At 36.9% G+C, this 72,089-nt stretch overlaps 2 protein-coding genes, 1 long non-coding RNA gene and 1 pseudogene across 3 annotated transcripts; all 4 read left to right on the top strand.

Moving 5' to 3' along the window:
- Nucleotides 1-21,769: 21,769 nt before the first annotated feature.
- LOC104211641 (uncharacterized) lies at nucleotides 21,770-42,096 on the top strand. Its single transcript, XM_009760727.2, has 10 exons — nucleotides 21,770-21,968; nucleotides 24,530-24,743; nucleotides 24,832-24,986; nucleotides 25,081-25,226; nucleotides 26,839-26,901; nucleotides 26,996-27,088; nucleotides 27,806-27,967; nucleotides 32,821-32,912; nucleotides 40,042-40,211; nucleotides 41,505-42,096. The coding sequence occupies exons 1-10, from the start codon at nucleotides 21,887-21,889 to the stop codon at nucleotides 41,807-41,809; spliced, it is 1,482 nt and encodes a 493-aa protein (XP_009759029.1). The 5' UTR covers nucleotides 21,770-21,886; the 3' UTR covers nucleotides 41,810-42,096.
- Nucleotides 42,097-48,904: 6,808 nt separating this feature from the next.
- LOC138877147 (uncharacterized) lies at nucleotides 48,905-55,290 on the top strand. Its single transcript, XR_011402477.1, has 2 exons — nucleotides 48,905-49,296; nucleotides 55,013-55,290. It is a non-coding gene; the product is annotated as an uncharacterized lncRNA (long non-coding RNA).
- On the top strand, nucleotides 51,953-52,965 carry LOC138877146 (uncharacterized; annotated as a pseudogene).
- Nucleotides 55,291-65,192: 9,902 nt separating the features above from the next.
- On the top strand, nucleotides 65,193-66,389 carry LOC104215091 (uncharacterized). Its single transcript, XM_009764840.2, has one exon. The coding sequence runs from the start codon at nucleotides 65,193-65,195 to the stop codon at nucleotides 66,387-66,389; it is 1,197 nt and encodes a 398-aa protein (XP_009763142.2).
- Nucleotides 66,390-72,089: the final 5,700 nt, after the last annotated feature.

Here is a 72,089-nt window from a genome sequence, read left to right as displayed (position 1 = left end):
GTTGATTGCACGGTTATGTGCTCTAATGGTTCCAGTTTGAGGCGTATTTGTGAATCAGTTATGGCTCGAGTAAAGGAAATTTCAATAAAGGTTATGTTATGTTTTATGGGTGTACGAGAATCGGGGAATGACTTAAGTTGTGGTTGGTAAGGAATGCTCGGTGCATAGGGCAGGAAGTTGCTTGGTTATATTGAAATGAGATCACATTCTGCAGTGTCGGAGTGCAAATGAAGCATAGGTTGTTCGGTTCGTTTAATCAATCTAACTGCGGTTTGAGTAGAGTGGATGCCTCTAGAGAATGGTCCTATTGTGTTCCAAAGTTTACATGCAATAATTGGAGGCTTTCAAGTTATACTTATGGATAGAAACTGAGTTTTCCTTGGAAGACGTCAAGACTTGTGGTGTTTTTTATATTAATTGTGGGATTCTATGTATTAGTATTAGGAGGTAACAGATTTAGATCCACAGGAAGTTCTTCAGAGCGAAGTATTTCGAATGTGGTGCTTTTGGGAATATTTAAGAGAGTATTCAGCGGCTTATGAGTATTAGACAATGTGGTTTTATGCTTGGGTCTCGTGTGGTAATCCTGGGTTGAGAAATTGTGGTGCTATATCAAGAGAGAATATCAAGTTGAAAATGAATCAGAAGGAAATTTAGATAGATGGAATAGTTTGATAGTAGACCGAATCGGTATGGTAAGGATATGATTAATTCTGTGCGTGTGTTCGAGGTAATGAGTTCTTTTAGGTATTTTGCAGCGATGCTCTTAGGTTTTGATGACTTGCTTAGCTTGATCGAGTTAGAAGGATTCAGTCCTGACATGTCTGATTTGTGCAAAGGGAACTCGGAGAGTTCTTGATGGTTTTACTGCGGTTTGGGAATGTATATTTTTTGTGAACATGGGATGTATAGTGATTTTCCTTCTAGATGGGACCAATGGAAGGTTCGTGACTAGTGAATATGTAGTTGATTGTGGCTCGAAAAGGGATTTTAAAGTTCTCATATTTATCATAGGATGGCATGTTATATATGGTATGTTGTGTAGGGCGAGGATTGGCATATGTAAGGTCGCAATTCAGTTTTGAAAGGAAGGTCATAAATTCTTAGACAACACAGGCAGTTTCAGATGACTAGGTAAATGATATTACTAAATGGTGTGTCTTGATAACGGTATGCACTCCAGAAAGAGGGAAATGTGGTTGAGTTAATAATACATCATAAGTATTGCGGTTGTGGACTGTGAGAAAATAGCTAAGGTTGGTCAGAGGGTAGTATGTGCTATGATTCAGTTGTTGTGAACCTTCAGAGGATTATTTATCTGTTGTGTGTGACTAGACTTGATGTATGGTCCATTGGTAGACCTATGTGAATGTGTGTTCTAGCTCGAGTCGGCTTGGTTGGCCCCGAATTGTATTGTTGAGGGATAGGTTGATTCGACCATTATTGAGCTTATTAGTGATCTAGGGAGATCTATGAGTTGCCTTTCTGTGTTGCGAGACATTATGATTTATTGGTTATGGCACATATGGTGCGGTTCTAATGGGGTTCATAGTGGAAGTCGAGCAGGAAGAGTAATCGGGTGTTGCTCGGTGAATGGTGTATCGGTTACGTCCTATCGGGTTTGCGTGGTATATGTTACTTGTTTCACCATTGGTGTAATGATTTGCTTTGGTACCAGACGTCAAATTGTGCGTGGTTGTCAATTTCGAGCATAGTGACTTGAGATGTCCCATGTGGAGTAGTGTTTGGATAGGATCGCGCATTGTAGCGAAGCTATGTGGAGATGTGACCTTGCGGGTTAGATTTGTGTGTCCTATTCTATGATGTGAGACGGGTTCTCAGCCCTGCGTTGTGGTGGTACTGGTGAGCTTGAGGTACAACCTTTTCATTTGAGTCATTTTCATGATTTGAGTATGTTCGGATCGTTGTTTATTGGTACGCGTATTATGCTAGATGTGGCTTAGGCCTCTATTGGTGTGACATGTCACCAGGGTAGTGTGTTGGGTCAGAGGAGATCATTAGGATCATTAATAAAAATAAACGGATTCGATTTCAGCATGTTTGATGGGTAAACATCGAGGTTCGGTTCAAAAATAATTTGCTATGGTAATTGCCAGAGGAGAAATGGCTTCATGAATGGTTGATCTGAGAAATGGTTATAGTTTATTGCGTGTTTCATTTATCATTGGCAGTATATGAAAGTGTTAGAATGAGACTTTAGCTGATAAGAGGTTTTCTATCGGTATTTGGTTGTTATGGGCAGCTACTGTGAATAGAAGTTATTGCTGTGAGCGTTAGAGTTATATGGTATATCATGGGATTGCTCCCGAGGTTGCAGGCATGGGTTACTACAGCTAGTTCGGGTCTATTCAAAGTATAGGTGTGAGGTTTTGATCGTATTGATGGTTTCAGAAGTGAAAATGTGGTTCTATGGTTTATGGGCTAGATTGGATTATGTAATTTTAGTTAAACGGTGTTATCAGACCTATATGAGATAGGGTGACGTGGGATCACCCCTAGCTATATGCATGGTAAGGTTATTCAGTGATTGGTGGGCTTTTAGAATAGCTCTGGGTACGTTCGAGGACGAACGTGTGTTTAAGTGGGGGAGGATGTAACGACCCGACCGGTCGTTTTGAACTTTTGCACTTTGATTGCCAGTTCCCGGGCATGACTTGCCGCGTGTAACGTATTATGACTGATGTAGATCGTTGGTTTTGGTTTTCAGGAAAAATCAGAATGAATTTGAAGGAACAGTCTTAGTTGAAAGCTTTGAATTTGAAATGTTTGACTAAGAGTTGACTTATTTGTATATGAGCTCGGATTGGAAATTTTATGATTTGGATAGCTTCGTTGGGTGATTTATTACTTAGGAGCGCGATCGGAATGCATTTTGGAAGTCCGTGGAAGGATTTGGCTTGAATTGGCAAAGTTAATATTTTGGCGAATTCCGGTTGATAGGTGAGATTTTGATTTGAGGGTCAGAATGGAATTTCGAGAGTTTCTGTAGCTTCGTTATGTCATTTTTGATGTGTGTGCAAAATTTTAGGTCATTTGGACGTCGTTTGGTCGGCTTTTTGATCGAATTCGGATTTCGGATGTTTTAGAATTCTTAGGCTTGAATCCGAGGGTGATTTGATGTTTTGATGTTGATTTGAGCGTTCTGAAGGTTGGAACAAGTTTGAATTATGTTATGGGGTGTGTTGGCATGTTTGGTCGGGGTCCCATGAGGCTCGGATATGTTTTGGAAGAGTTTTTGGAAGATTTTGTCGTTGTGAGCATAAGCATGTAATGATCCAAAGGTCCATTTTTAGTTCTAGAGATCAAAATTTGATTTCGAGACTTCCGAAATTTTGATAATGAATTAGAGGACTGATCTGGAAAGTTTGGTCAATTTCATCAAGCCGCAATTGGGTTTTTGACACGAAACATGAGTTAATTGTTTAACGAGCGAAATGGGTATTGAACTGAGCAAATGAGCTCCGAATTGAGTTTCGACTGAAGGTCTATGTTCATATTATTATTTGTGACTCATAGGAACAAGAATCATCGAATTCCGAGTTCGTATGATGGAGTTAGAGCCTTTTTAGTGAAAAGAAAAGCTGCTGCAATTTTTTGGGCGGTTTCTGCATTTTTCGCACGTGTGAACAGTAACCGCACCTGCGTGAACAGTATCCGTGTACAGTATCAGTGTATAGTACCCATGTAAAGTACATATGAATAGTACCCCGTGAATAGTGTAGTGAACAGTACCTCATGAACAGTACTCAAACGCGTGAACAGTGCCCCCGACATTTTCTGGGCAGATTCTTAAGTTCTGAAAATGGGACTCGTCCCATTTTCCATTTTTATCAAATTGGAGCTCGGGGAGAGGCGATTTTCGGGAGATTTTCAGAGAAAACAACGGGGTAAGTGTTCTTAACTTAATTTTGGTTAGATTACTTGAATCTATTACTAGTTTTGGCATTTAATTGGTGATTTTAGTTGAGAAAATCTTGAAAACTCTCTTGGTTTAATTTGAAGATTTGAGGGTCGAGTTGATGTCGGATTTTAGCAAATTTGGTGTGGTTGGACTCGTGGTTGGATGAAGTTTCATATACCGTAATTTTTGTTGGGTTTCGAGACGTGGGCCCCACGGGCGAATTTTGAGTGCAATTTCGGATTTTTAATGGAAAATGTAGAATTTCATATGGAATTAATTCCTTTATTTTTTATTAACTGAATCGAATTATTGTGGCTAGATTCGAGGCATTCGGAGGTCGATTTGAGAGACAAAGGCATCGCGAGCTAGAGGATTAGCCGCTTCGAGGTAAGTAATGACTGTAAATACTGTCTTGAGGGTTTGAAACCCCAGATTATACATCGTTGTGTTACTTTGAGGTGACTTGCACGCTGGATGACGAGCGTGGGGTAGAGCACCGCTGGGGATTGTGACCTAGTCCATCCCGAACGAATATTTTAATGCGTATTTAATAGTAATTGTTTGACATTATTATATTTTTGGGTTGTATTCCATGTTTGGGGCCTTGTGCCGACTTGTTGAGACCCTTAGGGGCATTTTTACTATCTTTCCTCACTCTATTTGTTTGAAAGCATATTCTCAGCCATGTTTTACCTGTTTACTGCTCAAATCTGGCTTTATCACTATATTCTTAAAATGTGGAAATTGTTTCGGGCTGAGTTCCCTGTTTTACTGAGATAGACTGAGGGTCTAATTGTGATATTGATGACTGAGATAGACTGAGAGTCTGATGGTGAGGTTAATGACTGAGAGAGGCTGAGGGCCTAGTTGTGATGATTATATATCTATGGATCGAGCTGCACGCCGCAACAATGTGTATATATATATATATGTATATGGATTGGGCTGCACGCCGCAATGATACTTATATGGATCGGGTTGCGCGCCGCAACAATATAATGCTTGGGCTGTAGGAGCTCCTCCGGAGTCTGCACACCCCTAGTGAGCGCAGTCGACTATTTATATGGATCGGGCTGTATGCCACAGCGATGCATGGATCGGGCTGCACGCCGCATCGGTTACTTTGATTTCAGTTATTGTGAGAGATATACGGATTGGGCTGCACGCCGCGACGGTTACTATATGGTACCAATTGAGCGTGAATGCTGAGTGCGAGTACTGATTGGTAAGAGTTGAGTTACGAGTGACAGAGAGGCTAGCCCGAGGGGCGATAGATATTTACATGCATATGAGTGATATTTTTGCCTGAGAGGCCTGTTTATGGACTTATTGATTTCACTCCTCTTTAAAGTGAATTTCTATCGAATATGTTGATTTATCGACTGTTTTCACTCATCTTTATATTGAGCCTCTGTCAGAAAGTTAAACAAATATTTTAAAACAACTTTTATTTAAAATGGAGTTTATGAGATGTTCAGAAATTAATCACTGATTTGTCATTGGTTATTTCCACTGAGATTTTTAATTTATGAAGTGTTTATGATTACTGTTTTGCCCGAGGGGTTGTTTTACAAACTATGTTTTGCTCGAGGGGCCGATTATGGATTTAATCTCTATTATTATCTTAAATGGTATTGAACCCCTACCGAAACTACTGGAAAATATTTCAAAATGATTTTTACTAAAAGCTGGATTTTAAAAGGGAAGATTGACTCGTATTATGATTTGAAGGCCTGTTGTAGTTATTGAGCCTAACGTGAATGTGGATTCGTTGTTTCCTACTGCTCAGCCTTTATTTACTCTTATTACTTACTGGGTTGGAGTACTCACACTACTCCCTGTACCTCGTGTGCAGATTCAGGTATATCGGAACCCGGTAGCGGGTGTTGATAGCTTAGCCGCAGAGTCATCAGAGTTAGCAAGGTGGCTGCATGACGTTCACAACACAGCTTCCTTCCCCTCATTGTCGTTATTGTATTTAGTACATTTTTAGACTTTTTTTGTATTCAGACCTTGATAGTTGCTCATGACTAGTGACACCCCGATGTCGGGCTGGTATTTTATTCCGCACTATTATTCCAGGATTTTATTATGAAATATTGTTTAATTTAAAGACTTAAAAATGACTCTTAATGCTTAAAGGGTTAAGGTGAGTGTTGTGTTGGCTGACCTTCTCTTTACGAGAGGCGCCATCACGACCGGACTGGTTTGGGGTCGTGACATAATGGCTTCAAATCGTAAGCGTCGTAATGATATTATGTACTTCACCAACAATAATGGTGAATGGATTACTGATCCAAAATCAATTTTTGACCATACTCTCACTTTCTTTGTTAATGCCTTCTCAATCTCAAAAACCTCCTCTCATAGAAAGGCCATCCTAAATGATCCTACGTACCACAATAATATTGATATATCCAGTCTTGACACGACCTTGACAAATGAGGAAATTACAAAGGCTATTTTTTCTTTCAAGCCCTTCAAAGCATCTGGACCGGATAGAATTCATCCTTTTTTCTATCAAAAATACTAGCACATCATCAAAAATTCGATAGAATCCTACTGTCATAAGGTTTTGGATACCCAAACTCTGCCAAATGGTATAAATGAAACTTTTATATGTCTTATCCCAAAATTTTCTAATGCAAACAACCTAAAATTTTTTAGACCTATTGGACTTTGTAATGCCTCTTACAAAATAATCACTAAAATAATTGCAAATAGGATAAAACCTATTTTACCCTACCTCATTAGTCCTCTCCAGTCTAGTTTCATTAAAAATAGGAGAGCTAGTGACAATACTATTATCATTCAAGAATTAATGAATAATCTTCATAAAAACAAAAAAAATCTATCCTTGATATGCTTATAAAAATTGATCTGGAAAAAGCTTTTGATAGATTTGAATGGTCTTTTATCTATAGAACTCTTAGATTCTTCAATCCCCCCCCGAAAACTACTAACTTAATTATGTACTGCATTAGTACCAGCTCAATGGAAATCCTTGTTAATGGGACAACTACTGAGTTCTTTAGTCCAAGTAGAGGTATCTGCCAAGGAGACCCCTTATCACCCTACATATTCATCCTATGCTTGGAATTGCTCTCAAAGCTCATAAATTATCAAACAGACATTTTAAATTGGGACCCAATAAAAATCTCTCAAAAATGTCCCTCTTTTTCCCATGTTCTATTTGCGGATGATATCACCCTAATGAGCAAGGCTAATAAAAAAACTAGAAATTGCATAAAATCTTGTATGGATTTTTTCAGCTCTCAATCATGTTTATCATCAATTTTGCTAAGTTTAAAATCATCCTCCCAAATTTATGTCCTCCCCATACTTCTACCTACTTCTCAAACCTTTTTGGAATGAAAGTTAATCATGATTTTGGGAAATATTTAGAATTCCCTATTCCAAATCATAGTTCAAAGCCTAGAGACTTCCAATTCATAGTTGATAAATTACATAACAAAATATCACACTGGAAATGTTCCTTCCTTAATATGGCTGGTAGAACAACCCTTGCTACTAGCACTCTAAATGCTATCCCAGCTTATTCTATGCAGTACACTTATCTACTGGGTAAAAACCTAAAACAAATTGATAAGATACAAAGGGATTTCATTTGGGGAGCACTAGCACCTCAAAAAACTCCATTTAGTGAACTGGAATACTGTCACTAAGAGTAAGCAGGAAGGAAGCCTTAGCATTCATAAGGCTTCTTCCAAAAATATTGCCTTACTAACAGGTCTCTCATGGAGACTGTTACAAAACATAAACACTTCATGGGCTCAACTCATCTCGTATAAGTACGCCAATAAAAAATCAATCAACTCCTCTTCTTTTATTTGGGAATCCATTCTAAAAGGTTGGAATCTTTTAATGATGGTATCCTATGGCACCCACATTCTCATTCTAAAATGAACATTTGGTCTTCAAATTGGATCCACAACTCCAGTGCATTAAGAAAAAATATATATGGTCCTCTTAATAAAAAAGATCTCACACTTCCATTAAAGATATTATAAAAGATGATAAATGGGACCTTACTTGTATCTCTTTTGACATCCTTAGTAACCTAATGAAAAAAATTATTGCAACTCCTACACCTAATAGGTTTTTTGAAAAGGATACTATGACCTGGGGTGTCACTTCCAGTGGTCACTTCTCCACAAAATCATGATCTCATAAATTCTTTTATATTACCAAAATTAAATTTTGACTGGATTTGGGATCTTCACTGCACAAACAAAATCAAATTCTTCTTATGGAAATGCATGCATAACCACATCCCTTGCAGAGCTTTCTTATTCCACATTAGCATGAACATAGCCAAGGTTTGCATTGTTTGTAGAAATAATGTAGAAAGTGCACAACATATTTTTCTCTATTGCCCCGTCACTCAATCTTTTTGGGAAAATATGGGCATCCCAAATATATCCAGTTAAAAGAAGGTATTCACTAGTTAATGAGCCTAAAAGAAATTTTTATTCAAATAAAGTATTTATTCTAGTAACTGGAAGACCATTCTTCCCTTCTTCATTTGGAACATCTAGAAGATTAGAAATAATAACAACATCAATAACCTTAATTATAAGGTTAAATAGACTGATGTTCTTCAACAAGCTTGGGAATATAACTTCTTCACGGAGAAAAATCCCTTCAAAGAAAGCAGGATATTAATTGAGATCAGATGGAGCAAATCACCACCAAATACTATCAAGCTAAATATTGATGTCGCCTTTTCAAAATATACACTGGAAGCTGGCTTTGGTGGTGTATTTAGAAACAACCATGGAGATTGGATCGTTGGCTATTGCAAGTCCATTTATGCTTCATCGGTCATACATTGTGAACTAATGGCTCTGCATGAAGGATTAAAAATTACTCAGGAACTGGGTTTCCCAAAGATTGAGATAGAGACAGATTCAACAGATGTTATCTCACTACTCAATGAAAATAACTCAAGCTTCTCTAACCTAATTTTTGAATGCAGGTGGTTAATGCAGCAATTGAAGCACTCAACCCTGAGGCATAATTTCAGGAAAGGAAATCTGATGGCCCATCTCTTGGCGAAGGAAGCAGTGAAAAACTTTAAAGTTTTCAAATGTGTTTACCATGCACGTCCACCATATTTTGTTGAACCTCAATTGCTAAGGGACAAGTATGGTTTTAGTATTAGCTCCAAGTATGTTGTTTCTTCTGTTTGTGAAAAACTTGCCAAGTTTGGCAATGCAAATGTCCTTAGGGACTATGTAAGGACTCTATAATCTTTTGTTATTAGTAATATAGTATTATCCTTCTATTTCAAAAAAAAAAAGATAATATAATGAAGGATAGATGTGAACTATTTAGGTATACTATTTCTGCGGCACGTGCGTTGCACGTGTATGCCGAATAAAGTAATATACAGTTTTATAAATTAACAATAATAATAATATCTTAAAAATGTATTGAGTAATTAAGAAATTATACATGAAAGAATAAGATGCATGCAAGTTTTGGTGAAATATAAATATGGATTATTGTACGATGACTTGTTTATCGAGGTCAAACTAATTGAAAATCATCTTAATTATGAAGATGAATTGTGAAAATTTAATTAGATAGATTTTTTTTTTTTACCTAATTCTATTTTATTTTAATAATCAAATTTCAAAATATCGAATGATACATCTTTAGCTAGCAAAATAATTATGTGTACGGAGTTTCATCGATTATTTGCCTGATTTTATCCACGACTTTCTCTTATAAATTTGTTTCATGGAGTTTAGACATCTTATTGCACAATTCATAGGTTGTCTAAAAAAGTACAACCAAAGAAACATGAATCTTTATCACTTAGGGATTAATTTATGAAAGATCGTAATATATTTATCTTTATCCTTAAATGTATAAATTTCTTTTCTTGAAAATTTCATTCATTTATCAAGCTTATTTGAAAAGGGTAAAATTAAACCAAATATATTATTAAATGCTCGGATATTTTTGTGAAATTATATATCTTCCAATTACAAATATTAGTTTAATTTGATATATTCCCTCGCGAAATAAAATATATACTGAAAGCTCAGAATGAAACTTCTTAACACAAAAGATGCATTTAGAACTTTTTGCAACTTATAATTAACTATTTGATGATGATTAGTTGTAAGTAATGTCTCTTAAATTTTACATAAAAAAAAATATTGTACAATTGATAGTAAGACCTAATATTTTCTAAAAATGTAATAAAACAAAGAAATTCAATCCATAAGGTATGGCATTAAACATATCTCAATTTCCGTATTTTGCTGATATAAAGCCTTAATAACCAATTTATATTATGCTTTTTCGATCGCATTTTTTGAAATGATACATCTTTTATTATTTGAATCAATGCAATTTAATCCTTTATTATGCCATTCCAAATAATATTTTTTTCTTCAATCTAAAAGGAAATATAAATATTTTGTCACAAATAAAGTATCATACGTACATATTATTATTTTTTTGGCATACGTACACATTATGTACATATATGCACGCAGTCATACATATACAATGGACTTTATTATTATACTTTATTTTGAGTGTACAATAGATAAGACATGAATTACATTTTGAAGATGTCTTTATGGTAATTAGCGAGTCTATTACATAAATGACCATTTAGCTATTCGAAATTATCTAGTAAAGTCATTTTTCTTTCGTTAGTAATAAAAAAGTAACTTAGCTATGCTCATATATAGCATTCAGAAGGTCAGTCAACCAGATTTCTCAAACTTTTGATTGTCAAATACTGAAATACCTATTTTACCCTCTAAATTATCAACTTTTATCTTCTTCTTTCTTTTTTGCTTTTTAAGTATTATGATTTTTTTCTCTTTTATACTACATTATGGACTTACCTATAATACAAATATATTTTACTTATAAAACAAAAAATTAAAAATAAGCTTTCTAGTTTATATAATGTTGGAATATAATATAATTGAGAATAATTTTTAAAAATATATAATGTATTGTCACGACCCGAATTTCCCACCTTCGGGAGTCGTGATGGCGCCTACTAATGTGAGCTAGGCAAGCCAAACCTTTAATCTAATCACTTTATTAACCAATTGTTTCTTTTTAACAAATATAAGACGATACCGTGATAACAGCGAAAATTCAAATTTAAGCGGAAGACAACAATAAGATATATGAAGACTGCATCTATTACAAATACTTAAGCCTTAACCACCCAAAACCTGGTGTCACAGTATCACAGACTGTCTAAGATTGCTACATACAAAGTCTAAAGAAATAACAATACATTATTTTTGAATAAAAGGAAAATGAAACAGGAAATAGGGATAGAGGCAGACGCCAGGGCCTGCGTACGCCTGCAGGTCTACCTTGGATCTCCGCGTGGACTGAAGGTAGCCTCCACACTACGGTCCAAAAGCTGCTCTGGGATCTGCACATAGTGCAGAGTGCAGTATCAGCACAATCGACCCCATGTGTTGGTAAGTGTCTAACCTAACTCCGGCGAAGTAGTGACGAGGCTAGGACCAGACTACCAAATAAACCTGCGCAGTTCAAATATATATACAACGGAAAAGAAATACAGAAATAAACAAATAAAGATAGGAGGGGGAAACATGCTTCGGGGAATAATATGTAAGACAGAATATCAAGAGAATTATACGGGAATCAAAATCAACCACTAACTAGAATAAGGAAAACAAAGGTAGATTTCACTTTCTTTTCACATCTTGTTGCAGGCATGCAACCCGATCTCAATTCCTGTATCTCGTGGCAGGCGTGTCATCAGCTCCCATTTCATTTATCTCGTGGCAGGCGTGCCACCCGCTCCCATTTTATTTATCTCGTGGTAGGCGTACCACTCGCTCCCATTTCATTATATCTTTTGGTAGGTGTACCACCCGCTCCCATTTCATTATATCTTGTGGTAGTCGTACCACTCGCTCCCATTTTATTATCTCGTGGTAGGCGTACCACCTGCTCCCATTTCATTATATCTTGTGGTAGGCATACCACCCGCTCCCAGTTACAAGCCAACAATAATCACAAGGAATCCCGACATGGAAACAAGAGCAATATAACAACTTCTCGACAAGGGAACAATGATATTTCAACAACATCCCGACAAGGGAACAATACTATCAAAACAAACATCCCGGCAAAGGAACAATAATATCAAACAAACATCCCGGCAAGGGAACAATGGTGATAATAACATATGAAGCGCAATAAACTACAACGGAGTCATAACAATTATAATACAAGACTCACGGGCGTGCTTGACACCAACGTACAGATACTCGTCACCATGCCTATACGTCGTACTTCACAATTAACATGTAGCAAATAAGACACAAATCATAATCCCTCAAGCTAAGGTTAGACCAAACACTTACCTCGATGCCATGAACACAATTCATGTTTCAATTATAGCTTCACCCCTTGATTCCACCACCAATTCGCTCGTATCTAGTCACAAGTTACTTAATTACATCAATAAATGCTAAATGAATCAACCCCAATGCATGAAAAATGAGTTTTTTAAAGTTTTACCCAAAAAGTCAAAAATCACCCCGGGTCCACATGGTCAAAACCCGAGGTTCGAACCAAAACCCGATTATCCATTCCCCCACGAACCCAAATATATGATTTATTTTGAAATCGGACCTCAAATTGAGGTCCAAATCCCCAATTTTTGAAAAACCTAGGTTCTACCCAAAACACTCAATTTTCCCCATGAAAATCATTGATTTTGAGTTGAAATCATGTGAAAAGATGTTAATGATTGAAGAAAACGAGTTAGAAATCACTTACCAATATTTTGGAGAAGAAATGTTATTTGAAAAATCGCCTCTTATGTATTTGGGGTTTTGAAAAATGAAAAATAACTAAAAATCCCATCTTAATATACTACTCTCAGACGCCCTGTGCGGACCGCACAAAATCAACTGCGGCCACACAGCCCTTTTTGCGTACTACAGTGATATATTTTAGTATTTTGGACATAACTTTCTATACAATTGTTTAAATTGTGATTTCTTTACTTTTCTGGAAACTAGACACGAAGTACTAAAACTTTCATTTTTGAATCATCTTAAAATTCCTTGTAGATCAAAAAATATAGGCTTCCAAAGTCGGACCAGTGAAATGTTCTTCACCGCGGACCGCACAGAATCTAGTGCGGCCGCAAAGCCCTCACCGCGGTCCGCACAAAATCCAGTGTGGTCGCACAAGCTCCTCCGTGGCAGCATTCCATTTGGTGCGGACCGCACTGGTTTGTTCAGAGGCCTTCCACTTCTCTGAACCTGCAACAACTATATTTTTAAGCCTAAGACATCCCGGAACCTACCCGAAACTCACCCGAGCCCTCGGAACTCCAAACCAAGTATGCATACTAACTCAAAGACATCATATGGACTTACTCGTGCGATCACATCATCAAAATAACGTGTAAAATCATGAATTAAACCTTAAAACTCAACATTTTCATCAAGAACTCTCAAAGTTCATAATTCTTCAATCGGAAGTCCAACTCACGTCAAATAAACTCCGTTTTTCATCAAACTTCACAGTTATCTTTCAAATACTATAACAAGTTTGTACCGGGCTCCAGAACCAAAATACGGGCCCGATAACAATGGTTTCAAACATTAATTCTTTTCTTTATTTCTTAGATAATTCAATAAAATAATTTCTTTCAAAAATTGATTTCTAAGGCATGGGACCTCGAAATTCATTTCCAGACATACGCCCAAGTCCCATATTTTACTACGGACCTTTCTGGGATTGTCGAAACATGGATCCGGGTCCGTTTGCTCAAAATATTGACCAAAGTCAACCATAATCAAATTTTTAACTCTAGAAATTTCTATTTCTCATATTTTCACATAGAAGGCTTTCCGAATATAGGTCCGGATCATGCACGCAAATCAAGGTGAGGTAAAAAGGAGGTTTTTAGGCCTCGGAACACTAAATTCACTTGCAATACAAGTGATGACCTTTTGGGTCATCACATGTATATTATAAAAATATATTTATTTTAAATTATTATTTTCTGTATTACATGCATGGTATATATATATATATATATTAAAATTTTTCTTTTCTTTCATTCTAGATCGTGTAAATAATTTTTTGAATTTTTGTTGTTAATATCAAATTATTATTATGAACAATTTTTTCTAATTAATTTTTTTTACTATGCTCAATATTTTATTATTCCAATATTATATATGCTTAAATACTATTTTATTTTTCAATTTATTATTAAAATATATTTATTCTATAGGTAATTGATAATTTTGAGAGTAAAATCGGTATTTTGGCAATTAAAATTTGAGAAATCCAGTTGAGTGACTTTTTAAGTGTTATAGGCACAGTTAAGTGACTTTATTGCTACAAACGAAAAAATGATGACTTTAGTAGATAATTTCTAATATTGAGTAACCATTTAAATAATAGACTCGGTAATTAGATGCATATGTTTATCTAAACAAGTAAAATATGACCGCTCAACATCTTCGGCATGCACATTATGCTTATCAATAAATAATACAAAAATCACATAAAATACTATTTAATATAATGTTTGGCCAAGTTATAAAAGTCGAAGAAAATATAAGTAGAGAGTTCAAAGCAATCGAAACATGATTAGAATGGATCATGCCCCAAAATATAGCCTTGAAGAAAGTGTTAGGTGTGATGTGATCATATCATATTTTTGGTAAAAATAGCACGGTATAGCCAGTTTTCGGACTGGTCATTCAAAAATAGCCAGCGTTTATTAAGTCAATAAAAAATAGCCACTATTTTGCTGCAACAGAGACCGGTCCAACATAATATACTAGAGTTCGGTGCACCTGTGTATGAACTCCAACGTATTATGCTGGACCGGTATACTTTGCTGACTCCAGTATAATATACTGGGGACTAGAGCACCGGTACTCCAAACTCCAGTATATTATACTGGACAATTATACTTGCTGGAACTCCAGTATATTATGTTGGAGTTCTAGTGTACTTATGCTGAAACTCCATCATATTATGTTGGAATTCCAGCATACTTATCCTGGAATTCCAGTATAATATGCTGGAGTTCAAGCATACTTATGCTGGAACTCCAATATAATATACTGGCGCATTTTGCGGGTTTTGAACAGTGTTTTCGCTCAAATTTATCTTTACATGAAAAGTAGCTAAATGTCGATTTCTTTTGAAACTGGACTATTTTTGAACGACCAGTTTAAATCTGTCTATATTTGAATTTCTCCCATATTTTTGTACCTAATAACTCTATATAACTGTCATTAGTAAGAAAAATTAGTCATTACAAATAGGAAGAAAGTTAAAACACTTTTATACGCAACAAAGATACAAATAAAGAGTTATAACGCTAGTTAAAGTTAGGTTAAAAAAAATTAGAGATAGAAGAACAAAATCTACAATTATAATGCAGCCAAAGAAGTACAAAAATGAAATTCTTTTCGAGTGAAGAACACTCTCTCTAGGAATTTCAATTGTGCTCTCATTGCCATAGGAATTGGGTTCTACCACACTAAACAAATTTATGTAGTACGTATCTCATTGCTTTTTTTTCCTAAACTGGTAAGCGAAATGGGGTTAATTATAGATACAATACATGCATTTTTTATGATAATTAATTTACTCACAAAAATTTAAAGTCTTTCCGACCGACTCCAGCCTAATCGTTCTTGTTGAATCACTTCCTTGATCATATATTAATACTTTCTAATGCATCATAATCAAAAAGAGAATAAATTATTTTGCCGTGAAATTTATATTTTGTAATTAATTCTTTTTAATTGCTTGATTTATAAATTTAGAAAAATGCAGAAAGTAGAAAGATGTAAATGGAGAACTATGGAAAGATAAAAATCAGCAATGTTACTGACATATAATTGTCATGTCGTTTGACTCGTTACCTTTATATTGGAAACAAGATGAAGAAGAAGTGCTAGACATGAAATTGTTTTAGAAAAATTATTGTAATACTTGTTCAATTTCTTCGCTTTTGTGTATCAATAGACACAAACAAAGAAAACACCCTCTACAAATATGATTACAGATGCTTGATGATATTATGGATATTAATTTTTTTTTTTTAATATTGCATTTAAAAGGGGTTATGCATCTAATAGTTGCTTGTGGCTCGCGACCCTTCATGAAGGGGTATGTAGGTTATTTGCCATTAGTTGTTTTTAAATTTTTATTAATAGGATATTTAATTAGAAGGGTATTTTAGTAATTTAACTTTTGTCTTAAGGGCTTCCCACCATTAGTATAACTTGTTTCTCGACACGTATGTAGTACACAAATTAATAATATTATTATTAGTAAAATAAAGTTTTAAGTGTATAATTATCCATAAATGAATAAACCACAGGTTTATGTGAATTATCAATGTGGATTTTCGTGCTGTGACTTATTTGTCAAGGTTAATATAATTAGATATCTTTTAAACCTATAAAGATAAACAATCGAAGTTTAATTAGAAACACATAATTGTTTAATTTATTTCAATCTTAAGAGGTATAAAATATAATAAAGTGAATCTTACATAAACTTCCTTATAAATGATATTCTTGCTATATGCTGCTTTTATGTGTCTCAATTGCTTTGTCATTACCAAAACTTGTGTTGTCAAATTACAACATGCTTCATATTACATAATTATTAATATGAATAGATGATATTTAAATTTAGATCAAGTGGGACATGAGGTGGTTTCAGCTTTTCGAGAACATGGCACTTGATAAATAGGTGTGGAGGTCGAGCATTAAGGTTGAAGGTTAGGAGGTAGTTGAGTGTTTTCTACTCCGTACTTAGTGTAAGGCTAGTCTGATAGTATCTTGTCTTAGACTGCTAGTTGTTTATGTTGTGTTCATACTTTTTTTCTGCTCCGTTTTTCAAGTACCTTGCCATTGTTACTGGTTAGTGATATTGTTTTTTCCATCTAATTTTCTACTTCTTAGGTTGCTGGTATTATTTTTCTGGCTTTTATTGTTCTATTGTCTCTTTTTGTCTTCTTGAATAGAGGGTCTATGAAAACAACATCTATACCCATCAAGGTAGGGGTAAAGTCTGCGTACACACTACCCTCTCTAGATCATATTTGTGAGATTATACTGAGTTGTTATTGCTATTGTTAGTTGATATCTTAATTTATGAAAATCGTGAATCATTTAGCTAAACAGATAATAACATAGAATTCACTTATACCTATAGTATATATTGTGTAGAAATCCTTTTATTGAATAATTAGTTTTGCGTAAATATAGATAGATAATTTGCGGAAACTAATAAGAATAAAAGCATTAGGAGAATTATCGGTTAAAGAATACAGATCAAATTTGGAATATTATACCAGCACATCTTTTATATGAAGAGAAATACTAAAATTGATACTTTGATTGATACACAAGCAATAATACTTTTTTGACAAATACAATTTCAAATTCAAATCAGTTCAAAGTTCATTTACATGTAAAAGAAAGGCCGCTAATTTATTTTTAATTTTGAATTATTTTATTAATATTGGGAGTGATCTTCATTATTTCTTTTCATCCTCTTCCTTTGTATCATTGCTATTTTTCTTAATTAAGCTCCTACTTGAATTTTCACTATCGTATCAATTTTGACAAAAAAAGTAAATTCTTTCTCTTTACTCAACACCAACTTGAGATAGTATTTAGATTCGTGCTACTACGCCATTAAAATATAGTCCATATGTTAAAAATAATTTATTTAAAAAGCTTATTTGACTTGTGTTCTTTTGATTAAAGTATTTTCAATCTGTTAATATACTAAAAATTTATATAAATAATATTTTGACCTTCTCAGAGATAGATTGAATGTATTGACATGAAAACCTAACATATATTTTGTAGTGTCAAAAAGTATAGCATGCATACAACATCTCCATCACAAACTTCAAGCCTTAAACAATATTCAAAACATTATAAATAAACAAATTGATATTTTTTCCCATGAAAAGGGCAGAGTCTTTTTTAATGCAAATGTCTCCCTTCGTGTAACTTTTTTTTAACTCTCAAAAACTTAGCAGCAGTGGACCTAATCTTTGGATAACATTTGAACTTCCTTCTAAATTATCAAACTTCTTATGCTTCTGAAGATCTTTTTCTTTGAACTTGATAATTGTCTAGTTTTTTTTTCCAGTAACATTTCTTCATCTTTCTTTCTAATGCGAAATGATTCGACAAAATCTATTCCCATTTTATCAAGTATAATGAGAACGTGAGAAAAAAGCATAAATTGCTAGGCAACTTGCTTTGAATTACTAATAGAACAGATAGTGAAGTTGTTTTCTTGGGAAAGAGATATAACTAATGCATAATACATATATAAATATTATGTGATAATACATTTTCGCCTTTGAATTAATACGTTTTTTATGAAATATTAAGATGATGGGGTGCTAATGTTATCAGTATAATTAAAAGAAGCAAGGGAGTACCGCTAATTGAGAAATGACTGCGCGGGATTTGTAACTACATGCCAATCAGCATTCTAAATTATCCCATGTAATTATTGCGGATGAAATCCAAAAGTGATAATTGTGCCTTGTAAATTTTTATCCCATGATAACAAGATCTTTGAAATAGAACATCTCAAAGATTCAAAAGAGTACATAGAAACTGTTCGGAACAATAGTAACCTATTACGAAGGTATGCGTCCCTTCAAACAAACTTGTTATTTTAATTTAATTTTCTTCTAAGCAGTTGTTGGCTAGTTTTTTAGGACAGAGAGCTTTTGGGACATTAGTATTTGTTCCGAAGGATCACATCCCTTCAAATAAATTTGCTATTTTTTTTATAGGTGGGGTACTTAGATTTTTAAAAGGGGTAAATATGTAATTTGACTTTTAATTTTAAAGGTTCATGCTTTTAATATTATATTAGCCTCTATACTCGTGCGTTGCACAAATATTTTAAGTCAAGTCACGTTTAGAGGGAAGTTTAGAATATTTAGTTGTAGGATTTATTTTTTCTTATTCCATTCATAATTCTACTTCTTCCACTATTGAGTCCATATTCTACTACAACTCTTCATCCTAACGTGTCTATTTCCAGTTATGACCTTCAATTATAAGTTCTTGTCAAAATTAATATAAATAGTTAAGGATATAAAAGTCAATCAATATTTTAGGGATATTTTAGTCACTCAATATTTAGCATGAAATATTCGTACTTTTATAATAATATAGATAGATAGATAGATATAGATAGATAGATAGATATAAATTAAGGGTTCATACTTTTAATATAATACTAGTCTCTATAAACGTGCGTTGCACGTTATATGATTTGGAATTACAAGAAGTTATTATATATATCTCTTTTTTATTAATGTTATTGTAGATTTTATGAACTCTGGGCATCATCATTGCGTTCATCCTCATGCTAATGGGGTACTAAATTCGTAGCTTTTATTTTTATTTCTTATTCTTATATTACTATTCTATTTTAATCACAACACCTATGGATAATTTTTTTGAAAGGTTTTTAACTTTTTTTTCCGTGAATGATTCACATAATAGAAATTAGGTGTAATTACACACAACCACAGTAAATGAACAGATTCAAGAGGAACATTCAATAATTGAAGTCCTTAAAAACTCAACAATATTGGAAGTACCCGTTCAAATGGTCTTAATTTCGACTGAAGGTACAGTAATAAACTATGTCAAAATCGGTGTTGACAAAAGTAGAAACTAAAGCAAACAGGGAGAAGAATACAATAGGAGATTATACGTGTGTATGCATGTGTGTTTGGTTTTATTTTCTTTTTATTTATAAATATTTCTAAACCAAACAATAGTACTTTCAAATTAGAAAAGAGAAAGTTTCCAAACCCAAATTATTCGTATAAAATTGGAATTGGAAGCATCCAAACTTTATAATATATTTTCATAATATGATAACGAAACTTAGATGTTCTTTAATACCAGATCTTTATCTCTACGTATAAACGAAACTTAATTGTGATAGATGAGATATCTTTCAATTCTATGTATGCTTGCTTGATGTGTCGTTGAAAGACGGTTTGTTTTCCACATAGTTTTTTCCCCACAATGTCCTTTCTTTTCACCAATTAAAAATCAAAGATTAGATTAAAAATATACCATCAACGTTTAATTAGCATAAATTATGTATGTCTTAATAATATCTCTTGAAATTATTCAAATTTAATTAATATGTGGAGATAAAATCAATAATTGGAGAGTGACAACTTCTTTTGACATGGTTGGTTTACTCTTTCTTTTTCTTGTTCGAAATCTTTAAAGAAACCTCCAACAATAACAATAACGAAGATTTCTTGCTAGAAGAAACCAAAAGGGATGTATTTTCGATGTTTTATTTTTTTCCCGTTCAAACGTCTTTCTTTATATATATTTCTCGTGGGCAAACGACAAACTTTAGGTGATTTCAAGTTTTAATTATCAAGTGAAAGTCCTAAAATTACTACTATCATATTATCTGATGTGTAATTATGTCTTTGAGAAACAATAATATTCATACACAAAATATAGTAGATTATATAAGTTTTGCTAAAAACCATCTTTTGTTAAAATTAAGCAGATAAAAATACTGTTCTGCAAATAATTAGACAACCTTTAGACTTACAAAAGGAATTAAAATAACCTAGCTAATCAAAATACGTGAAGGAAATAATACTACCTCCGGAGAGACTCATATCCTGATAATTAAAGAATGCAATTGGAAGCAATGTAATCAAAGATTTGGATTTGGAGGGAGTATCTTCTAGTTATAATTATATATAACTAAAGCAAGACTACATGCAAGCGTGGTTTATTATCCATTGAGATATACACATGGAGTAATTTTTTGAGAGAGAATTCATGTGATTAAGGAAATTAATTACCTTTAAAAAGTTCAGCGTGTGCAACAATGGCACTTCAGATAAATACACGTAATTAAAACTTGATGAAAGAAACGAAAGTAATCTCATAAAGAAGAACATTAAAATAATATATCAGTTAAAAATATGCCAATATTAAATTGGTCAAAGAAATTATCTTCGAAGATGAGCATAATTGAAACAAAGTCAGTTCCCAGAATAAGAGGATTAATACTAATAATAATAAGAAACAGATTACACGTGCTTTCAGTACCAGTTCCATATCCACGATAATACACAATAATGTGGAGGTTGATTACATATGCTTTCGGTATTACCTATAAGCTTAATTAATTTTTTGATGAACTTTAATTTGTATGATAGATATTCACATAAAGCTTATCCATGTACCTAGCTTCAGTTGTATAATCAACAAAGCCCTTCATGTATTGGTAATTGATAAGAGATGGTTCAATATGTTGTATCCTTGTGAAATTGGTATGGATTTGAACCCAAAATCCGAAGGACATAAAATTAGAACTTGATTGGGATTAGATCAATCCCATGCAAATTCGTATTAGTGTTACAAAACTGATGAGCAAGTGAATGCATCAGTGTTATCGATTCTCTTATGAATAGATGTGCTTTTCTAATTTCAAGAGGATTGTATTTGTTAAGGCACAAAAATTCAAAGGCAATATTTAGTTAGAACTCTATTCAAAAGTGCTTTCTTTGCTTTTACCAAAATAACCTATATTAAGTTAATATTTTAGGGCTATTTTGATCACTTGCATTCATGCTTTTATAATAATAATATATATATATATATATATATATATATATATATAGATATATATAGATTTGGTCCCTTTTCCCAAAAAAGAAAAAGAAAAACTGCCGTTCTAATAAAAGAGCTTCCCTTTATTAGCTTAACTGGGAAGCATATGGTCTGCGGAGGCGTATACCGCCTTTAAATTCTTCTTCCTCTGTTTCAAACGGAAGAGGAAGAGGAAGAGGAAAGACAAACGGTCTTGGAACTCGATCCACCATAGATGGGGTTCCTCGCATACACTGCGCTACTTCTTCCCTTACTCTCTTTGTTTCTTTCAACTCCTCCCATTGCTGCTCTCCAAGGTTAATCTATTTCCACACTCCCTTTTGTTTTATTTCTCTTTCAATCTGTTATTATTACTTTTGATTTGGGCGTCCCATTTTGCTCCTCTTATTTTCATTAATGGATGATCAATTTTACAAATTTGATACCCATCGACTACTAACATTAGTCTTTAACCTTCAAGGTTTCATTGTTAAGAAGCAAAACTAACAAGCAATTTGTTTTTCTTTTCCCGTAATCTCTGCTTAGAATGTAAGAACCTTCTGTCTTTTAGCAAGTTTTAGGGCATTATCAAAGGAAGAACCCTTACTCGTTTTTATATCAATTTGACCTGAGTATGTCAAGAAGATTTCATGTGATATAGTTGGAAACTTATTTCCTAATTGTATTCTTTTGTATACAATGATAGACATTTGGAGTTTGAATCGCGTACAAGTATCCCTCAAGAGTAGACATTTGGATTTGGACATTCACGTGATTACCAGAACACTATTGCAGCATTTCATAAAAAGATGTAATATGACGGCAGAAGTTACTATAAATGGTATATATTTAATGGCGGATGGTGCTTAATTTCGACCAAGGAATTATTCCCAAAATCACACCCAAAAAAAAAAAAACCCCAGTGTCCACGAGTGAATTGAAGGCCTGAGTAATCGGTACTCTAGATATAGACTCTTGTCGAAGTGTCACATTATTCATGATGTTAGTGAATAAGATAAGTCATATGTCCAGTCCACATTGCTTAGTTGTCAAAGCCAATGATTCCAAGTGCATGTCAATGCACCTTTGGTGAACTTCATCTGCTATAGCACCTAAAAGGAGTAGCATTGATGTTATTGAAAGGTTGACAGCCTTGAGAAGATATTAGCACCATTTTCTTGAAACTATTTGTTGCCTTTTAAATTGAAGATAAACGTAACGAGTAATAAAGACTTTGCACATAAAATTGGTCATTCCTTGATAACACTGTTAATTATATACTTATGCCTGCAGGATTTAGTAAGGTTTTCTTACTTATCAAATCTATAGGAACCTAAATCTGGATGGAATTCTACTTCTGTGAGATTGATTCTCTTGGTAATGACACAACCAGAGAGGAGTAGATGAGACAAGGTTAGGCTTTTGGGTAGTGCAGCGCATCTGTTTCAGGGTACATAGTCGAGGAGGGGTGCTAACCCGGCCACCCAACCCAGGTCAAGGGCAGGCTGCTAAGTAAATACTTAAAGATCCTGCTAGGGTCAAGTGCACTTCCAAAATAATTCCTTTTGACTTCTGAAAGTTGAAATAATACTCCACAGTCCGCAAGAAATTTATTTTGTGAGACAAGCAAGTTGCCTGTATAGTGTATACCCAGTGAAAGTTCTAAAACTTTAGCCTATTTCTGAAAATAAGGATTGAGATATTGGGTTTGGAAGGCTTTTAGGATAGATGCATGTAAAATGCACTGTTGTGTTCAACTTTAGCTTGTTTTTGTGCAAGGGAGGCCACGGCTCAAGCATGTGTGGCCTAAAGCCAACGTTTGATGTGAGGCCTATTTATTTTTAAATATTATAATATATATATATATATATATATATATATATATATATATATATATATTTTTTTTTTTTTTTTTATTTTTATTTGAACTCTACCGTTCTAGCTTTTTGAGATGCAAAGTTATTAAAAAAATTGTAATCAATTTCTTCCAACCATTTAATCTTTTATGAGACATTGTTGATCTTTGCTAAGATTTTATCTAAAAAAGTTTCTTTCCTTTTATATGAAAAAGTCTACTTTTGTACTCAAAGAACCACATTTTATTTTATTTAAATACCTATAAACCTATTATTTCTGGAAAATGGGGCCCCCCAAATTTGGGGGCCTAAGGCACAAGCCTTAGTAGCTACTAACTAGATCATTAGAGCCGGCGCTGTTTTTATGCATTAGGATTATGAAGGATCAACACCAAGTACTCATGCCCATTTGACACTGCTATGCCCAGGACAAATAAAGATGACATGGAATATATATTGGAGCATAATGCCGTAAAAGATGGAGGAGAATCCTGGGCTGTTTGGTGAGCTTAGTGAATGAGCAAAGATAAATATTTTAAAGAATCAACTATAAATATAAATTGAGGAAGAAACGGAAGATAGAAGTCAAGTAATTAATCATGGATCCTTGGGCCATCATAGCATTTAAAATATGGTGAATTATCATGAACTTCTCAACCTTTTCAATTCCAATAATCTGAAAAGCATTATGGTGACATCTATAAACTATATGATTTGTCCTACTCTGTAAAAGTTTAGATAAGCCAACTAAAATATTACAGAGATACCCATGAATGTATCTTTAACTGGGACAATGACACACTAGAAGGTAGTTTTCCAAGGTTTACGAATACTATGTTCTGACCACAAATACAAGGCTGCAAATTTGATAAAATTTAATTTTGAAATAGCTTCTTCTTGGGACTAATATCCTTGATAGTGCAAATGAATCAAGATGCCGACTCCCAGAAGTTGGCAGAGATTACTATTTTGATGTTAGCACTCTATCTTTTATTTCTCAACTTAGCATTTTGATATGACAGGTATCAATTTGGAAAATCAGATACTGGATGTGACTCCAATTAATTCCTTGAGAGACCCTTTGTCAAAAGACAATGTATTATGTGAACGCATACTAATCAGTGGTCTATCAAGATGGAAACTTAGCAGTTATTCTAGTGCATTTCGAGTCAGTTTGGTCCCGTCAGCAGTAATCCCAGATAGATTGCTTGGAAAGATACAAATTTGCTTTCACAAGTAAGTTGAGAGAATACCTCTATTCTCAGACATCATTTAGTCTTTTCCTTTTGAAGATTTTGATTCAGCAAGGTTTTGTATCGTGCAGGAATTCCTCTATTGGCTTGTGCCAGTGTGAACAAGATGCATGGAAGAATTTACAGAAAGGTCCATGGAGCTCTGTCATGTCCCCTTACGAGGATAGAATTCTTGACGTGAAGTTTGTTGGTCTTTCTGGTTCTGTTACTGTTACTCTTGAAGAAGGTTAGACAAATGCTTAGTTATGCTTGGGATTTTATGGGTTTTTTGTATGTTTCTTGCCTACTGTTTAGTTACCACCTTTCTGAACGATATGCAGATTTACAAAGATGGCGTCTGCTCTTTCTTGCTTTTGGTATGGTGCTACTGCTTATGGCACCTATTGTGAGCAGTTGGGTTCCTTTTTACTACAGCAGTTCGATGGCTATTGGAGTTTGTCTTGTCATCATTGTCCTTCTGTTCCAGGTATGTTCATCTTTAGCCGCGTAATGGTTTTTCTGCTGTCATCACTTTTATTTTGTATCAAAATAGTTTAAGTATTTTCCAATTTATATTACATGTGTGCGCTGATGCTTGTGGGTATCACCATTTTACTTGCTTCAATTTTTCACTTTCGCCTGTACCTGTAGGTTTTAGAGCTTGTGTGTCTTCTATGTATGTGTTGGCCCATATGGCCCTTTAGCTCCCGTCAATACCAGTGTCATTGCCCAAGACAAAAAGACTTTACTGGACCTAGAACTCATGCCACATCACTATAAGTATCATCCTTATTGGTCTAAGTAGCTAACCAACAGAATCCAATTTTATAGAAAGAAGTGTTTAATTTTATGGGTTCAACCAATCTGGTACTATCTTCCATCGTTCTTTCCTTTACATTCTTTTGTAGAGATAAATACTTCTATTGCAGTTGAAGCATCGGATAACCTTTATGGATAGAAGATTGAAACTGATGTAGTAGAAAGCTGCAAATCGCTCCAAGAATTTTAGGACTATTAAATCTAGTGGTACTCAAAGTGACAAGGAAACTCTGAAGAGGAGTCTATTGGAAAAGGTTGATGTGTATTGAAAATTCACTGGCTTTTATAGGTTTAGGCATATGTATAACAGTTTTGCATAACTGACTGAAACTTGTTACTTTCCTCTATGGAAAAAAGAATATTACTGAAGAAAAGATATTGCAGAAAGATCAACCTTAGAACTCTGCCAAAGAAGAGACCTTAAGTGTGCCAAACATAAAAGATATTGCAGAAAGATCAACCTTAGAACTCTGCCAAAGAAGAGACCTTAAGTGTGCCAACCGCTTTGGTAAGTTCAAAAACTTAAATCAATCATAAATACACTGAAAACTAACTGTTTTTTTTTTTTTTGCTGACAGTTCATGTCCATCATTTTCTGTTCAGGACATATGCTTTTATACGCTTTAGGACTAGAAGTTTTTCCTAACTTTGTGATGGAAAAGAATTGTCCGCTTACTGTCTCGTTAAAGATAGCAATGATCTCTTTGGTGTTGATATATTTTTATTCTCTTCTTTATAAACTATGGAGGATGTCAGGTGTCATCTAATTTGCTTGTAACCCGGTCCAATTATGACCATTTTGGTCCATTGATGGTTGACCTGCAAATGACAGCCATATTAGATGACCACTGACTTTTTTACTTTGTTTGAATAATGCGGCCACATGAGATTGTTAATAAATTAGAAAACAAAAAGGACTCAAGAGGATACAAACATAGGCATAATCTGTAATTAGGAAACAACACCTGACAAGAAGTAATCAGAAATAAACAAAAAAAATTGCACAGGATATGATGCCATTTATCTAGGATTAGTTGAGGGTACGTAAATGAGGGGAACAAGGAGCTGTTTAAGAAGAAACATCTACAAAGAGCTAGAAGAGCCTGAAAGGACTAAAGAGCTGTATGTTTGTATCACCTAGATTTGTCAGATTTACATTGAAAAGAAAATTATTTAGCTTGTACAAGTTTCTTCGCCCAAAAAAAAACAATTTTTCTCATTGAGCTTCTTTTAGAGTCCTTTAATAACATGTCATTTGTTACATTTGCTTCATTGTACAGGGGATGAAATTGCTTCCAACTGGGAGAAAAAATATATTCTACCTGACTATCTATGGTTCAGTGGTTAGATATTTTGTTCAAACAATTCATATTTCAGCTTTGATAAATTTGCTAGCTCTGATGTTCTTAATGACATTCAATCTTAATCATGTTTCAGCTCGGAGCAGGATCTTTTTTGGTGCATCAATTCTCAATGCTGATAAATTCCATTGTCTCAAACTTTGGGCTTGGTGAAGAGTTTCACAATCCTGTATGTTCTTTCTTTGTAAAAGATGTTCTTTTAATAGTTGATCAATGGATTAATCCTCGTCTGTCTTTTTTTCTTATCTCATCTTGTTACTGTGTGGCTTGTCATTATTGTGGTCAAACTTTTTTTCTTTGCTTTAATGTTTTTCTGACCCTCAACCTTAAAAGTCCACGGGCAATTTGCACTTTACCTACTATTATGTGTCAGTGCAGTTCATTTGAGTTTGAACACCTAGAGATTTGTGCTTTGTATTAGTTAATTCAACTTCCTAATAGGATACCTGATCTTGAACTTGAGTTAATTCTTTTGTAGACATATTATGGGAAGACAGCTAGGAACAACATAGTCTTCTAAGGGCATATTGCTTTGGCGGCCTCCCTCCATTCATGATTTAGTAAAAGATCATATAAGCTATTAGATCTACTCAGCTTTCTTAGGTTTTTTCTGTCAGTATTTGTGATATAATTCAAACTTTGGAAGTCAAGCTAAGTGAAACTTAGGTTACAAATTTTTTTGTTGGTAATTCTAATTTTGAAGCTAAAACTATCATGAGCAAATAGGACCTTAAAATTTTTTTATTTTTAATTTTGGATGCTAATTAGTGTTATTGTCTGATTTCAGGCCGAAACTGGTCAAACTGATTATTCAAGTTGGACTTTATGACCCAAAAAAATGGATGTGTATATATTATACCCTGAATGTATTTCATTTTGATTTCAGGTGGCTGTATTTGTTCTTGTTGGAATCATCCTTGCTGGAGCTGGTCTAGGATATTGGTTGGTGCGGAAATTTGTTATATCAGAGGATGGAAGTGTGGATGTTGGTGTTGCTCAATTTGTTAAATGGGCCATACGCATCGTTGGCATTACCTTTGTCTTCCAGGTTTTGAGAAATTTTCTTTTTTGTTCGGTTACATCTACATTGATATTCTTTACTGCCTTGTTTTATCTTTACTTTATGATATTCTTACTAAAAAAGATCAAGATACTCTTTTGCATTCCTAGGTAAACCGCGTGGGTTATTTATCCCTCTCGGATAGTTTGACATTTCTATTATAAACCCAAGTTTGACAATATTGGTTACAGGTACTAAGAGAGACATTCAAACTATTATATTTTTAGAGTTTACGCATGGAATAGCTTAAGAATTACCAAAACGAAAAGGGACCAAAAATACTCCTATCGTTTGGTAAATGGTTTAAATTTATCCTCCACCCACCTTTTGGTCTAAAAATGCACACAACGTTATCTTTCGGTCTAAAGCTACCCCTGCGACTAACGTAATATTGTGTAAGTCAATTTTTAATCCGCTGGCATAATTTCATTGGACCACGTGACACCCCAGTCCAGATTAATTTCTACCCACCCCATTTGTTAAACCTGCCCCGAATTTCGTTCTAACCCATCTCCAGTTATAACTCGTATATTGTGGTAGCCCCTCATTTCAGTCGTCTTCTTCATCAAATTAGGGCAGTTCAATTTTTTTTCTCCTCAAAATTTCCTCCTCGTTTGAGGTATTGACGGGTCATATGCTTCAAGAGAATTGATTGCCGTAGAACTAGGCTCCGCCACTTACCTTCATCCATCTTGCCATCACATTTGGTGTTTGCTTGTTCAAAGGTCTTCTCAGTAATGCTTTCTATGTCATCATCTAAAAGATCCATGCTAGATTAGCTACAGTAACTCTTATAATTTGTTTGACCCCCGATCTTTCAATAAATCCTTGTGGTAAAGGTCATATAACTTAGGAATGAAAAGTCAATCTTATCATCAGCAGGAGCATATGGGTGAAATACGTAAAGAGTTTGAAGAATCACAAGTGAGTCTATGGAGGAAGCTTGTGTTTTTTAGGAATAGTATATTTTATTTTTCTTAAAAAAAGGCCGATGAACCAAAATATTCATCAAGAAACTTTATTAGCGATAGTGAATTGAATATTGAACTGACTAATTGGATGAAGAGATAGAAAATGGACAAGCGAAGGAGGTTCGAGGAGGAGGAAGAAATGCAACAAATTGGAGGGTAGAAGGAAATTGTGAACATGAGAAGTAAATTAGGACTTTAAGGAGGAAGAAGTTGCGTTAGAACGAAATTTGGGTTGGGTTTAACAAACGGGGCAGGAAGAAATTAATTTGGACTGGAGTGCCACGTGGCCCAGTGAAATGATGCCAGCGGGTAAAAAGGACCCACACCCTATTCCTTAGTCGCGGAGGTAGTTTTAGACCGAAAGATAACATTGTATTTATTTTGGACCAAAAGTTGTACGAATGGTAAATTTAAACCATTTACCAAACACTAGGGGTATTTTTAGCCTTTTTCCATAGCCAAAATTTAACTTTTTAGGTGAAACGATAGCATGATTTTGCCACGTATCATGGTACTTGTCCAATGAAGTGATTGCTTTCAACTCGTTAATTACTCTTGGATTTGAAGAGCATATCACACGTTTGAAGTCTCTCTCAAAAGCCAGAATTGCTTAGATGTTTAAACTTGAATGTGGAGAAGGTTTCTGGCAGCCATTTAGAAATGATGTACTCGTAGAAGACAATTCTATTGTTGAATTGTGGAATAGCTTTTCTATTTTGAAAAGTTGAGATCATGAATGAGCGATGAGCTTTCCACTTTGGTTTTGACTTTGTTTCAACAGATGTAGTATACTCCCTCTGTTTCAATTTAGATGAGGTAGTTTGACTCGGCACAGAATTTAAGAAAAAAAAGAAGATTTTGGAAACTTGTGGTTTTAAAAGCTTAACGGGTAAAAGCTGTGTGGGGCTATAACATTTGTTTGGTTATAAAAGCTTCTTATTAAGGGTAAAATAGGTAAAATGAATAGTTTAAAGTTAAATTATTTCCAAATTTAGAAATGTGTCATTTATTTTGGAACAGACTAAAAAGGAAAGTACCTCATCTAATTTGAAACGACAGGAGTAGTTCTTTTATGCATCCTTGAAGAGCTCAATAGTTTTTCAACAAGTAATTTAAACTTATGCAAAGTACTTATTCTTTTAAATGAGCGGTGGTGAGAGTTCGACAATGTCTTATCATTTTCTCTTTCTTTATAAAAGAATGAACGATTATATCAAGTGGTGCAAAATAAGGCATGTCGCTTAGGGTAAAACGCGATGCTAAGATTACGTACTTTCCAAACAGAGAAAGGTGTTATTCGTTTCGTGACTGGCTAAAAAGAAAAGTATGTCACATAAAATAGGACAGAAGGAGCAATACGTTTTTGCAGTATGCCTCTTGTTGCCTTTACTCTGACCTCATCATTTCAATGAGTTTCGAATATACACAAAACCATAAAGCCTTCCAGTAGTTCTTTTTTTTTGGAGAAGGTAACATATTGTATATTAATATATCAATCAATCAAACCTAGTGAAATACCACAAGTGGAGTCTGGGGAGGGTGTATTAATATATAACGACACAAAAACTGTGGAGTCACCCATAGTTACAGTAACTTTAACAACTAGGCAATTCTCTCGAATTTATTCGTTCGTCTTGGATATTATCTCCCTACCTTGATTTTAACTTATATTGAGCCAAAGTTACTTGTGTATCATGCACAAAACTAAAGGAATCAGGGAAGGATCTTTTATAGAACACTCCTCACAATTTCCCTAGTATGTTTCTGTAGTCAGATTCCTTTCTTCCTAACTATATGTCTATTATCACTTGAGGAGTAAGCTTATGATAAAAAGGAATTCCTAAAATCCTGATCCCCAATCCTCCCTCTTTCTTACCTTTTACAACTGTTGTGGTATAATTGTTGTATATGGTTGAATAGGGATTGTCCAAAAGATACTCTCTAGAGATATTGCTACAAAGTTTGTGAAGTCGAATGATCGGCTTGCAAATATTTTCACCAAGTCCTTCACTGGTCCTCAAAGATGTTTATATCAAGTGGTGCTAAGTTTTCTTGCAATGTGAAGAAGCTCTATGATAAGCTAGCAAAATGTAATTTGAAACCTGGTGAGCATTGGGTCCCTATTCTCTACTAAGCAAATCTTGCGGCTTCTATGGAAAAAGTTAGACTCTAGGACGAGTCTTTTTCAACCATGGGAGAATGATGCAAAATCAAGAAGGCCTAGAATCCAAGAAGCTCAGGAAGTCCAAGAATCCATTTAAGATTAGGGTTTCTTTTCCATAAAAATTAAGATGCCTTATTTCCTCTTTTAGTAGGATTATATTTGTAGTTCTAGTCAAACTAGGATTATTAGTTGGATCTCATTCCTACTAGAATTCTTTTTTCTATTTTAATTAGGATAGGTTTTTCTTGACCTTATTCTCATTCTAGTGTAATTAGGATTAGTTTTCCTTGAACTTGTCAATTTTACTCATTGCAAGGTCTATAAAGGGCTGAATATGCTGAAAATAAAGGTTGGTGATTAGTTTTTCTAAGTTCTTGCTTCAAAAACATGATTTCTCTTTTATTTATTTCTTTTTCCTTTATTCAACTCTTCTTGCAGTCTTGCGGGATTGAAGAATGAGTGGATCAAGTTATAACGTGAATTTGAAGAACGCTTTCGCTAGTTTTTTGAAAAACTTTAGCGGGGTGCTTTTTTTTTTCACCCTCTCTTCTTTGTGCTTGAGAGGTACAAAATCTTGAAAGTACATCATACTCGTAGATTACTCGGTGATCAAAACAGAACTAGAGTTTCTTTCCTAGCATTAGGAGTTGCATATAGATAAAGGTTGTATAATTATTTTCTTTTCATCCTTCCAAAAGTAAAAAAGAGAACCAGTGGGACAGAACAGAACTTAGTCGAAGATGTTTGAAAGAGGGAGATGTGTTGTAGAGTTTCTAATAGTTAGGGAAGAAGCATGCTCTCGAAGTTTCGATATTTTCAGATGATTGGAGTTTAGAGAGGAGGAGCTCCTCTTTATGGCTCAATGTATAACGGTCTATTAGGGTTTTAGACGTCATATCTTTTTTGCTTATAAGAAGGCCTGGAAAAATGAAATATATATGCATGCTGCATTTTTCATAGTTCTCAATCGACAAATGTTGGATTTTTTTACTAATAATACAAGTTTGCTTTGTTAACAAAGGATGAAGCAACATGCCCGTACATAGAGATCTCAGCTTCTTTTTGAAGGAGGTTTGGATATTTATCAGAAGAAACGGGGAGAGAGAGAAAGGAGAGAGAATGCGGGGTGGGTTGGAGGGGTATTTAGGCTTGTATATACTTCTGGCAGAGACCCTAGCAACTGTGAGGTAGATCAATGGGGAGACAGAGAGCTAGCACCTGTGTTTATTTTGAATGGCTCAGAGAGGTTCATAACATGTTTGAAGGAACCGAAAACATATGTTACCCATACTTTTACTGTAAATGATTGTTGGAATGACTTTCTAAAGAACTTTACTAGTCAATGTGTAATTTTGGCACCATATTTATAATAAAGAAAAAAGAAAGATTATGTAGCAAGAGGGGAAATTTCACTGGCAATTCTGGTTGAGTGTCAGGCATTGTAACTCTTTTAACATGTATCATCAGATATTTTTCTCTTTTCGGTAGAATGTAATTTCTGCTAGTTGATAGTTTTCTGGGACCTTTCTACTGAAGAATTTATTAAAGAATATGATTTCGCAGGTTATGCTTTGACATCTAGATGTGCTGTGTATATTTTCGCATTATGATGTAGTCAGATTTCTCATACACACACACACACATATGCATGACACTGTTATTAACTTTGTATTTAGTGTATTAATTTTTGTTTTTCTCATTGCTAGAGCACACTTGATTATCCTTTAGTGATCTTAGTGCTCAGTTCCTGGTTGCCTATTTGCTTTGCTGTTACTTCCATGCAGTGGCGAGTGTCGAGGTAATTTTTTTTAGTATTTTAAGTTCTCTTTTGAATTGTTTATTCAGGATCTTATTTGTTATGCAGTAATCATGGGCTTATTCTTTTTTTATCCTTTTTTTAATATATAATAAACTCTTTCATTGTTTTTCTTACCAAGACGATGTCTTGTACAAAGTGTACGGCTGAGCTTTACACCAAATTATCTTTCCTATTCCTTGAATTTTTTTTTTGCTTTTTCCCACCAAGTTGTCCCAAGTGCGCATAAAGCAATTATCTTTCATGTCTTTTTCATCCTGCCCTCCATCATCTCCACTATCACACTTGCACAACATCCGACACCATTTAAAGTGAAGCCAAGCTTTATAAAATTAGAGCATATTAATGTCCATGTACTTTGATGCTTGGAATGATGTGATCCATGCTCTCTTATGTGTATTAACATGGGCTACTGACTTATTACGATTCACTTTCTCTTCCTAAGATTGGTGACAGCATCCCACATAGCAAAGCTTGTGAAGAAGATCACTTCTATCAAAGGAAAGAGTCACTTAAGAAGGCATTTCCAACCGAAACTTCACCTGTTGCAGAGCCGTAACCCATCACTTGGCCTCTCTATGAATGTGCATACCAAGATCTTCATCATTCTCTTCCACCTAAAGCAAGAATGGCATAATCAATCCCATCTGTAACCGAAACCCAAGCTAGCGAATAAGAAAGTGATTAGTCCTTTTTAGTCCTTTTTGGTGCTTTGGTCTTCCATACTGACTTCCAAACTTACCTCAGATCCTCTCCATTGAGCAAGCATTATTATGACTTCATCGTAAAACATTGACTTAGCAGCCCTTTTCATGTCGATTATCATCTTCTCAAACTGTATGCAGCTGTAGATCTTTTGTAGGAAATCGTCGTATCTCATTCACAAGTCTTTTAAAAGATACTTCCTAAGACACCGTGTCTCAACATTTCTTCTGCATTTCAAGTTTTGTGGTATGACTACCTATTAATCTTGACATAAGAGTAGATTAGAGAACTTATTGAGGTTAAGGCTTCAATATACATTAAGCCAAAATCCGATGTGAATGCTATTCCTTACTATGTAAAAGGTTGTTTGGTTCCCTCAATATTCCTTCCCCACAGTTATCCTATATAATGTTGCAAGATCATTCAAGAACCGCCGTGCTTTTGGAATCTATATTTGGCAAAAATCACTCTCCTCTGAAAGGCCTCGCGTTCGTCAGCTAACCTGCTAAAAAGGATAAGCGGTCACTGTAAATATAATCCGGTCTAAAAATCCGGAGTCGAATCCCACAGAGAATTAAGGTTTCGCTATAACTGTTCAATATCACCAATAATCAAGCTCGAATAATTCCCAAGTTATAAATATTAAGATTCTTCTATCTAACTAATTAACTAACAAATTAAAATAGTAAATTAGCAACTAAAGATACTAAGGGTTGGAGATAAGATTAAGGAGGTCTAGAGTTATGATTTTCCCAATAGGCGGAATCCTTCCCACTACATCTCCTATAATTTCGGCTAAGTATTCTCTATCGTAATTCTCTCTCGAGCAACTACAATAATGTACTAGTCATATTTTCTCGAATTACGCTAGCTCGCACTTTTTCACAGCTCACTATAATTACGTCAAAGCTTCGTTATCTCTAATCCCGCTTTTAAACCCGTCGTATTGATCTCTCATATACCTTGGGAGTGACGTTATTCAACAACCACCTAAATATGCACTCTTTCTCAAACAAAACATAATAAATAAGCACAGTCAATTGAGAGCTCTTCAATTAACTAAAATAAACACGTAGTTGAACAAGTAGCAATATGCAAAGGCAAAATTTTATTAAAATGTAACAAGAATTCATCCTCCAAAAGGTTCCATCAAAACTCTAGATAATAAATTAGCTAGTCATTGTATGTAAAACTACAATACTAAAAGTCATAACCAACAATGAAAAATAGGAAGAAGAAGGGGAAAAACTCGTGGTTAAATCTTCCTCCTTGCTCCTAACGTGTTCTTGCCTCCTTGGGTGTTGTCTTACCCTAAAGTAGTGTCTCCCCCTTCAAAAGGATGTTTTATGATGTATTTATATCAATTAGGGTTGATGTGGGGCGTACTTGATCTCTCCTAATTCGAAAAGGACACGCTGAGTCGCGTGCTAGAGTTGGTGCAACGCGCGACTTTTAGCATGCTCCCAGCTATTTTTTTTTCTTCTTTGTTCTTTCGCGTGCCAGGTCCAATGCTAACCTCCATACTTCACTGTTTTTTTGTTCATCTCCTATGCCACTTCGCACCTACCTTCATGCAATGCACTAATTGTGGCACGCTCCCAGGTCTTGCATCTCTACTCTTTTTGCATCAAATCATCCAATTATTGCCAACTTCCATCCAAATTCATTTCTACACACAATAAACATGTAATGAGCATATTATATGTTTATAAACATGTAATCTCCCGCAACTCACATAAAAAATAATATACAAACATACTAAAAAACATGCATTTTCATCATTTATCACCTGCATAACATTTTTGGAGTAGAGCTCGGTTGAAGGTTGACAACTTGCAAATACTTAGGGGCTTTTGTGACCTTTGGTGGTGTTACGCTCTCCCAAAGTCCCACCAATTAAGACATGCTGCTTATTCCCATAGCTCTGTAGTCTGTCCTTTAAGCATCACTCATAAGTTCACAAGCTTGTTGCCAACCAAGGAAAAAATTGTGAATATAGGCAGGAAAAATGTTAGAATGCTTGATTAGGTCAATTTTATGCGAGTGACCTTAGCTTTGGTATTGTTTCGTCCAGCCCTAGCCCTACAACCTTTTCTAGGCTTTCTTGATTAGTTGCCAATCTCCATCGCTGAATTTCCCTGTAAGTGAAAGTCTCATGAGCTTTGTAAGTAGAGTGGCCTTTTCATGGTATCCGTTTAGCCAACTGATGCGGGACTTCTACCTCCAATTGATCTCTTGTGCTACCACGCCCATGCTCACCGTTGACCTCTCCCTCCCAAATCTCCACATTGTAGATCAATTAATTTGTCTCTTCTTTTTTCTCCGGTATGTTTAGCTCCAAGAAGAGACTCACCCTCTACTCTGTCAACTACTTCCCGGTGAAACTCTTTTGATTCATTTTAGTAATCCAATTATTTTATTAGTCTTAGCCCTACCTCGTCCTTGATAGATTAGTTCCGCTTTCATGCCTTAACCATCTCCTTGAAGTTATCTTATCAAATATATATTTTTTTAAAGTATGAAGGGTTTTGAAAAGTGATTCCGCTATTCATTCCTCCGCGGTCCAAAGGAATAATTTAATCAACTATTGGTTGGCAGTGCTTGTACAATAAGATTTTAGCCCTCCCCATTCAAAATAAGATTTTAACGTACATAGTAATCACTTACTAAAGTTGTGGTACCTACTCTTCACCCAACTCTTTCGACAATCTATTCTTTTCATCATTATTTATTGAAGAGATCAAGCTACTAAGTTCCAATGCCGCCTTCCTTTCTAGTTGTCTTATGATTTGGCCAACAACTTCGCCCTTCCACTCCTTTTTACCGCTTCTCACTTTTCACACATAATTCATCATTTTCGTCTCAAAAATAATTTGTTGAATCTGTGCAATTCGTGTTGAATTTGTTGATGCTTATTAAACTGGTCGTTGGAGGATTTACTTTGAACGTGATCAGTCCATACACACCCAAGTGGGCTTGGAGAAGGTCAAGAGGCGCTTCTGGGAGGATTTGGACGAGCTTATGCATGGTATTTCGCATACTGAGAAGCTTTTCATAGGAAGAGATTTCAATGGCTACATTGGGGCGAGTTTGGGGGTTATGGGTTATGATGATGTGCATGGCGACTTCAGTTTAGGAGATAAAAATGGAGGAGGAACTTTGTTGTTGGATTTTGCTATAGCGTTCAATTTGGTGATAGCTAACTCGAGCTTTCCGAAAAAGTTGGAGCACTTGGTCACTTTGCAGAGTTCCTTGGCCAAGACCCAGATTAATTATCTACTCCTTAGAAAGTCTGATAAAGGTCTTTGCACGGGCTGCAAGGTCATCTCGAGTAAGAACCTCACGACCCAACAAAGGCTCTTGGTCATGGACCTTGAGATCACGAGGAAAAGGGCTGTGTATGGTCATCCTAAAATCAAGTTGGGAGCCTTGACTGAGGACAAAGCCCAGGAGTTGAAGGTTAAGCTGCTGGATATGGGGGCTTGGAAGAGTAATGGTGATGCGAGTGGTATGTGGACCACAACCGCGAATTGCATTAGGGCAGCTGCTAAAGAGGTATTAGGGGTCTCGAATGGATACTTTGGTGGTCACAAAGGGGACTGATGGTGGAATGGAGAAGAAGAAGCTGTTAAGGCTACTAAAGTGAGAGAAAGGAAGGCCCGTGACTTGGACCAAGTGAAGTGCATCAAGGACGAGTATAGCAAAGTTTTGTTGGATGAGGCACATATTCGTCGGAGATGGCAGCCTTACTTCCATAAACTCCTCAACGAAGAGGAGGACAGGAACATTGTGCTGGGGGATTTGGAATACCCTGAGAGTAGGCGAGACTTTGGGTATTGTAGGCATATTAAAGTGGAGGAGGTTGAGGGGGTTATGCGTAAGATGAGCAGGAGTAAAACGACTGGGCCAGACGAAATTCAGTGGAATTCTGGAAGAGTGCAGGCAGGGCGGGCTTGGAGTGGCTCACTGAGTATTTAATATTGTTTTTAGGATGAAGACAATGCCCGAGGAGTGGAGGTGGAGTACGATGATCCCATTGTACAAGAGCAAGGGTGATATTCAAAATTGTAATAACTATTAGAATATCAAACTGCTAGGCCATACTATGAAAGTCTGTGGGAGGGTGGTGGAGCTGAGGGTGAGAAGTAGTGTGTCTATCTCCGAGAACCTGTTCGGATTTTTGCTAGGGCTTTCTACTAAGGAAGCCATCCACCTTCTTAGGAGATTGATGGAGCGATATAGGGAGAGGAAGGAGGACTTACATATGGTATTCATTGATCTAGAAAAGGCTTACGATAAAGTACTGCGGGAGGTTATGTGGAGGTGTTTGGAGGCTACGGGGTATCTGTTGCATACATTAGGGCAATTAAGGATATGTATGATAGAGCTAAGCCCCGGGTGAGGACAGTAGTAGGGGACTCGGATCACTCTCCAGTTGTGACGGGGTTGCTGGTTTCAACCCTCAACCCTTTTTTATTTGCCCTGACAATGGACACACTGACGCGCCACATTCAAAGGAAGGTGTTGTGGTGCATGTTATTTGTAGATGACATTGTGGTGATTGACGAGACGCGAATCGATGTTAACGCGAGGTTAGAGGTTTGGAGGCAGACACTAGAATCTAAAGGTCTCAAGTTGAGCAGGACCAAGACAGAATACTTGGAGTGCAAGTTTAGTGGTGCGACTCATGAAGCGGATGGGGTTGTGAGGCTGGATTCACAAGTCATCCCTATGAGAGGAAGTTTCAAGTATCTTGGTTCAGTTATACAAGAGGATGGAGAGATTGATGAGGACGTCACACATCGTATTGGGGCGGAGTGGTAGAAATGGGGGCTTGCTTCCGTGTTTTATGTGACTAGAAGGTACCACCAAAACTTAAAAAGTAAGTTTTACAGAGCGGTGGTTAGACCGATTATTACTGTTGTGCTTATGCTTCACTGAGCCGAGGGTCTATTGGAAACATGCTCTCTATCTCCACGACATAGGGGTAAGGTCTGCGTACACACTACCCTCCCCAGACCCCACTATGTGGGATTACACTAGATCTGTTGTTGTTGTTGTTGTGTTGTGCAATTTGTGTTGGCCCCAAACACCGATAGGCTCATTTATTCCACTGGAATACTCATCAATGTATCATACCCTCAAATTTGACCGATCCTTGTTCCACCCAAAGGCAGCTCTCAGCATTGTGATGAGAAGGGGACAATCACCGACATAAAAATTGCAATGCATTCCCTTTGCTTGTTGGAGCTTCATAATTGGAGCATGAGGGGTCATGATTCCACTTTGACTCGCCTACTTCTAAGGTAATTGAAGAGCCTTCCTGTTCTGTGTCTTCCTATGTTTCCTTCTTGGAGCATGAGGGTCACGACTCCACTTTGACTCGCCTACTTGTAAGGTAATTGAAGAGCCTTCCTGTTCTACCTCCTCCTTTGTCTTCTCCTCCTACATCCTTCCGATACGAATTGCAGACATGGAGCAGCACGGATTGCTTGCATGTTTGCTTCGGCTCAGAAAGTGTCATATTTCCTTCCTTAGGTTCTTTCTCCTTCTCAAACTTCTTTTGGCGACAATAGTTGGCTTCGAGCTGCGGCAACAATGATAGGTGGTCTGGATCGTGCTTCAGTACCATCAGGTTTTTTGATCTTGCGCTGCTGCTTTGCACCAAAGGTTGTTCTTAAATAGACCCTTTTAGTAGGCTTTTGGTTCATGTGGGCCTTTCTGACGAGCGGTGATGACATCTTTCTTTTTTTGGAGGTGATTTAGTTCCCCAACCACTCTCCTGCCATAAACCCACTTCACCCTTCTAACAGTGTTTGGACTTGTAATAATAATTTGTTTGAGGGTTTTCTTGGGAAGCACCTGAGGGTGAACGAAATGCGTAGCTCTAACTGTTAGTAGGATCACTATAGATAAGATTTTTGGGGTTCTCCTTTTCTTCCTTTCAGATATTTCTATTTACGTTTTCCTCGTATTTATTTTCTGTAAGGATAACTTTTCTAACTGCTAGTCCTTAATTTACCTTTGCTTGCTGAACACTTTGGTCAATTGCCAAAGTTTGGTTTTATTAAAAGGACTTTTGATCTCTCATTTCTTTAGCTAATGATTTGACATTTAGTTTAATGACCTTTGTCTGAATCTTTTTCTTTTCACTTTCCTGTGGTGAAGTGTACATACGTGAGCCAATCTTCCTACTTTAGATAGAATCTTATTGTCAGTCTAACCTCCAACGACTTCCATTTTAAGGGCGCTTCTCTTTCTTTTCTTCTGTCCCCTTGTCCCCTTCCTGGTGGGGGAGGCAGAGTTGGATTTTTCTCTCTTGTATCACGTAACATGATGCTAGAAATGTTTCTTGGTGTTGAAAGGTGTGATGGTCTTAGTTCCCACTTCTATGCTTTGTGTGCAGTGATTTGTCATATTCTGGAATTGGAGGTGGTTGGGCAAAGAATAGCAGGCAGATGAACATGAATAAAAAACGTGCTGAGTTCTTTAGCAAATCCAGAAAGTTTGGTTCTGTTGGAGTTCCACATAGTATCCCAAAGAGCTCATTTGCACGGTCTGATTCTCCTGTTAAAGGTATTAGCTCTAATTTATCATTATCAAGGCACCACATGTAATACTTGTAACTTGCAATGGACCTAAAGAGTTATGTAAATTATTTTGAAAGCTATTATCTAACTGTGGTATTTAACATGGGCATGGGCATAGTAATTGGATCCTACCCCAATTCTTGTTATACCCGATGTCGGGCCACCATATTATCTTTTCCAAGCTCTAGTTGCCATGACCGGGGGGGGGGGGGCAATTTATATCCTTATATGGTCTTGAGCAATCCTCACTTCTAGAGTTAGCTTTTGAGGTTGAGTTAAGCCATAGGTCCATTTACTTATCAATCTTTAATAGCAAGTAGTCTGCTTCATGCCTCTTCAAAATGCAATGAGGAAATAAGGGAGTTAAGCATTTCTGGGCCTTTGCAACTACAACAAGATAGTACCAAGTAAATGCACAGTTTGTCTTCTACTGGAACTTTAAGAAACGAAAGGCTAAAGACATTTATGAGGTTTTACATGAATAACGATACAAAAGGTTTGACATTGACAATCGTTCTTGAGTCTAGGTATCAGTTGTGAATGTTGTGAGACTTGTGGAAGGTCATGCTACTGAGAGTAACCAAAAAGTTGTAAGATCATTCACTTTGTTATTGAAATTTCAAGGATATAAAATTCTTGTCCTGCTAATGGGAGTAGCCAAAAAGTGGTAAGAAACCTACTGCTAAAGTACCCTCTCCATTTCATTTTATGTGGTGGCTTTTAACCAGGCACGAAGTTTAAGGTGGTTGTGGATCGTGATAGAATCAATTTTTGTCTGTCCAAATAATTTTATGGAGCTGTATGCTCAACCTCTCAATTGGAGAGGTCAATGTTGGACCATTTGCAAGTGGAGCACTGCCTGAGTGACATCAGTGTTTGTTAACTTGTGAGTTGTGACATCTTCATGTTAGGTTGTTAGCTAAGTTAAAGGCAAAATTGCTAGACTGAAATTCAAAGTTGAGCATTCTAAGAGTAGCCACAGCTGTTCACTCAGGTTCAAAGCATTTCTTTCACAGTTTTCAAGCTTCAGCCACTATCCTATCATAAAATCTGTTGCTGTGTGATTGAGACTAGAATTTATCAGTGCTTTTGGTGGTTCATATTTTGGATTCTACTAGGAACTGTAGTACCCAAACTATATTGATTATTGTACTCAAACTATATTGGTTAATATTATGTAACTTCTAGCTATTCTTGATGCAAAATATCCAACATTTTGATCTTGGTATTCCATATTTATGGATTAATTCTGGTCATGTCTATTATTTGATGCTTGCAGGTTTTTCAGATGGAAAAGGGAAAAAAGTGAACGAGTACTATTCAACCTTTCACAAGACGCCCAACAGAAAGAGATTTTCAAAAAAGGAGTGGGAAGATTTCACGCAAGAGTCTACCAAGGAGGCTGTAGCTGAATTAGCTTCATCTCCCGAATTCACTGATTGGGTCATCAATCATGCTGATAGAATACAGCTTCTTCCAGAGGATAGTTCAGATAAATCAGTTATTAGCGGGTCAGACTCAACAGACGAGAATGCTGCCGAGAGTTGTAGTGGGCTTGGCTTGTTTAAGTGGCCTCGTCGCTAGTAGCACCTTCCTCTTAAGCTGTTCATGGGAGCTTCACCTTTAAAGACCGGATGGGAGTTCCACTCTCTTCTGATTAGACCCAAGCTCTTACCATTCTTCAGTTTTCTCGTATGCTTGGCAACAGAGTAACTATGTCTACAGGTATCAGTAGTTTGTAATAGTTACGAGTTTTGAGTTGTAGCGTTGGAACTATCATTTAAAGCAATAGTGGTAGCACTTTGTATGTTGATAAAGAGTGTACATATTCAAGCTTTATCAATATTTTCTGTATTTCAGTGTTAAATTTTTCAAGATATCTTTTCTCCATATTTGCTTGTAGGAGTGGCAAACGGGCGGGTCGGATATGGTTCGGGTTAAAAACGTTTAACGAAAAAACGGATCAATTATCTGATCCGACCCATATTTAATACGGATAAAAACGGGTTAACCGGTGGATAATATAGGTTACCCATATTATCCATGACTTCTTGTATATGATCACTTTTGGGAGAATTTTTAGTTTCTCTAACTTGAGGAACCCCCAATTTGAGGATTTACAAATGTAAAAGTTAGATCAATTGATTACTCATTGGTTATTCATTTTCTATATGGATAATATGGTTCTTATTCATATTTGATCCGTTTTTAAAAAGTTCATTATCCAACCCATTTTTTAGTGGATAATATGGATGGTTAACTGTTTTCTTTGAACCATTTTGCCACCCGTGTTCGCTTGCTTGACTCTTTCTTTGTTCGCTCAAGAAAGAAAGACGGTTTAGTCCTTAAGAGCGCTCTTCTGATGGCCAATGCGCCCATGAGATTCAAGAAATTTGGATGGTAAAATCGCACAAACCAAAAGACAAACAAAAGTGATGAAAGCAATTGAAGGGTAGGGGTAGGGGTAGGAAGGATAATATACCAATTATTGTAGTAATCTCTTGTAGGCACCAACAACAAATACAACTTGAAAAGAAAGAACGGTGAATCAAGTGAAGCAATTAGATGAATGCTGCCGCGTCGGCATTTAACTGGCTTGACATTAATATTTGGAAAGATCCTTCGTTGAAAAGGATTACAGATCAACTAATTGATAACAATTGTCCACTTATGGAAAATAAAAAGCAACTAAGTACAAACCACCTTTTTGTGAAGAATCATTCCGTATCAACGTTGATAGAAAACTAACGATTGTTTTTAGATCCTTATCAAGTGTTGAGGCTTGTGGAATTTCTATAAATAGTTGAATGTTATGCTAATGAGTAATGACAATACTCAAGACGTGATTTTGTGGCATTTATCAGGGCAGGTCTTCGAGAAGCTAATGTTGGAACCCTATGTTTTGGAGAAGATTTTGTTATTGCTTAAATGTTGCATCCACCTTTCTTTACTATACCGTCTTCTGTTCCAATTGAGAAGGTCTGAGAAGAGTAAGGATGGAAAAAGGAAATCTGGAATCCGTTTTTTGTTTGCCGTTTCCTTTAGCCTCTCTCAATGAGACATGTTTAAATACAAGCTCTATAGACAATGTAAGAGATACACTTCTCCGGTAAATATTATTTTATTCGTAAAACGGTACAGTTAAATTTATACGTGATATAGACAAGTGAATCGATCTGATCCCAACATATTAAATAAATTAAATAAGAATGTAAGACAACCTTGAAATCGAGATAAGACAGCAACAATCTTGGTTCCGAAGCAGAGCTTCCGGATGCAGTAATAACGATATTAGCAAGCAAGAAGGTAAAATATTATTGAGCTTGAACAAAGTATAATATCAGCTTGTCAGAAAGTTTGTGTCCTTTACAATGGTTGTTGAGCTCTCTATTTATAATGGTGCCTAGGGAACAAAGTCCTAGGATCAAGCTCCTATTAAATGACAATTATGGGAGCCATTGAAGAAAGTGTAATGGTAGACAACAAATGCTGTATTCTCTGTAATGGACTACGAAGTTAATGCTATAGAATATTCTCCATTAAATGTCACCAGGTAAAAGATATTTATCCCGCTTTTACGAACATCATTCCCTTCGAAGATAAACGAGATTGTCGCCTTCGGACCTGGTTACCTTCTGCCTTCGGCTCCATGTGTCACTGTAGTATGCGAGCATTTAATTTGAATATATTTTACCCTATACAGGTAGTCCCCCTACTTTCCGATGGCATATCTTTATGTTACCGGAAAGTTAGTGAAAATATCTTTCTTGGCGGAAAATTCTCTGACCCCCTCTGAAAAGTTTCTGATGGATGATTATACGCACGTCTCTCCGCATTTAATGTCCTGAACATGCGTCATCCCATGATTCAACAACACTTTCGCTGGTTCTTGAGGTAATCATGGCCACGATTTTAGCCGCCTATTCGTTTACTTATACGCATCACTCTTCCCCTTTTTCACTTCATGCTTCTCTAAATTCTCTCGAACCCTCTTTACTCAACTCACACTTGCTTTCAACTCCCTCTAATCTTCTTCTTCTTTAGAAAAAAAACTCTTTCTCCTTTCTGATAACAATGGCCTCCTCTTCTAGAAATTTCAGTCCTTCGAAGAACAAAGAAAGTACTAATGATGCTGCTCCTCCCATAGTAAGAACCATAATTCCCAGAAAACTTACTATCACTAAGGGCTTCGAAGAGAAGTACCCTTCTGCTAACCCTCGCATGAGCCGTTGGTGTGTATCCTTCTTCCATCTGTCCTTTCAGCATCCCTGCCTGTGAAGGAAGACTATCGTTGCCAAGATTTGAACATCATTGCTCCTGACCTGGCGGAGCGGGTAACCTTACCCAAGAAGGGTTTTCTGTATGTTTACATGTATCCCTTCACTTTGGGCCCGTTCTCCTTGAGCGAGGAGCTTGACTTCGTTATCGTGGAGTTTTGCATTCGTTACCAGGTATGCTAGGCACATGCAAGTCTTTCTGTGTGGAGGACAATTGCTTGTCTTTGACGTCTATGCTAGGAGACGGGAGAAGATCTATCCTTAGCTCGGTTGATGAACCTTTATTCCCCCAAGATTTCCCTTAGGGGAATGATAAATTTCAGCAAATGTGGTCATCACGCTTTGCTAACCAGCATGGATGATGACAATGACTATGGGTGGATGGAGCAGTTCGTTGCAGTTTCCACCAGGGATATTATCCCAGTCACGACTTCATCCTTTCCTGAATCATGGAACGGTACCCGTAAGTTCATCGTTTATTTTTCCTTTTAGCTAAAGATTGTCTCATGCTATTACTGATCTTCCTTCCTTTATTATTTCAGCAACTCTGTGGACACCACCAAGGGTTGAAAGACTAGACCAGTGGGTCCAGAAGATTTTGGATGTTACTACACCTGAGACCGGCATGTGGAAAGAATTGTCCCTCAAATACGGGTGGAAGGCCAAATATCATGGTAGATTAAACTTACCTTGCCTTTTCTTTTCGTATAGGAAAATTGTCTAACTCTCCTTTCATGTTGAATTCAGGTCTTCCACAGGGCTTAGTTGTCGTTCCTGAGGAGGACGTTTTGGCTGATCCTACTGATGCAGCGAGGTTACTACAGGAGTCTTTTGCCCAAACGGGTGTCTTCGGGCCTACTTCTGGTACAAGTTCTTCTTCTCGGAGTTCCCGGCCGGAGAACAAGTAACCAAAAAGGCGACGTTTCTCCGTGGTCGAGGGAAAAAATAAAAAGGCAAAGAGCACCGCGCCTAAGCCAACTACGGGCACTATAATGATGAGCGTCGCGCCCGAGCTAGCCGTAGACACCATGGTGATCGACGATGATGGAGAAGCCAGTATTGATGGGGCTTCTCTACATAGAAGACGACGACCTTCATTAGCTCAACAGAGTGCTCAATCTGTTAAGCTAGTTACACCAACTGAGGACGATGCCCCAACGCTCTGAGAGAGTTTAATATAGTGGAAGATGCTAACTCTCCCTTCTGAATCTCATTTGTCATTCTCGGTACCGTGAGGCTGGGTACCGGGTCTTTTTTTGCCTTCGGTTGGTGAGCAACCAACAACCAGCACTGCTTTTGCCGCAACTACTTCACAACTTACAACACAGCTTCATCAACTTCTTCGCCAACACTGCCTTCGCCACCAGCAACTACTATATCATCTCCACCGGCCGCTATCATCCGAGAGGAGGATGTCTCCCTTCCCAAGTTCCTAGTTCATGGGAATTTAGGACATAACTATTTTGCTCCCTCCGACGATCCCATAAGGAGGAGGAGTGTTACCCTCTCGGTTTTTACCATATGTCATATGTTGTTTGGTCCGGTAGAACTTGCTAATTATTTAAAACCTTTGTCTTTGGAAGGGACATGAATAAAATACAGTCTCTCTTGGGAGAGTATTTGATGAACAATGCCATGCATAACGCGGCGGTGGTACGCTCTTTGTTCCTTATGTTTTTCCTTCTATCTTTGTTGTGGCAGGGTTTAATTTTGTACTTCTATTTTGTAGGCTAACTTCCTTGCTTCCGAAGGACTTCAGAGATTGATCCTTGACAAAGAAAATCTTACCTCTGCACGTGATCAATTGTTGGCCGAGTGGGATCAGATTACTGCCAGCCTCCCGGAATTGGAAGCACGAGCTATTGAGGCCGCTGAATTGGAGGCTCGGTTGCAGCAAATCAAGTAAGAGGCAGCAACCCTTAGCCAAGAGGCCGCCCTGTTAAGGGTACAATTTGAAGAAGCTAGGGCGAAGTGGGTTGAGGTCCACCATATCGTTCTTGCTACATCCGATAGCGAGGATTCCTCTACTGAAAGATTGTATAATTTAGAGGCGTCCTTGAACTCCAAAGCTGAAGAAGTTGCTATTGCTGCCGAGGAGAAGTATTCCCGATTGGAAGAGAGGCATAAGAGAGTTATAAATTATAATAAAGTTTTTAATTCTAATGTCCGTAACCTTGATGTGAGCCTTCAGGCCGTTAGATTCGAGAAGGATAACCTTTCGACTGAGATTGACTGTCTTAATGAAGAACTTCAGTGCTGAGGGGTTTCCCTCAATATTGAAAAAATATAGTCTATGTATATCATGCGGAGAGAAACCTTGGAAGATGCCAAAACTGGCGGAACTTGCTAATTATTTAAAACCTTTGTCTTTGGAAGGGACATGAATAAAATACAGTCTCTCTTGGGAGAGTATTTGATGAACAATGCCATGCATAACGCGGCGGTGGTACGCTCTTTGTTCCTTATGTTTTTCCTTCTATCTTTGTTATGGCAGGGTTTAATTTTGTACTTCTATTTTGTAGGCTAACTTCCTTGCTTCCGAGGGACTTCAGAGATTGATCCTTGACAAAGAAAATCTTACCTCTGCACGTGATCAATTGTTGGCCGAGTGGGATCAGATTACTACCAGCCTCCCGGAATTGGAAGCACGAGCTATTGAGGCCGCTGAATTGGAGGCTCGGTTGCAGCAAAGCAAGTAAGAGGCAGCAACCCTTAGCCAAGAGGCCGCCCTGTTAAGGGTACAATTTGAAGAAGCTAGGGCGAAGTGGGTTGAGGTCCACCATATCGTTCTTGCTACATCCGATAGCGAGGATTCCTCTACTGAAAGATTGTATAATTTAGAGGCGTCCTTGAACTCCAAAGCTGAAGAAGTTGCTATTGCTGCCGAGGAGAAGTATTCCCGATTGGAAGAGAGGCATAAGAGAGTTATAAATTATAATAAAGTTTTTAATTCTAATGTCCGTAACCTTGATGTGAGCCTTCAGGCCGTTAGATTCGAGAAGGATAACCTTTCGACTGAGATTGACTGTCTTAATGAAGAACTTCAGTGCTGAGGGGTTTCCCTCAATATTGAAAAAACATAGTCTATGTATATCATGCGGAGAAAAACCTTGGAAGATGCCAAAACTGGCGTCATTGATTTTGATGCCGAAATCGCCTAGGCCCGTGCGCCGGAGTCAACTAACCGGAGGGGTCTCCCGGTCCGACCTAATGCCTCTGACTCTTCTGGTTTGGGTTTCAAGTTCTTGGGAACTAAAAAAGAACCTGAAGGAGATGATGGAGAAGGCCAAGGTGGTGAAGGCCAAGATAGTGAAGGCCAAGATGATGAGCCGGCGGTAGATCTGCCTACCTCTCTTGGGGATGCTGATACTTCTCTTCCTCCGGATTCCGGGGGTGCAATAGCTTAGCTTTTGCTTTTTTTTTTTCACTTTTTTTTCATACTTTTTTGTTTGTGTTGCTTAACACGTTTGTTGTGAATAGAAGTATTTTCTCGTTTAAGTATAGTGCAAATGTTTCTCTTTGCGTACTTTTAGTTTAAGTATTGTGAAAGTTTTTCTATTTGCGTCGAATTATGCAAGGTTTGAGGTGTATTTTTCCCCGATAGAGTTTGAACTCCGGGCATAAGCTCTTCCGGGACCAACCCTTTACCGTGAGAGGTAGAGAAATGTAAGCATTCTGAGTTATTTTCAACAGTAATAGAGGTATGTACAATTGAAAACACCCATCTTAGCTATGCCCTATTGGAGCTAACAGATATTGTTTAAGTGAAAGGATGGGATATCGGGAACCAGCTAGAGTTAGAGTAACCCAAAACGGTGGAAGGATTGTTAGCATTAGCTAATATTTCCGAAGGATATTGCAAACGTAGTAATAGTTCTCCTTATGAGACACCCCGATGGTGCACTCTAGAATAGTACAGTCAGATATCAATACTAGAATGTTCGTTGTGAACAACTAATTTTTGACCCCACCCAAATTCTTTACTATTTTAGTGTAAATATCTCTTTAGGGTCTAATCTTAATAACAGAAAACTACAAAAATGCTTGCATTCTTAGAGTATGGATTTATTATTTTTATTTTTAAAAAATTATTATATATATATATGGTTTCTTTTTATTAGAATTTTAATAAGTAAGCTATGATATTTTTTTTACTATAATTTAAATTATAGTGCAAATATTGGATTGTCTTATTTATGTATTTAATTATAAATCTTAGAGTAAGTTGGCATATATATATATATATATATATACGTACGTACTTTACTTTAATTTTATTTACGAAAAAGGGTTAGTAAAAAAAAAGAAGAAAAAGCTACAAAACTAACGTAAACAAACTAACGAAAAGCCAAAAAAAAGAAAAGAAGGGATAAATCTTGAAAGATACAAAAAATATTATCCTAACTAATTACCGATGATCTCCTCACCACAATCCCTCATTTCCCTAACTCCCTAACTTCCCCAATCCCCCACTCTTCACGTCTGACTCCACACTAGCACACAAACCCAATTCCACAACTTCACTTAAAAACCCATGTTCCCCCATTCCAAATTCGAGGAACAAAAAATCTACTAATATTCTTCTCTATAAAGAGACAAGAGGATACTCACAGGTGGGGGGATTACATTCTATAAAGAATTAAGTAAGAAGGATCGACAGAATTTTTTGGAAAGAGACGAAGGTTCGAAGCCGACAGTGTATATCTTTCCGTTGAGGTCTCATCCGCTATTCCATCCTGTTTCGGAGCAAATCATCAGTCAAAAAAAAATCAAAAGTTGAAAGTTAATATTAAGGTTCTTTCCTTTCTCTGTTTCTGAATTAGCGCCTGGGTTCTACTTTGTTCTTGGTTGAAAATGTTTCTCTGTACTGTACATGTTGGCTCTCACTTAAATTTGCATAATATTTTGTTTGCATTAATTTTGTATCAGCTTTTCTTATCTTTCTTTTATAAAAAAGAGGCCCAATTTAGTTTATTGTGTTATTACATTAGATGGGTGTCTTTAATAAATATTAATCAGTAGTAATTTGAGGCTAATTTTTGTCAAAATCAGTCATTGGAATTATGCACTTCTCATCTATGTTGTTAATTTAAAATCATTCAAGAGGTACATATTGGAATTAAGAATGTAAATGGGTTAACGTTTTACAGGAATTTTGTTTAAATATTTCTTTTAGCATTTTATTCCTTAATTGATGTTCTATTGCTTTGGTTCCATTTTTAAAAAAATTTCATGTTTTATGAATTAATATTATTTTAGTTTATTTAACCAAGGTTGAATATCCCTTAAGCATGAAAACGGTAATATGAAGAAGAAGGAAAGAGAACAAAAATAGGGAAATATTTTTTTTTGGAAAAGAAAAATAGAACGAGAATGAAAGGGGGAAGGGCACGAATATAAGGTGAGGGTCCGAAAACAGAGCTTAAAATCCAAAGACATCTGAATCTCTTAAAAATATGATTCAGTTGTCTAATATAGTAGTTAACCAAGTAAGTTTAATAACAATTAATTTTGAATTTCTATCACTAACCGAAACGTCATTGTTGTTAGTAATAAAAGCTCAAATGCATGTGTTTAGTGTGAAATTACCGCTTGAATTTGATTTTAGACAGATAAAATAACAAGAAATATTAGGGGTGAAAGATGAAAACTTACCAAATGTGGCCGTATCAAAAGTTGGAGTTCCATCAATGAAATTCAAGCTGCCAGAAACAATGGTCTTAGTTTTGCCATCTCTGTACATCATTACATTCCAAATAGACTTTTCTATTCTCACAGTTTCAACATATTCACCTGCTTTCACATATAATTCAAAGGTACGCGTTCGCACGACCTTGGCCAAATAATTTTGATAATTAACAAAGCATGATTATGTGTACACGTACACGTGACATGATTCTTGATGCACCGAACAAAATAAGTACACGTACGCGTGACTTGTTTCAAGATAATTTCATAATTACAAATAATCAAGCAGTTAAGAGTGGTAAAGGTAAAAATACACATAGGTTCTAAAATACGTAATTAAATAATTTAATTGAGCCAGGTATGATTAAAAACGACCGTGCTAAAATCACGAAATCCGGGAATACCTAACACCTTCTCCCGAGTTAACAGAATTCCTTACCCGGTCTTCTAGTTTCACAGACTTAAAATGGAGTCAATCTTCCTTGATTTGGGATTTAAAATAAACCGGTGACCTGGGACACCATAAATTATCCCAAGTGACGACTCTGAATAAAATAAATAATCCCATTTCGATTAATGTCACTTTAATTGGAAAAACTCATATCCCCTCGGGAAAAAAGAGGTGTGAGAGCTCTGGCAACTCCACTGGTGAAAAGAACCCAGAACTTCTGGTTCAGGGTTCAGAATTCAAGCTTATAATGTGATCTATACTTGGATTTATTGATTTGATGTTATTACTGTATTTTTGGTCCTAATGTGCTAATTGTTGCATTTACCGCTTTGATATTATTTGAATTGTATTAAACTGTCTTCTTATGCCTCCCTTCTGAGTCTTCTGAATTTATGGTGCACACGTGCGCGTGACCCACTTTTCTGTTAGAAGTCATACCAATTAGAACGAGGTTGGGTCAAGTAACTAGGTCGGGTAGACTTTCGTGCTCCCGGTACGTTGTCCCCACTTCGGCTCGAGCCGTCCGCTTGGGTAAGCCAGGTCTAAATCCCCCTAGGATTTAAACCTAGAATAACATAGCCTCATGCCAGTTTCCTAGTAGGAACGCTTGTTTGCATCATGTGCATTTGACTTTGGGGACTCAACATAGGGGTTGGGTTCGTCTAGGACAGGTGTATCCGAGAATTGCAAGACTATCCTGATGCATCTTATGTACTACTTGTGCATTATGTTTGATTCGGCTTGCGCATGTTGACCGGTTTCTAAAAAAATAATAAAATAAAAATAAAAATATAAAAATTGAGGGAAAACCAAAAGGGAGAAAATTTACCCGGTTTTTCAAAAATCTCGGTATTTACCCCAAAAAGATTATTACAAAATAATCCTGAATTTTTCAAAAAGTATCATCCTATTCCTGAAACATTTACGAACTACGCGGGTCTGATTCTCACTGGATGTGAGATACGTAGGCAACCTCCATAGGATTCGGCCTCATTTTTACAAAAATAACTTTAAAAAAAAGAGGGAAATGTGTCTTGTGTTTTTTTTAAATAAAAAACAAATAAGCAGACCCAACTTCGGTTAATCCCCAACCGTTTGTGCCGGAATAGCCTTAGAGCATTTTCAAAATTGTCGAAGGGCTATTCTCGCAAAAATGGACATGTCTGTCAATTGGGCATCACTTTTACCATCATGCCCATAATGCCCATCATGCCCATCCCGACCCTAAAGTTATCTTTGGAAGTATGAAGGGGCCATAATTGCAAAAATAGCCACCCTCTCTTAGATTTTTCTTAAAATAGATTTACATACAAAAGATTATTTTACAAAACGAGTGCATTGGTTCTGTTTTTTTGCGGCTAGTGTCAACCCTAACCTTAATCACCCATAGGTATAAAATGAGCACTATCCAGAACACACCGTTGACGGTTGTAGATGGGTTTCTACTTCAGCTTCAGATGTGGTGGTATGACTTAGGAGAAGATGGTCAGGAATGAGTCACTAAGTATTTGGGAGCCCTCACAGATATTATGAAAGTTAAACCACGCGATGATTTGATTGTGGCACTAGTGACTTTTTGGGACCTTGTTCACAATGTCTTCCGCTTCTCTGATTTTGAGCTTACTCCCACTTTAGAAGAGATAGCTGGATATTCTGGTTTTGGCAGGGATTTGAGAAACCAGAAGCTCATATTCCTAAAGGCTCCCTCTGTACACCGATTCTTTGGTCTTCTGAACATCAGTAATCAAATCAGAAAGACCAACGTAGTCAAAGAGTGTTGTTCTTTCTACTTCCTATATTCTAGGTTCGGGCAGCCAAATGAGTTTGAAATTCATGAAAAAGGCCTTAGCAACAAGTAGAACAAGGACACATGGCAGATTCACCGTCGCTTCGCCTTCAAAGTGGCGTTTCTAGGGATCATGGTCTTCCCAAACAATGAGCGGACAATTGACATTCGCATAGCCAGGGTCGTACAGGTCCTCACTACCAAAGAACATCACACTCTTGCCCTGATCATTCTATCAGACATTTATCGGGCGTTGACTTTGTGTAAGTCCGGGGCAAAATTCTTCGAAGGGTGTAATATTTTGTTGCAAATGTGGTTGATTGAACATCTCCGACATCACCCCAAGTTCATGCGGTATGGTCTGAGCAAGGACAATTTCATTGAGAGTTATAAAGATATAATAAAAGACTATAATTCTCCAAAAGGGGTGGAAGCCTGGATATCCCACCTAAGATCTTTAAATGCAAGTTAAATTGAGTGGATTTTGGGATGACTCCCGGTAAGAGAGGTAATACACATGTCGGCCTTAAAGAGTTATTTGCTGTTGTTGGGTTTGAGAAGTGTCCAGCCGTATGCGCCACAGAGAGTTCTAAGACAGCTAGGAAGGTACCAAGTGGTGCCTGATGACGAAAATTTGAGTGTGCAAGTGATTGAGCTACACCCCGAAGCCCCACTCCCTGAGGCTTTAATCCAACGAATTTGGAATGGTTGTCGCTACTTGAAAGATGATACCCAAGTTCCAGATCTTGCGAAAGGTGAGATAGATCTGGGTTATGCTATGTGGTTTGAGAAGAGATCTCGCGTGAATTGTTACACACCATATTTTTGTACATAAAAATACGCCATAAATAAATTAATGAGAGCCCGGAAGTGAGATGTCACGTCTCGCAGTAGTACATTACGACGATGTTGCACCCTGTAGTATTGTACGTTGAATTTATCATAAGATAACTGACAACAGTCCAAGGAAAAGATTATTTTGAGATTATAAGAATTATGCTATTTCAAACAAGTAATAAGTAAATTCGTAAAGGTGAAAGGGGAAGCAAGTCAAAGAAAATGAATTTTCGTCCAAGTTTGGCATGTTGGGATAAAATACGGCTCAAGCTAAAATACTCGGTATTTATGGACTAGTACCATACAAGGTACCACATGACCATAATAGTAAGATATATAAGGTATGTGAAAAGTGAGTAATATTTTAAGTAAGTGGGAATAATTCTCAATTTTACGGGTAATTAATTAATTATCGGGTAACGGGACATTACCTAATTAATTGGGTAATGGAATTAAGGAGTCCAACGTGACAACACCCCTTAAAGCCCATGAATGACTCTTTAAGTCATTTCATTATGTGGCAAAGGTGGAAATGTGGAGATGACACATATACAACATTTGGCAAAGTTACAAAAGAAGATGAAGTACTAAGAAAGCTTAAATCAGTATCCACAAAACGTGAATTGATCTTGGTAATGCCAAAACTGAAAGCATCAATTCAATCAACATACTCTTTTGGTCAAATACAAAGGAAAGCTTTAGCAGTTCATTAGAAAAAACATGATTTTGCCACCAAAAATCATACGAGACTACGTAATGTTATAGCAACGAGATTTTGCGATTTTAAGGGAGCACGGTGCAATCTTTCTCAAATAATATCATACGAATTTTTTTTTCTACTGCGATCCGTCGTTACGTGTTGTCGCAATCAACGGGTGCTAGAGGAGTTGTCAAGAGAATCGACCCAGGTATGTTAAGGCTATCTCTTCTTTCTTTTGGCATGATCCATACGATACGAACGAAATGTGAAAATGTACAAATTCCATGAATGACTCTATTCATAGAATTATTAGAGATATCTATATTCTTGAATTTTCGTGTGTCATAATATTTTATCATCTGTTCATGGGTCTCACAAGAAAAAAATACGAAAGTTGAAAAGAGTTTACTTTATGATATTACTCAAAGGCAAAATGGTCATATGAAGCTCCTAAAGATTTTATTACGTATTTTTCATGCATTTCATACATGTGCATTGACCCATGACCAGACGACGTTATATACGCATATATATATGTAAATATATGTATATGGGATATGAGAAAAAGTTATGGCGTTATATACGCATCACCACCTGATCAGCTGGTATATGATGATGATGTTGCCCACAATAGCTGAAATATGATTCAAATGGCGTTATATACGCGTATATATGTAAATATGATTCAAACGGCGTTATATACGAGTATATATTTATGTATATATATGTATATGGGATATGAGAAAGGTTATGGATATATACGCACCACCACTTGATCAGCTGGTATATGATGATGATTTTGCCCACAGTGGCCGATATGATATGATGGGATGCCCTCAGAGGCTGATGATGTTATGAAACATGTACATATGCACGACGTGACATTCATACGCATATGCATGACGTTAAAAGTAATTTATGATTTACAAAGTTATTCAGACTTACAGGTTGAGTCATGTACTCTATATTTCTTCCATGTCTCTTATGTACCTATTTATGTGCCTTACATACTCGGTACATTATTCATACTAACGTCCCTTTTGCCTAGGTACGCTGCGTTTCATGCCCGCAGGTCTAGATAGACAGGTCGAGAGCCCTCTAAGTAGGCTATCAGCTCAGCAGAAGATGTTGGTGCGCTCCATTTACTTCGGAGTTGCTTGTTTGGTTAGTATGATTTAGACGAGTATTGTTTGGTATGACGAGACTCTATCCCGATCTTTATGATATTTATGTATTCTTAGAGGCTTGTAGACATATGTCGTGTACGTGAAAGATTATACGGTCTTGTCGGCCTATATTTTGAGTTTATAAATGATTATTTTGGTCTATTAGGCCCGTATGTCATGTGCATATGATGATGTAATAAGAAAAATATGTTACGTTGGTACTCGGTTGAGTAAGGTGCCGGGTGCCCGTCGCGGCCAATCGGTTTGGGTCGTGACAAAAGTGGTATTAGAGCAGTTCTGTCCTAGGGAGTCTACAAGCCGTGTCTAGTAGAGTCTTGTTTATGGGTGTGTCATGCACCATATTTATAAGTAGGAGGCTACAGGGCATTTAAGACTGCCACTCTTTCTTCTTACTCTAGATCGTGTGGTAGAGCTCACTTACAAGAATTCAAGTCCCGATCTTTTATTTTTATTCGTAATAAGATGATGCCTACGTTCAGAAAGATGATCGATAAGAGATATAGTTGTGAAAGTGTTGCTTTAGAGGAACACAACTTTGTATCATGCTTATGATAAGTAAATATAAGGTCTTCAGCAGATCATGTGCGTATTAATATGTGTAAGCCTCTTGAAAAGGAGCCTTAAGGCAAGAATGCCTATCCACCTTTATGGTGAAAGACAATGAGAGATTAAGAAGATAAATACAAGTTTCAACAAGCAAAAAAAGCAAGATGAAGAAGGGTACGAGACGCTCAGTTAATAAAGGTTAACAACGTTTATAATTGAGGCAAAGGAACATAAGCTTTTTGAATTATATTCAACAGTAACAGAGGTATGTACAATTGGTCACACCCATTTCAGTTATGTCATGTGGGGGCTAATAGGTATAGTTAAGAGAAGGATGTGATATCAAGATCTGGCTGGGGTTAGAGTAACCCAAATTGGTAAATGGATTACTTTTATTTGTTGGCATTTTCGAAGGGTATTACAAATGTGCCAATAGATCTTCTTGTGAGACACCTAAATGGTGCACCTTAGAATATTACGATTAGATGTGAATACTAGCCGTTAGAAGATAGGCACTGAAAGCCTGGATGAGATAAATATTACCTTAAGTGTGGCTCTCATCTCTAGTAGAGCGAGGATGTTGAGCAACCCAAAGTGCCATTGGATGGAGCAAAAGGGAAGCTAAAAGCGAAAGAATGTTGTATTGAAGTTTTCACAAGAAAGGGGATATGTAGAAATATTAGCAGAGTAATGAGAAGAGAGATAAGGAAGCATTATGAATAAAGTGTGATACATGGATGAAACCGGTAGAGTGTTACAGAACCTATAGTCAAATGAAAGAAGGGACGAAAGGTGATGGACCTTAAGACAACGAAAGAGTATAGGCCATAAGGTTATATCCTCATTTCGAGAAATAAATTCGTGATTCCAACGTGACTACCAGAGGGGAGAGTTAATCCCCAAAGTAACAGAAATCAGTATGAACTGGTAAACAAGATAAACTAAATATGAATTAGGGACTGAATGATTGGAAAATACTCGGCATCATGGGAATTTCAGATTTCGTTCCGGCGGTAATAGAATGGACCACAGAAGAAGATTCACGATGAATTCAGAGAATAGTCATTCAGGGAGACGCTTCCCTAGAGCAAGTAATGTGAGAAAAGTTAAGCTTAAGAGACTGTATGTACCAGTTACGCTAAGTGTCACCCTCGTGAGTAAGGGAATTTGTCATCCTTGGTACAGAAGAATTGACACAAGGCGAGTAAGGATCATTGATGTTGAGAAATGATGCCAAAGATGAAGAGGTAAAACATCTATAGGTAGATCCTCGTGGCTTCAGATTTTAGTACACCCCTAAAGGGGGGAATATGGAGTAATGTGGATTAAGCCAGAATTAAGTGGTTCTAGTGAATATGGAATGGTAAAGGAAGAATGCGAAAAAAAGAAAAGGGATGTGACTGAAATTATCCGAAGCCTACGTATATGTTACGATTCCAAAACATTATGCAAATACGACGTCAAGGAGATGAAGTAAAGGTTCCTACCCGAAATGTTAGTAATAGATAAGGAGTCAGTACGAGCGGTAAGTTAAAACAAAGGAAACAACCCAAGAAAGATTACACGAAAAATTGATATGAGAATAGGCCAACGAATAGTTGGTGGTTGATTAAGAAAAAAGCCTAGTTATGGCGAAATAGGAAGTTACAGATGAGTCAGCAGATCATGCAAGATAAAAATAGTAAAACCCAACATAGTGAACTCAGCCTCACAGTGACGTCATTGTAATACTTAAGAAGTATTCAGATAGGAATGAAAGATAGTGCCACTAGGAAAGCAATCAAAATATCAGTCCAGAAGCAACCCTACAAGCACAAGGGCATGGAGGTAAACAACTACGGATAATTATAGGCAAGGAAGGACATCAAAATGTCTGTAATAAGCTCACAGCTTTACAAGGGTCAAGGGTTCTCCTTAAGTACTAAAAAGAAAGGCTAGCTGAGGAAATAAGGAAGAACGCTTCAACCTAAGCTGGGTAACCGAAGGAGGAAATGGTCTTATAACGACAGTCTCACAATAACATTGTAAGCATTCCAAAGGAAAGTAGCACCTACCGTGGCTAATGAATGGGAAGTAAGAATTAAAAGTAATATTCGAGATCATATGAGTTGTATGAAAACTCGGGCAAGTGTGGACACTAAGATAAGCTAAGTATTGACGCAACAAGGGGGCGGAAAGACCAGGAAAAGTAATAGCTTACGTTGGAAGAAAGCTAAGATGGAATGAAAGAATTATTCGATCAATGATCCAGAGTTAGTAGGTTATGGATACACTCAAGATTTTGGAGCATTATCTAGACAACATATTTGTTGACAATCATACAACCATAGAAGACTCCGGTATAAGTTAAAAGAAAGAATTGAGCCCAGGACATAGACAAAGGATTGAATTGTTAGAAGATTGTATCAGGGATATTCCATAACGCCCATAAAAGGCTAAGGTAGTAACCGATACCATGAGCCACAGATTGATAGATAGCTTAAGCCTACAAAAAGGCTGATCAGAAGGAAGATGAAACTAAATAGTTACATCAACTAAGTAAGTCAGGAGTCTGATTAGGACCCAGAAAATTATAGACCTCATGATTGAGAACATTGCAGGATCACTCTTAAATATTAGAGGTATAAGAGAAATAGTTCAGTAGCCATATTCTATAGCATCAGAAGAATACAAGCCTTATAAGAAGTCAGTATGAAGCTCTCACCGGTTTATGTATACAATAGAGGTGCAAGTATTATAATAAAGCTTCAAATTATGGATGTGAATTATACCTATGGGGGAGGAAGCTCATAAAAAGGATACAAGATGTGATGCAAGATTTTAAGGTAAGTAAGATAAAGGTGAACAACGTCAAATGCAGAAGGTTGTGAATTGTCCATACTACGGAAAAAAGGGGGCTAGAAACGCTAGGATTCAGTGTCCAGAAATGATAGTAGCGTCGTCAGTGGCATATCTTCCAACCTATGGTTTTTAAATATCGAGAGACCTAGTTAAAAAAGCAAAGAGGAGTTAGAGACTATGTGATGTCTCGCTTGATATTCTAAAATAACATAAGGAAATCTGCGGTACATTCAAGTTGAAGAAAGGTTGCAAGCTAAAGTATGGTAGAACGACAAAGTTTTAGGAAAACAGGAGTAAGAATAAGAAAATGTGAGTGAAAATGTGACAAGAACGGATAAGTCATCAGGATTAAGACCCATGAAAACAAGAAAGCTAATGGTTTCTCTAAGTTATAGAAAGTTCAGTATAACCTGAAGGAACTCAAAGGAGTCTAAGACTAATAACATTCAGAAGAGATGAAATGCTGCCCTATTAATAGAATGAGGGTGTAATAATTATAGACAAAAAATGACGTTTGGGCCTTAGATTGAGTAATGATCTGACGAATAAAAGAAAGGGATCTCATGAATTGAACATGATTAAAATACGCACGCAAGGTGAATCACATTGGGATACCGTGAGATACGGTTATGAAAGCAGGGTATCGCCCCAGGTGGATCAATCTAATCATTTCAGATGTTCCTCGATAAAACGTGAATCCTAATAGCAATATTACATAAAAGGTTAAGTTATCAGGGGTGGATTATGGATCGAAATTGAGGTGAATCAACAATGGATGGATAAAAGTTATAAAGTATGAGAGGAGATTAGGCCGTCATTCTTAAAGATGAACAGTAATGTGGAGGCATTAAAGGATATAGATTTATACGTATGAGATAAACAACGAAAGTAATATGAGATTTGGTTAGCAGATCTCAGTAACGAGAAATCGAGGTAAGAGTTATGGTATAGTATGACCTATGTAGATGCAGTAAAGTCATACGAATGGATAACCAGGTCTATAAAATAAGATATAGCAATATTCGTAAGTTCTACAAATACCAAGAGAAGAACTTTAGGATTGGCTAAAAGCTGGAGGAAAAAGGAGAGGAGAGTCGCATAGGAACACTTACACGGTCAGTATCATAGAAGCTGCATAATGGAAGGTAGCAACAGTTACGAGATTGGAAGGGATTCGATCACAAGTCATGGTGTAGGAAAGAGGCCTAAAGGGGGGAATGCACTGGCCTTTGGACTTATTCATAGAACAATTACCTAGATGGCAAAAGGATTACTAAAGTATTCGCAAGAGCTTCGGGATATGAGAACGATAAGCGCATCAGTCAACATTCGAGGACGAATGTTCCAAAGGGGGGAATGATGTTACACCCCATATTTTCGTACATGAAAATATGCCATAAATAAATTAATGAGAGCCCGGAAGTGAGATGTCACGTCCCGCAGTAGTACATTACGACGATGTTGCACCCTGTAGTATTGTACGTTGAATTTGTCATAAGATAACTGACAACAGTCCAAGGAAAAGATTATTTTGAGATTATAAGGATTATGCTATTTCAAACAAGTAATAAGTAAATTCGTAAAGGTGAAAGGGGAAGCAAGTCAAAGAAAATGAATTTTCGTCCAAGTTTGACATGTTGGGATAAAATACAGCTCAAGCTAAAATACTCGGTATTTATGGACTAGTACCATACAAGGTACCACATGACCATAATAGTAAGGTGTATGAGGTATGTGAAAAGTGAGTAATATTTTTGAGTAAGTGGGAATAATTCTCAGTTTTACGGGTAATTAATTAATTATCGGGTAACGAGACATTACCTAATTAATTGGGTAATGGAATTAAGGAGTCCAACGTGGCAGCACCCCTTAAAGCCCATGAATGACTCTTTAAGTCATTTCATTATGTGGCAAAGGTGGAAATGTGGAGATGACACATATACAACATTTGGCAAAGTTACAAAAGAAGACGAAATACTAAGAAAGCTTAAATCAGTATCCACAAAACGTAAATTGATCTTGGTAATGCCAAAACTGAAAGCATCAATTCAATCAACATACTCTTTTGGTCAAATACAAGGGAAAGCTTCAACAGTTCATTAGAAAAAATGTGATTTTGCCACCAAAAAAACATACGAGACTACGTAATGTTATAACAACGAGATTTTGCGATTTTAAGGGAGTACGATGCAATCTTTCTCAAATAATATCATACGAATTTTTTTTTCTACTGCGATCCATCGTTATATGTTGTCACAATCAACAGGTGCTAGAGGAGTTGTCAAGAGAATCGACCCATGTATGTTAAGACTATCTCTTTTGTCTTTTGGCATGATCCATACGATACGAACGAAACGTGCAAATGCACAAATTCCATGAATGACTCTATTCATAGAAGTATTAGAGATATCTATATTCTTGAATTTTCGTGTGTCATAATATTTTATCATCTGTTCATGGGTCTCAGAAGAAAAAAATACGAAAGTTGAAAAGAGTTTACTTTATGATATTACTCAAAGGCAAAATGGTCTTATGAAGCTCCGAAAGATTTTATTACGTATTTTTCATGTATTTCATACATGTGCATTGACCCATGACCAGACGACGTTATATATGCATATATATGTAAATATATGTATATGGGATATGGGAAAAAGGTTACAGCGTTATATACGCATCTCCACCTAATCAGCTGTTATAGGATGATGATGTTGCCACAATAGCTGAAATATGATTCAAACGGCGTTACATACGCGTATATATGTAAATATGATTCAAACGGCGTTATATACACGAATATATATATATATATATATATATATATATATATGGGATATGAGAAAGGTTATGACGTTATATACGCACCACCACTTGATCAGTTGGTATATGATGATGATTTTGCCCACAATGGCCGATATGAAATGATGGGATGCCCTCAGAGGTTGATGATGTTATGAAACATGCACCTATGCACGACATGACATTTCATACGCATATCATGATGTTAAAAGTAATTTATGATTTACAAAGTTATTCAGACTTACAGGTTGAGTCATGTACTCTATATTTCTTCCATGTCTCTTATGTACCTATTTATGTGCCTTACATACTCGGTACACTATTCGTACTGACATCCCTTTTGCCTGGGGACGCTGCGTTTCATGCCCGCAGGTCAAGATTGATAGGTCGAGAGCCCTCTAAGTAGGCTATCAGCTTAGCAAAAGATGTTGGTGCGCTCCATTTACTTCGGAGTTGCTTGTTTGGTTAGTATGATTTAGATGGGTATTGTTTGGTATGGCGGGACTCTGTCCCGACCTTTATGATATTTATATATTCTTAGAGGCTTGTAGACATATGTCACATACGTGAAAGATTATACGGCCTTGTCGGTCTATGTTTTGAGTTTATAAATGATTATTTTGGTCTATTAGGCTCGTATGTCACGTGTATATGATGATGTAATAAGAAAGATACGTTACGTTGGTACTCGGTTGAGTAAGGTACCGGGTGCCCATCGCGGCCAATTGGTTGGGTCGTGACATGGATGATGAGCCAGAAGGACCGTAAAAAGGCCACATGCCATTGATAAAATCCAAGAATGGTTGGCTTGGGGTGAAAAGGAAAAGGGATACAAAGCAACTGTTCATCCCTTAGAAGAAAGCTTGAGGAACCTCAATTTTGAGAAAGACTTACAAGCACAAGAAGCAGAAGGTGAAAGAAGAGTCTGATTCGCGAGAATGAAGCCCTTTGTGTTTGGCTTCAACAGATGAAGAAAGCGTCTAAAGTGCCAGTGAGAAGTTGGAAAGACCAGAGAACCATTGCCAATCTAATGGAAAAGGTTCAAGATTATGACTCCATCTTGGCAAAGACTGAAAAGGCATTGGACAAAGCTAAGGAAAAAATCGTACAGTTAAATTAGAAGGCCAAATCTAGTAAGGATTGCCAAGTAACGAAATTTGAAGATGAGAGGGCTCAATTCGAGAGAGAGAAGGCCCATTGGGTACGTTCAGAGGCTCAGCTCCATGCACAGTTGGAAGAAATGAGAAGGTACAATAGAGAATATCAACATGCAGATATTGATAGGGAGAGGGCACAGGCAAGACTCGAGCAGGCTAGACTTCGGGCTCAGTTGGAGTTAGCTTTAGATCGCGAGGGCCACATAAGAAAGATAGCCACCACTCGCTAGCAGCAGTTACAAGATCGAGACTAGAATTTCCAGTACTTCAGAGAGCAAGTCCATGATTTGGTTGTTTATACCGCTCAAAGTTATGTGAACTGCCAAGGGATGGATTATGACAAGTTTTTGGAGCATGCACCTACTTTTGCCTATCATCTTGCAGCAGAGTTAGAGAGGATGTACCGTACATTAGGGGGTCAGCCAGGTCAAGCCCCACCATGAGCAGATGTTCCAGTAGTTGAAAGCAAAAAGATTGTGGAGTTGAAGCATAGTCATAGATGTTAGAACTTTTCATGTAATAGTCATGTTTTAGTTTGAATCATTGTTAAGTCTTTTAAATCCTTATTTTTTTTAGTCTTGTGTGAGTTTATTAAGTCATTTCAATATAATGTCCTTTCTGTCATTGTATTGTTTCATTTATAAAAAAAAACTATTATTGTTTTCCCCTGAACTACATAATGGTCTGATTCATGCGGCGATATGATACGTAGGCAATCCCCATCGGATACGATCATAACCATTATTAATCTGAAAAAGAAAAAAAAATTGAATAATAATAAATAAGAAAAGAGAGCACTAAATTCAAGATGAAAATAAAACCAATTAACCAATAAAAGGCGGGATGAAGCATGAAGCCTTCCAAACTTATTCTAGAAATGAAAATGACATTAGGTGCATGACATACAATGTGTGATTAATATCTGCAAAATGCCTAACTCTAATACGTTTGTTGTTTGTCATTTTAAAGAGATAAAGTTAAATAGATGTGGTTGGTTTGTGGTTTAAACTAGCGACTCACCCTTACAACACGAGATCAAAAGGAAAAAGTAGAATGGCAAACAACAGTGAGAATGAGTCAGATAATGATGATGTCCATGGACAATTAGCTGAACAAGGTTCGGGACTGGTTGAAGAAGTAAGAGTGTTGAAATAACAATTGGCAGAAATTTACCAAGCCTGGGTGGGCACCGCCCTCACTACCCGTAGGGCCTTCGGATAATCTTCATAATGTGTCAATTGCAAATCAAATGCCCATCTCCATAACAAGTAACCCATTGTACCAACTTGGATTCAGTCCGAGCATTAACCTTCCCACTATCCCCAGTACCTCAATTCCACGTCCTCCAGCTGTACCCCTCAGAAATGACCCACATACTATACCCATTGTCCCTACTTTCACCGTTCCTCAACCGGCTCTCGCTCAAAATCTCAACAATGATCCACAGTTGAATGCTCATGATACCCAACATTACTCTCCAGAACTGACTTTCAAGGTTCCAGATTCATACAAGCATACTGCTCAGAACATGTTCCTAGTTGAGATCGAAAAGCCCGACAAGAATATGGAACAAGAGGAAATGACTAGAAAAATGAAGAGCTTGGAACAAACCATGATAAACATACATGGTTTGAGAGGCCACAAAAGTGTTTCGTTCAATGATTTATGCATGTTTCCCCATGTCATTTGCCACCCGGCTTCAAGAACCCCAAGTTTGATAAGTATGATGGTCATGGTGATCATGTGGCCCATTTGAAGAGGTATTGTAACCAATTAAGGGGAGTGAGTGGCAAAGAAGAATTACTCATGGCTTATTTTTGGGGAAAGTTTGACAGGAGTTGCTTCAGAGTGGTTCATAGATCAAGACAACTCTCACTGACACGTTTGGAATGACATTACTCAAGATTTTCTCCAGCAATTTCAGTACAATATTAATATAGTGCCATATCGCTCCTCTCTTGTCAACATAAAGAAGAAACCAACAGAAAGCTTCAGAGAATATGCAATCAAGTGGAGAGAGCAGACTGCTAGGGTCAAACCACCAATGAAAGAGGCAGAAATGATTGACTACTTTCTCCAAGCTCAGGATCCTGATTACCTCCATTATATGTTGGCCGCCATTGGTAAACCTTTTATTGAGGCGATTAAGATTGGGAAAATAGTTGAGAATGGCATGAAGTTGGGCAAAATTGTGAGTCAGGCAGCCCTTAAGGCGACCACAAGCAATTCAAAGTGGGTCAGGCAATTTCGGAAATCGAAAAAAGAAGGAGGAAGGATCCATGATGGCATCAGGATTCGGGGGAGATCAAAGAGGAATAGTTCCTTCTTACGTGCAATTCCAACAAGGACAATCCAATTCTCCTCAACATTATTATCTGCCTCAGGGTCCCCGGTACTCAGTTCCCTCGCAACAATACACAATGTTTAATGCTCAGGCTTATGTTAGGCCTCCCAATCACCAACAATGGCGATCACCAATTCCACAAAGCTCCCGTAAACTCCGACCAAATTTTCGGGCGCCATATAATCCTTGTCCCAGACAGGAATATGTGAGAGAACAGAAGCCAAAGAAAGAGTTCACCCCAATTGGAGAATCGTATACAAGCCTATTTCGAAAATTGATGCAGTTGAAGTTGATTGAACCTATCATGCCGCGTTATGTGAATCCAAATTCAAAAGGTTTTGACTCCAATGCGAGATGTATCACTCTAACGCCCAAGGTCATAGTACCGAAAATTATTGGACATTAAAGAAATCTATTGAAAATTTGATTGAAGCAAAGGCAATTGTGGTGACAAACAATGAAGATACTCATAATATCACAAACAATCTGCTCCCAGCTCATGATAATACACATTTTATTGGGATGATTTGTGATGATCGGGATTATAAGCAGTCTGGCAAGACAGAGATGGTTGTTGGAACCATAAGGCAAGAGCCAAAAGTGATAGTAAGCCCGCCGCAATTGGCACCGTTGATTGTGAAAGGTGCGAGTTCTAGTTCAAACTTGGCAGTTTCTGAAAAAACGGTTCTCTATGTCCCTGGAAGCACAAAAAATGTTGAGGTTCAATTGGGTGGGCCAAAACCTTACATCCCTGGGGGCATCCAAAAGATTGTTCTGAATAATGGTGTGAGAAATATAACAGAGCCAGTTGTGATCCGACCTGTTGCACAACTCCCAGTGTCAAACATAAAAGCTATTCCCTGGAATTATAACAAAACTGTCATGACATGCAAAGGAAAAGAGATAGTGGAAGAAACAGATGAAATAGGAGGCTTGACCTGCTGTGGAAGGTTCTACTCACCAGAGGAATTGAGAAAAGCTAAGCAAGCCAAGGAAAATCACTTTCCAGTGAAAGAACCCATTTCAGAAAAAGAAGTAGAGGAATTCCTTAAGAAGATGAAAATGCAAGACTACTCAATCATTGATCAACTAAGGAAAACCCCCACTCAAATATCTTTGTTATCTCTGCTTTTGCACTCTAAAGAACATCACCGTGTGTTGATCAAAACTTTGAACGAGGCATATGTCTCAGAAAAGACAACGGTGAATCAGCTAGAAAAAATGGCTGAAAGATTCTTTGAGGTGAACAAAATTTCTTTCAGCGATGATGATTTGCCTGAGGAAGGGGCTGGGCACAATAAAGCTTTGCATCTTGTGGTCAAATGTGAAGGGCATTACGTAAAAGGAGTCATGATTGACGGAGGCTCAAGTGTAGATGTATGCCCTCTTTTTATTCTACAACAACTGAACATTGACACTAACACAATTCAAACTAGTAGTGTTAGCATTAGAGCTTTTGATGGTTCAAGAAGAGACACTATTGGGGAAATCAAACTCACCATGACAATTGGCCCGATTGATTTAACATTGTCTTTCAAGTGTTGGATATGAAAACTTCCTATAATTTTCTTTTGGGAAGGCCGTGGATCCATATGGCCAGAGCTATACCATCCACCCTACATCAAATGGTCAAATTCGAGTATGACAGGCAAGAAATTGTTGTTCATGGGGAGGATGACTCATCCGTCTATAATGACCCATCCATTCCATGTATAGAGGCCAAGGAAGGATGTGAATCCCTCATATATCAAACATTTGAGGTGATTGAGATAGACCAAGTGGAAGAAGGAAAACCAATTCTACATCCCCATCTTTCATCCACTTCTATGATGGTAGCTTCACTGATATTGAGGAACGGCTATGAACCAGGAAAAGGATTAGGATCCTTTCTGCAAGGAATTATGAACCCCATTGCTCCCTTTTCGAAGAAAGATACCTTTGGCTTGGGTTTTAAACCAACATCATCTGACATAAACAGAGCCAAGGCCCGCAAAAAGAATGGTTGGAAATTGTCAAAACCAATCCCTCACATTGCCTACTCTTTTGTCAAGCCACAATTTGAAGAAGTCCAAAATCCTTCTACTCAGGATGACATTGATGAAGTTTGCCAGGGACTCAAGGAGATGTTCTATGAGATCAATATGGTTCAAGTTGGTGAGGGCCCTAGCCATGAAAGTGTTCAGTTGATTGGTCTAGATACCTTGTTCAACAACTGGGAAGCAACTCCTCTTCCCATCGAGAAGGAGTCTTAATAGTCTGTTTTGTTGCTTTTTCTGTATTTGGATTATTTTCAGGGTTGTAATCCATATATTTTTGTTTAATTGCTTTCCTTGATGTTAACCCTTCTATCCTTTCAAATTCAAGGAAATGAAGTTCCAGTTTCATAGTAGAATTCTGTCTTTTCCTTTCCCTAATTTTTGTTAATTTCTCATCATTTTCAGTTTCGTTAATGTTGGCTTTAAAAACATGACATGCACACGAAATTCATGCCCATATCTTACAAAGTTGTCTAATCTCGAAATAATGAATCAAGAAGTTGAGTATGATGAAGATGAGGCTTTTAAGGAAATAAAAAGAGAATTGGTCATTTTTAGAATAAGACTAAGCCTAACTTAAATGAAACTGATGCAATTAACCTGGGAAGTCCTGAAGAAATCAAAGAAACAAAAATAAGCATTCATACTGAACAAAAGACGAGAGATGCCATAATTTAAGTTTTGGTCAAGTACATAGATGTATTTGCTTGGTCGTATGATGACATATCGGGTTTAAGTGCCGATTTAGTGGTCCATAAGATTCCCACATATCCTGATTTTTCACCAATCCAGCAAAAACAAAGGAAGTTTAAAACAGACATAAGTGATAAGATTAAAGAAGAAATCACGAAGCAACTAAGTGCAAACGTGATCAGGGTCGTCTGGTATACCACATGGTTAGCAAATGTTGTGCCAGTGCCAAAGAAGGATGGCAAAATCAGAGTTTTTATCAACTATAGGGATTTAAACAAAGAAAGTCCAAAGGACAACTTTCCTTTACCCAACATTCATATCCTTGTTGACAATTGTGCTAAACATGAAATCCAATCTTTTGTGGATTGTTATGCTGGGTATCACCAAATTCTGATGGGTGAAGAAGATGCAGAAAAGACTACCTTCACCACTCCATGGGGAACTTATTGTTATAGGGTCATTCATTTGGTTTGAAGAATGCAGGAGCAACTTACATGAGGGCCATGACTACCATATTCCATGACATGATGCACAAAGAGATTGAGGTGTATGTTGATGGTGTGATCGTTATGTCTAGAACACAAGATGATCATATGCAAGACTTGAAAAAGTTCTTTGAAAGGCTACGAAGGTATAATCTCAAACTCAATCCAGCCAAATGTGCATTTGGAGTTCCTTCTGGGAAGCTTTTGGGTTTTATAGTTAGTCAAAGATGCATTAAGTTAGATCCCTCCAAGATAAAGACCATTCGAGAGCTGCCTCCCCTGAAGAATAAAAAAGAAGTCATGAGTTTGCTCGGGAGGTTGAACTACATCAACAAGTTCATTGCGCAGCTTACAACCACTTGTGAGCCTATTTTCAAGTTGTTGAAAAAGAACGCCGCTATCAAGTGGACAGATGAGTGCCAAGAAGCTTTTGATAAGATCAAGGAATATTTGTCAAATCCCCTTTTTTGGTCCCGCCGGAACATGGTAGGCCTCTGTTTTTATATCTGTCAGTAATGGATAGTTCCTTTGGCTGTGTTCTGGGTCAAAATGATGCCACAGGTAAAAAGGAACAAGCAATATATTATTTGAGCAAAAAGTTCACCATTTATGAGGCCAAATACACTCTTTTGGAAAGGACATGTTGTGCCTTAACCTGGGTCGCTCAGAAGATTAGGCATTAATCTTTTGGCCTATACAACTTACCTCATATCCCGAATGGATCCCCTTAAGTACATTTTTTTCAGAAGGCGATGCCAACTGGCAGATTGGTAAAGTGGCAATTCTTGCTCACAGAGTTTGATATTGTTTAAGTCACTCGCACTGCCATGAAGGCACAAGCTTTGACTGATCATCTGGCCGAAAACCCGGTTGATGATGAGTATGAATCTTTGAACTCATGCTTCCTAGATGAAGAGGTTAATTTAGTTGAAGACGTAGTCCAAGATGACAGTCAAATTTGGAAACTATACTTTGATGAGGCTGTCAACATCAAAGGCGTAGGGATTGGGGCAATTCTTGTATCACCTACTGGGCAACATTACCCTGCCACGGCAGGACTTTGTTTCTTCTGTACAAACAACACGGTAGAATATGAAGCTTGCATCATGGGTCTGAATATGGCAATAAACCTAAATGTGCATGAACTGTTGGTGATGGGAGATTCAGATTTGCTTATTCGGCAGGCTCAAGGTGATTGGGAGACTCGAGACATCAAGATCATTCCATATAGACAATGTGTGGAAGATCTTAGTAAAAGGTTCAAGTCCATCGAGTTCAGGTACATTCCCCAGGTTTCACAATGAATTAGTTGATGCCTTGGACACCCTGGCCTTAATGCTTCCATATCCGGCTAATACTCACATTGACCCACTAGAAATTCAAATTCGGGATCAACATGGTTATTGCAACACAATTGAAGCAGAATTAGACAGTGAACCATGGTATCGTGATATTAACAGTTTCTGAAAACAAGAGAATATCCGGAACATGCTAATAGGGATCAAAAGAGAACTATTAGGCGACTCTCTAATGGTTTCTTTTTTAGTGGGGAAATCCCATACAAAAGAACCCTAGATTTGAATTTATTGAGATGTGTGGATGCCAAAGAAGCTGAAATGATTAATAATGAGGTGCATTTGGGAGTTTGTGGTCCGCACATGAATGGATATGTTCTAACAAAGAAAATTCTTCAGGCAGGATATTATTGGCTTACTATGAAGCGAGATTGCTTTAGTTTTGTTCACAAATGCCACCAGTGTCAGATTCACAGTGATTTGCTTCACTCGCCTCCTACAGAGTTATATCCTATGTCGGCTCCTTGGCCTTTTGTTGCTTGGGGAATGGACGTCATTGGCCCAATTGAGCCAAAAGCTTCAAATGGGCACATATTCATCTTGGTTGCAATTGATTACTTCACTAAATGGGTGAAAGCTATTACATTGAAAGCAGTTACCAAGAAAGCAATAGTAGACTTTGTTCACTCCAACATCATCTGTCGTTTCGGTATTCCAAAAATTATTATTATAGATAATGCTGCTAATTTGAATAGTCATCTGATGAAGGAGGTATGCGAACAATTTAAAATTGAGCATCACAATTCTACACCTTACCGGCCCAAAGCTAATGGAGCTGTTGAAGCTGTGAATAAGAACATCAAGAAGATTCTTAGGAAGATGGTCCAAGGGTCTAGACAATGGCACGAGAAGCTGTCTTTTGCTCTTTTGGGATACCGGACAACTGTTTGTACATCAGTTGGCGCAATGCCTTACTTGTTAGTTTATGGAACTGAAGCGGTCATACTTGCGGAAGTTGAGATTTCCTCTCTCTGAATCATTATTGAAGTAGGGATCGAGGACACTGACTAGGTCAAGTCCCCATTGGAACAGTTGAGTTTAATTGATGAAAAGCGTTTGGCAACAGTTTGTTTTGGTTAGTTATACCAACAAAGAATGGCACACGCTTATAATAAGAAAGTGCGCCCAAGAAAATTTGAGGTAGGATAGCTTGTTTTGAAATGCATCTTTCCGCACCAAGAAAAAGCAAAAGGAAAGTTCGCCCCGAATTGGCAAGGTCCTTACCTCTTCAAAAAAGTATTGTCAAAAGGAGCTCTACACTTGGCAGATATAGAAGGAAAGGTGACAGATATATCCGTCAATGCAGATGCGGTCAAGAGATACTATGTTTGACACGCCTCTGTAGGGGCATTTTTTATACTTAGCATTCTCAGGTTGGGATGACGAAAGCTATCATTCTCGCTACCCAAACACTGGTCAACCCTAGTTAGTCCTTTGAAGTCTTGTTTATATTTCTTTGTTTTCTCCTCTTTTGGAACCAATGTCAAAAAAATAAAATCAAAAAAAGAATCATCAAAACAAGTTCACGTTAATTGAACTACGTCCGACCTGATTCCGAAAGGATACATAGGCAGCCTCACTCTGGGGTTCGGTCACACCAAACAAAAATCCACATTCCCCAATATTCAAAGAAACTGGGGCATGATTTTATTTTATTTTTCGACGGCTTTTCCGTCAAAATGGTTCCAAAAGTTGTAATTCAGTCGAATAGCTCTTTTTACCTTTCCCTGCTAAGACCTTCTGATCAACTTTTGAGAATGCTAAGTCAATATACTACGGGTGATTCCTCAACCATTGTAAAAAGAGAAAAATAAATGAGAGAATCTTATTAATGAAAACCCTTACGGGCACTATAAGGCACTGGTGAGTTGAGAAAAGACAAATGAGAGAGGTTAGTTGGTGAAAACCCACAAAGGGCATCATTGATCGATTTAGGTCTTCATATATCCCGACACAAGCATGGTTAAGACAAAGAACTCAGTTTCAAAGGAAGTTTACAATATATTGCGAGAATTAGACGGTTCAGACGGATCAGGTATCCAGTCCAAAGTGCATGTCATGTTCCTTGAAGTCAGCATATTCCTCCAGATAAGTTCTTTCTTATTTTTTCCCTTGAAAAGGATGCTTCTTGATTAAGTTGTAATACCTATTAATTCACCTCCTTGTTTTCTTTCGCATTATTTTTTTAGTCCCTTTCAGTCTAATTTTGTCAAAGCAAAGCAAAGAAAAGGTCGCAAAATTGGTTACCGTTTTCCCGTTGTATGAAGAGAATCTCTGGGCATAAACAGTACGGGCAAAGGCATAAAGCCTTCTTTGATTTTCCTTGACGAGCAAAAGACTTGAAGGATTGAACTATGTTTCAAAATTCACCAAAAGTTACTTAGTCAAAAGTTGTTTTGGAAAGCAAGGTTGTTTGCACCATAAGTACAAATGGTGATAGGCGCAAAATAGTTAGGTGTTGATGTTGTGAAAGAAGATCTTTAGAAAGTAAAGACAGAATCTCCCGACAATTTGTACGACCATTGACAGAGGCAATTTTTCTAACAAGTGTAATGGACGCAAGGTCAAGACACCCAAGAAATCAAGCCCACAAACTGACCACCATTTTAAAACTAACGAATCTTTCTTTGTTCAGAACAGGAACAAAACAATTTTAGGAAACAGTTCATGGAAGGATGAACA

This window comes from Nicotiana sylvestris, chromosome 9 (assembly GCF_000393655.2).
Source record: "Nicotiana sylvestris chromosome 9, ASM39365v2, whole genome shotgun sequence".
Classification (NCBI taxonomy): Eukaryota; Viridiplantae; Streptophyta; class Magnoliopsida; order Solanales; family Solanaceae; genus Nicotiana; species Nicotiana sylvestris.
This window is presented reverse-complemented; position numbering and strand designations above follow the sequence as displayed.

Coding starts and splice junctions, on each gene's coding strand:
- LOC104215091 (XM_009764840.2), top strand. CDS start 65,193: ATGTATCACTCTAACGCCCAAGGTCATAGTACCGAAAATTATTGGACA.
- LOC104211641 (XM_009760727.2), top strand. CDS start 21,887: ATGGGGTTCCTCGCATACACTGCGCTACTTCTTCCCTTACTCTCTTTG. Junction 24,987..25,080: donor TACTGTTACTCTTGAAGAAG/GTTAGACAAATG, acceptor AACGATATGCAG/ATTTACAAAGATGGCGTCTG. Junction 27,089..27,805: donor GTGAAGAGTTTCACAATCCT/GTATGTTCTTTC, acceptor TTTTGATTTCAG/GTGGCTGTATTTGTTCTTGT.